The 52,053-nt window shown below is 41.7% G+C and overlaps 2 protein-coding genes across 8 annotated transcripts; one reads left to right on the top strand and one right to left on the bottom strand.

Moving 5' to 3' along the window:
* The first annotated feature begins 6,633 nt into the window (after positions 1-6,633).
* kcnj1a.1 (potassium inwardly rectifying channel subfamily J member 1a, tandem duplicate 1) lies at positions 6,634-10,719 on the top strand. Its single transcript, XM_023271193.3, has 2 exons — positions 6,634-6,783; positions 8,687-10,719. Exon 2 carries the CDS (start codon positions 8,706-8,708, stop codon positions 9,825-9,827), a length of 1,122 nt encoding a protein of 373 aa, XP_023126961.1. The 5' UTR covers positions 6,634-6,783; positions 8,687-8,705; the 3' UTR covers positions 9,828-10,719.
* Positions 10,720-12,628: 1,909 nt separating this feature from the next.
* Positions 12,629-44,413, bottom strand: fli1 (Fli-1 proto-oncogene, ETS transcription factor). Of its 7 annotated transcripts, none has more exons than XM_023271179.3 (10): positions 44,237-44,413; positions 42,363-42,474; positions 32,737-32,948; positions 32,229-32,380; positions 31,015-31,218; positions 24,519-24,587; positions 17,214-17,273; positions 16,733-16,792; positions 16,049-16,096; positions 12,629-15,927 (listed from the first exon to the last, which is right to left on the bottom strand). In XM_023271179.3, the coding sequence occupies exons 2-10, from the start codon at positions 42,426-42,428 to the stop codon at positions 15,398-15,400; spliced, it is 1,401 nt and encodes a 466-aa protein (XP_023126947.1). In that variant the 5' UTR covers positions 42,429-42,474; positions 44,237-44,413; the 3' UTR covers positions 12,629-15,397. The 7 variants fall into 7 exon arrangements, with proteins under 7 accessions (XP_023126947.1, XP_023126949.1, XP_023126946.1 ...); XM_023271181.3 differs by having other exon boundaries at positions 42,390-42,474; positions 44,237-44,412; XM_023271178.3 differs by having other exon boundaries at positions 32,229-32,383; positions 44,237-44,411.
* Positions 44,414-52,053: the final 7,640 nt, after the last annotated feature.

Raw genomic sequence — 52,053 nt, 5'->3', positions numbered from 1 at the left:
TGTTGAAACAAAGCACAGCTATACAAGCACCATATGAGATCCAGGGGACAATAAACACTCTGTCAACATTCAAATCGATGCACTTTGTGTAATTATGTAAGACAAGTTTGACATGAATCAGCTATAAATCCAGGGCTGCTTCTCAATGCCTCATTGGACAGATGTTTACAGCATAACAGCCACGGGTGGGTTTCCAGAATTATATTTCACAATGGATGAAAAATCATTATGTGCACTAACTGTGTTACTGCCACTCACATCTTTAAGTGTGTGAGACGGGTGTGTTAACCAAGTAAAATTAATCTTTGCAGAGCGGAGCCCGTTGAGTCCATTTATGCTAAAGCTATAAATGGTGTCTTACTGTTGTATATTTTGATTTGGAGGAACAGACTGATTCTTGGCCACACGTCACTCCATAGCCCCAGCATAGTGACACGGTGTGGAGGAAAGAGGTATAGCAGGGACTGATCATCTGACAGCTGCTCTGTGGTCAGAAGAAATCAGCTGCTGTAACTAGAGAGCTAGAGGCATCCTTAAATCGTTGTTAATATGAAATAAGAATGTCTTGTGCTAAGTAATGCACATCAGATCTGAGACATGTTGGGGATCTTTGCAACTGAATCATCTTTAATGGCAAAACAGCTGCTGTTTATTGCGGTTGTCCAAAAGATTGTGACGCAGGTTGAAATTACATTTTACTGCTTCTGTTGATATTAGGGATCACAGAGAAAACCATCCGAATATATCAAAAGCTCATTTCAAACCCTGAATTTAATTTCCAGTTCTTTGTTTTTTTTAATCTCAGTCATTGCTTGCAGAAATGTTCAGTTTACTCCAAGTCTTGAAATGATAAATGGTAAATGGTCTGTATTTATATAGCGCTTTACTATACCTGTAACGATACCCAAAGCGCTTTACCTGTAACATTCCTCTCGATCGATGAGTCATTTAGGAGCTGAGTGACAACACTGATGTTACCTTGAGAAGCTACATATTTTTCATCATGACAACATGAAAGACAAATGTTTATTTTGTTCAGGAATGCTTATAATGAATGGAATGTGTATTTGAGTTCAAAGCAGAACCAATTACTGCTTGTGAGGCTCTTCAAATACCTACGGTGAGATAAGAATATTTCACAGATTAAACATTTTTTAAAGAAATCATTTTGGGAAACATTCCACCTCCACAATGATATGCAACCTTATAAACACATGCCTAATCAGAGAACAACAGAGTCAATATCCACTTGACTTTCTTAGCCCTTTGCCCACTGGCTGATTCTCCCTATCTATGTTATGTGTCAGTCTAAAGCCATCAACGTCAAAAAGGATTGGCATCCTCCTCATCTAATGGCTATGTGTTGAAAAATATAGTCCTCAGGGAGCCGCTGTCAGGTTGTGTTCCTACCCAGAGACAAAGTGTTATACCTTCTGAGCATCCCTGAAGGCAAAAGGACCTTCCAGCTCCAAGATGCTCATGTGATTTAATATGCAAGAGACACCTCCTCTTCCAACAGTGCTATACTTTAATATGCAGTGAAGCGTTGTTAGGGCATCATTATAACCACTGCACAGCAGAGATTAGTCTTTGTAACTAAAGGATCCTTTTTCATTTGGAGAACATCAATCTTTGGGTTACAAAAAAATAATGCAGTGGCCATAAAAGGACAAAAAAGAACTGTGAAATGTGAGATAATGGCTGTACGGTATCCACAACTAGAGAGAGGGTATAATCGCTGGAGTGGAACAATAGTTCAGACTTGTCTTGTAGGTTCTGTCACCTGGTGTCATTTTACATCAAACAGAATTGAATTTACTCTCATTCTTTGCATGCCGCTGACCGTGCCACAGCAGAGTGGTCAGGTGAGGAGGGAAAAAAGAGAGAGAGAAGTGATTTTAAGCCTTTAGAAGGGGCTTTCTAATAACTTTCCCCTTCATTGAGTTCATTATTCAGACTACAAGGCAGCTAAATCAGGCTGAAGTCCTTTGTGTGTTGGGAGTGTAACAGGAAGACAAGATTATAATGTGACCTGAGAATATTGAGTGGAGTACAAAAAGGCATGTGTGAACTTGATTTAACAGGGGGAAGGGAAGTTTACACACATTTATAGTTATTGACTATCATACAATGCCACACCTTATAGTAGATGAAACTATAAAATGTATAAATTGTTTTCCTCAGTGCAAAACTCAGCGTTTTTCCGTCACTTTACATGAGCCAAATGGAATCACACCCTGATGTTGAACAAACAAAAGACTCAAAAAAGGTGTCACTGTGCACTCGACTGCACTTGAAATTTGTATTGCATTTTGCCTACATACAGCAGTCATATCTCAAATATCTGCTTAAGCTAAAAGATCTTAGCATAGTAAAAGCAGACAAGAATTACTGTATAAGCAATCAAAGTATCTAAAACAAAGTTGTGTTCTGTGGAAAATCCCCACAAACGCTGGTGGAAAAGTCCAATGCTCTTTCTCCTCATTCAGGGTTGACAGCTGTAACTCTCGACTCCTATTGATATTCACATCACCCCCAAAGGCATCAATACTGGATGCTTAGATCAACACAACAGTTTCGTTTTTTTCCCTGCTTCTCTACATCCCTGAATATTTACAGATAAGATGGTCTCGCATACATTCTGACAATAAGTCAGCTAAGTGCACAGAGGTCTTCCAAGAAACACTTTCTGGCTTTTATTTGTATTATCACAAGAGGCAAATGCTTTACAAGCACATTGAACAGCTCGGGATTGCGACGCTTGGCATTTAGCACTTTGCCATTTTTACTCTCAGAATGATGGATATGGAATATGAATGCTCAGTGACATGATGACCCAGCAAAACGGCTGCCATCAGTGTACGGGCCCCTCGCCCCCTCTGTCTGCCCACACACACACACACACACACACACACACACACACACACACACACACACACACGCACACACACAGATGCAACCATCATCCAGGCCTATTCAATTCAACTCAAACTGATTACAGAATATCAAGCCACATTGTGAATGTTAAAGCATACTGAGGCATGTCTGAATCCCCAATCAAAGGTGGAAAACAGGCTTTGTTTCTGTTCACATCAGAATTAATTAAAGGTTTTAGCCCAGTGCTCACAGTTTCTTTCATGATTAATTCTGCCTGAAATGAATTTTCTTTCTGCTGCAACTCAGCTCTCTCCTTGTGAGATTTTAAAAAGATATATATAAAAAAAAAAAAAAAATGAAATAACGATATGAAAGGAGCAGTGGATTAAAACAAATAAATGACCTAATCAAATCAAATAAATAAATAAATAAAGATCCACTCAGACAATGCAGCGTGCGAGTTTTTATATGAAGGCACAAACTAGGTTTTGGGGCAAAAGAAACCACAAAAAGGTAAAAGCCAGGTTTTGAACCTCAAAGGGTCATGAGAACACGTTGAGTGTTTAACAGCTTCAAAGGAACACCTCGGTTAAATGTTAACTGGCTTAAAGAGAGATCTCTCATCATGATTTCACTGCCGAGGAAGGATTGTCAATTTAAATGATCAACTGGACCAGTAATAAAAAGTAGGTTTTCTGTTTGGGAGAATTGGGGCTTGCATTGCAAAAATGGCCTGCACTCCAGGTAACTTTTCATCAGGAATGACTTTTCAGCAAGATCAATATTGTGAGTAGACACTGGAAAACTATTCAGATTTTATGCACAGTGGCTCTTTTCCACCACTTCTACTGACCTGCTTGTCATCTGTACCAGGAGACTCTACAGATTGTAACACTATGAGAGGGTTATTTTTCTGAATCCTTAAAGTGTTTCTAACTTCAGCAGTTTCTAATGATAATAAATCACATGACTATGCATGTATGTGTGAATGTGTATGTGAAATAAGTCACTGAGCTTAAAGAGAATTATCACTGGTTTCTGCAGCCAGCCTCAGTTCTACAGTCTTAACGTCTCAGTGTCTCTCAGATTATTGTTAGTTTGACAACCTGCACCTTCACTGTTTTGGTTCGGTCTTACCACTCTCACAGTGTAATTTCTGGCAACAGTGCTAATTTAGCCAAAAAAGCTCCACAGAGAGTAGCTGGTGAGGAAAATTGAGTGTTTAGCTGCATTGAGGTTGGTGGAAACCAACAACAAGTCAAGCAGAAAATAGGAGATTTGTCAGTGGTGCGCTGCATTTTGTGAAGGTAAATCGGACACTTGTTGCTAAGTGAGTTTGCTTGATCAACCCAAAAAAGTGATAAAATGTCAGTGTCAGCTTGTTACTGTTTCTGAAAAGTAGCAGAAAACTATTTCATGCAAAGTTTAGTGATTGGTATGTGTATTGTCTGATCTACTGAACGTTGTGCCATCTGGGGCTAAAGAGGTGGTGACTGTGACCTTTATTACAAATGTTGTCTTTAATTGTGGCAAACAGTATATTTCGTTGACCATTAAAATCTCATTTTAGTCCTATTGGCTTGCTGGCTATAGGTCAAAACATGCAAACGTACACTTCAATGGCACAAAAATATGAGACGCGACACGTAGCAATGCACAGCTCATTTATCTGTTGTATCATTTTGTAAAGTACTTACCGTCTTATGTAACACTGACTGACTGGTGCCCTGATTGCCAAATACCACCACGTATACCAGCATTGTTAGTCTGAATGCTCTAATTGATGCAGAGAGAAAATGGCATTGTTACCTATTGCTTGATAGTTGTCAAAAACACTTGAGTGTTGATCCCTCAAACATGCGTTTCTAATCAATGTAGACCTCACATGGTCGTGTTGTGTTTTCGTACCAAACACCTGAGCATAAATTCAGGTAAACATCAATATCTGCTGACGTCCAACAATCTGGACCCATCACAGGATTGCAGAACTGAATAAACGGTCGCGAGCAATATAAATTATACTACTTTTAATACATATTTGAAACATTTTACTTGCACTTTATCAGTTGGCAATGCATGCTCATGCAAATACAACTATGTACTATGTCATTCCTTGTATATAATTAAATCCATTTAAATCAAAGTGTAGATATAAATAGTTAAATCATTTTTCCGTCTTGCTCATGTTTGATAAGTTTGTTTTTCTTCGATGAACTTCAGTATAATAATACATAATTTAAAACAACAAAATTTACAGAAGTGCTTTCATATTTGTAAAAAAACAGATGCAACAATATCCAACAAGATGCAGGCTGAATGAAATCAGCAATTTTTGAGCAAGACACACAGACTATGCAGAGCACACAAACTTTACAATAATTTGATATTCAAAGACAATGCATTCCATTGCACTTGTCACATCTAACTTGGTATTTTGAATAAGAATTAATTGTGCACATTATTATAGTCATTAAAGGCACTGTAACTTTAATGACTGTAATTTGATAAATAAAAGCATTTGTAGGGTCTTTATGGTAACTTCTGTTGATCATTTACTTCATGCTTTTATGTGTCTCACTTGATCTTTGCCGATGCTTTTTTCAGTGGCAGTAATGTTGCTAAACCAGCCCAACAGACAGAATAGCTATGCGGTCTGGTGGCAATTTACTGGCCTTTTGTCTGAAATAAAAAGAGTAAGACAAAGGAGTTGTTGATACAAACATATAAATCACCTCTGAATTTAAAAAAAAAAGCTTTAAATACAGAAGAGTCCTGTCACTTTACAAGATTGAGGATTTAGCAGAAAACAGGCAAGAGTAATCTTGCTGTATGTCAACAGTAATGCATTGTGGTTGCAACAGGAATACACATTTTGCATTGTGTAAGGTAATACTACCTCATTTTCCCTCACTTTTGCTGGGAACAATAGAGTTGAAAAAAGACTACCGTAACAATGCCCAACTTTTCTCCCCTCAGCATTCAGAACATTTTCAGCTCATGAACTGATTTGGTTCCTGACCAACCCCTGGGAGCTATCTGTTTGGATCTAGAGCATCTTCTTTTTTCATCAGTGCAGCTTCTGTTATCTCACTCCATCACCTATTTATGTTCAGCCAGTTCCTATATTTCATCAGAGCGCTGCCCTGTAGCTGTGGCAAAGACGGGGAAAAGTTTTGCTCTTTGCGGAATGATAAATTTGTGCTGGGTTGTGAACATTTTGCCCAGGATGTTTTAAACATATTTTAATAGAGATCAATTTTAATGGTGGATATATGTTCATTTTTTTTCTGTTAATCCTGACCCCACACAATCTTCCAGGGACAACAAGATAATTGTCACATGCTAAAATGTGGTGATGAAAAGTGATGCACCCCGGTCCATATGAATTTGCCCAAAACAGTGCCAATTAAAGTGTGCGTGTCTACACGTGTCTACAGTAAATAATACCACACAGACTGTGCGTCTTAGAGATGCAAAGAACCAGAACCATGCACAGATACAGTACATGCAGGCTCTGCAACTAAGTGCACCTGCACAAAAGCTGCACTTCAGAGTTGAAGCAATCAGTCCAGAGCAATTCCCAGACCCCAGTGTTACAGATAGAGGTCAGCTTGGTCCTTGGTGCCAGGCATCTGTGGGGTAAACATGACTTATTAGAGCTGGGTAAGGGTACGTGTGTGTTTGGGGGCGGACGGATATCTGATGTGTCTGTGGGCGTAAACATCACCTGGGTGATTCCAGCACACTGAAGAAGGACGGTATAAATGCACACAGGTGTTGGTCAACAGACTACAGGAGGACACACCTAGACTGCCTCAATCAGCTGTGAACAAGAGCGACAGTACGGGGAAGAGAAGACTCTCATTCATCGACCAGTGGATGTACAACAGACAGCTGCTGTCTCGGGTGAGTCTGAAGACAAATGTTTTATTTTAAGATCCTTACTCTCTACCTACAAATTAGTAGATAAAATAAGGCAACACAATGCTATTACTTCACTATTTACTACCTCATTTTTAGTTGTTTCTACTGCAGTGGAATATATTAGATAGAGTGAGTAAGGAAAATACAACCAAGATGCAAATTTTAAATTCTGAATTGGTCTGCAGTAATAAAATGGCAAACTCTAAAATGGTGCAGGGTAAATCTGAATCCACTATGCGGAAGAAAACATTTTAAATACATTAGAGCCAGAGTATTATGGATGTAACATTTTAATCAAAGCAAAACATGTCTCATTTCAACAAGTACCCAGAGTATTCAAACGGTTTGTGCAAAGGAATAAAATGCAAGAACAGTGCACTCAATGGTCATTACTTTGATTGCCTGATTTACTACATTAAAACCGTGATTTTATTTCTGATATGTTGAAGATCAAATGCTAAAACTCTGTCGAGGCAATGAAGAACTTTTAATGTAAATTTAAAGCTGGATAAATGCCCCTCCAGACTCTCTTTGTACTTGTCATTTCAATCCGTAAAGCTAGTTCTTTTCTAATGCAGCAATTTTGAGCAACTTATCATACATGCAATTAAAGTGTCTAAATAACTGGAATTACTTCAGCACATACCTTGTTACAGCAGAAAAACACGCTGACCTAATGATTAGGTGTGGAATGACTACATCCACTTCCAAAAGGATTAAACCTTGCCAAGAAGCAGCACAGTGTGATTATCAGATTTCTTTTGGCTAAATGACTGAATGTGCGTTTTGAGGGCTGCAAACAAAAACGTAAACTCTCTGCACTGATTGTTTTGTACAACTTCACACTCAGTAACAAGCGCGTTGTGATCCAAATGGCTATTTGCATGACTTGGCAGGAACAGAGGCCATACTTACTTGAAAACCTCCAAACAGCCAATACTGCCAGTTACCATCCATCAAGCAGCAGACTTATGAGAACCCAAAACCTGACTAAAGTCAGAGATTGTTATGTCTGCAAGCTGCTGTTGCCCTCCTGGCCCGAGTTCGCTCAAATTATTTTAATGCCACGTTTAGTTTTGCTGCGTTGAAACCCAGCAAACAAAGATCATCTTTGTGTTGAGACACTTGCACGAGACCAAAATTCCCAAATTATTTGGTATATTTGGAGCACTTATGTGTGACGCTTCACTGGAAACTTTTGTTTCTCATTAACTTCAAGTTTTTTACTGCAATACTGCATTTACCCAGGATTATAGCTTTTTCAGTGATGATTAAAACTGCAGTGGGGCAGAGAAGCTTGGAACATGTGAGACTGTTCACACACAGGCCACAGTGAGACTCAGCTATGTAGCGAAAAGGAGAGGAGTCAAGTACTTGAAGCAGGAACAACATTTACAGAAGTAGGACAGGTTCTCACTGGAAACATGACTTTTTATATTCTAAATTGCCACAAAAAGTTGAATAATTAACAGCTTTCACCTGCAGAGAAATGCTTTGCCATGGTTAAATATTACATATGTACTACATTATACTTAGCACACTATCTTCTTGAATATCCTGCTTAGGTTAATTTTTCATTTTTTAAATAAAATGTTTTCTAATTAGACATTTCTATAAGAGATTCTTTGTTATTATTTAGGAAACTTAGAGTGCACTGGGGCCACAGATGTAATGTCTTTCAGCTTTGAGCAGATTACTATTGTTTTATAAGTAGTGAAATGTTTTCATTCGTTTTGTTTAACTTTGTTATTATTTATGTTATTTTAAGAAAATAATTTATCATTACCTTTTTGTTCTGTCATCTGCCTAATTACTGGTTGTCTGTTGGGTAATTACATGCTGTGAATATACGTAACTTATAATTTGCTGTCTTCTTGTCTTATAGGTTGTTGACTTGCAGAAAAATGTTTGGATCCTTGAACAAACGTATCCAGGACTGCATGGCAGAAAGAAAAAGTCGCAGGACCAGACTAGTGACCAAAGATGGCCGCTGCAACATTGAATATGGCAACATCAAGTACAGCAAACACTTTGCCTTCCTGGCCGACTTCTGGACCACATTTGTGGAGATCCGGTGGCGGTTTGTTCTCTTCTTTTTCATCGCCTCTTTCACCCTCAGTTGGTTCATCTTTGGCCTGCTGTGGTACTGGATTGCCCGCAGTAATGGAGATCTGACGTGGCAGAATCCCCCTCCAGATCACACTGCATGTATCGACAACGTAGTAGGACTCACCACAGCATTCCTCTACTCCCTGGAAACCCAGACCACTATTGGATATGGTGGGCGAGCACTCACCCCTCTCTGCCCAGGTGCTGTTGCCCTTCTCATCATCCAGTCCCTCGTCGGTGCAATTATCAACTGCTTCATGTGTGGAGTCATCCTATCCAAAATCTCCCTACCCAAGAAAAGGGCAAAAACCATCACATTTAGTGACATGGCTGTTATCAGCCCCAAAAATGGCTCTTTGTGCCTGTCGATCAGAGTGGCCAACCTGCGTAAGACCTTGATGATTGGAAGCCAGATCTATGGCAAGCTGTTGAGAACAACAAACACACCAGATGGGGAGACAATCATCATGGATCAGGTGAACATTGACTTCATGGTGGATGCTGGGAAGGACAACCTCTTCTTCGTGTGTCCTCTCACTCTGTACCACGTCATTGAAAAGAACAGTCCGTTCTTTGAAATGGCAGTGGATACACTCCATAAGCAAGAGTTTGAGCTGGTCGTCTTTCTAGAAGGCACAGCAGAATCCACAAGCTCCTCCTGCCAAGTGCGGACATCGTTTATTCCTCAGGAGATTATGTGGGGCTACAACTTCTTGCCAATCATCTCCAGAAGCAAGGAGGGCAAGTACAGAGTAGATTTCTCCAATTTCTCTAAAGTGGTGCCAGTGGCCACTGCACACTGTTCCTACTGTTTCCACAACATCAAGGGTCACCACCACCACTCTAGAGATGGAAATGACAACCAGGGATTTGAGGTGATTGACATCAATGATCCTCAGAATGTCACCAAGATGTGAGATGGTGGAGACATTGACTTGCAGAAACTGAGACGGGTGGAGATTTTTGTACCTCTCACTGATGAACACCTCAAGGACAAACAGTTGCCGAAGGCAGGTTGGGTAACATGATGTAATGCAGGGCATTGTGTAGCATTTAAATATGGAGTAAAGAAACCTACTTTTTTTGTTATTCTTTTGTGTTTCACACAGATAAGAAATAAGTCTGTGAGGTCAGGACAGTCATTGTGAACTATTTGTATGTAAAACCACACCTGCCATTGTCTGCTGACCAAAAACCTGTTTTCAAACGGCAGGCCAGGTCATGCAAAATGATGAAGCTTAAATGCAAGAAGAGAAAGTTTTCTCAATGACTCTCGGTAGGAGTACATATATATGCTCTTGCTTTTAATGAAGATAAGTAGTACTAATTTATCTCTGGGCTTTTATCACGTTTATACCGTATGTAAAGGCAGAAAAACCAAAGCCAATGTATTATCCTCTGTACAAATCTTGCAATTACTTGAAGAACCAGTGTTGGGAACAAAGCTAGTGTCATGAGTGAGAAAAAGATTAAGTGGTTGTTCAATAATTCTTGCCACTGTATGCTGTTGTGCACAAGTAAAAACTTGGACTCGAACCATTAAGATATGCTTAACAATTCAAATACTGACGCATTAGCAAAGGGCTGGGCTCTAGAGCCTGTCATTTAAAACAGTGGTTGATGTAGTTGTGGTTTTCTTCTTGAGTGAAGACATTGTGAGAGAACAAAGCTGTCAGGAAACACTTAAAATATGGCTGCATGCAGCACTGACTATAGAATGATATTCAGTTATGTTTGTAAAGTTGTTTTTGTATCTGATCTCAGGGGGAAATTACACTGTAATAAAGGCTATTTTTGCATTCAAAAAAAGATGTCCGTGTCACATTATTATGCTCCGTCTCACTGAACTGAAATGTCACAGAAGGACTGTGATCAAAAAGGTCAAAGCAACATAATGACAGGTGCCAACCCCCATTATGGCTTTTCATCTGTAAACAAAGTGAAGTTGTGACAGCAAACAGGGATCCAAACACAACAGAGTGGAAGTGTTTGGGAGATGAAAGCTGAAAGCTTACTGCCCATTATTTAGCCCGTAGAATCTGAACATGAAACCAGAATTCTCCATTTGCAGAAATAACAGCACATACTGTATGCTAGCATGACGCTTTAACAGGTTTCCTTAAGGCGGACCTCCCACCATGACCTCTCTAATGAACTGCATATGATGAAGTGTTACGTATGAGTCTGCAGGGATGCTGCTGTAGCAAGTGATAGAATAATAAACAAGGCTAGGGAGTAAAGGATTATTAATATTACTGACAAATGTGCAAAATTACTGAAATAACTGTCCCTTGATAGTTGTTCACTGTGTCTGTGATACATATTTTTGTCTACATGCAGGCTAATAGGTCTGTAGCTGTCATTTACCATCGACACCATGCATACATACTGACTGTTAAATTGCTAACACCTTTCATTTCAGGCTGCATCCAGGAGGAGAATTAAAGAACACCAAGGACAAATACAGTGCAGACCTATGAACTGATGCATGATATCAAGGTACAGTGATTTTACACATTTTGATTTAGGTGTGTTTTTCTTCTGATTGAGGCACATATACATCTAATCTGCATGTGCAGGTTTAAGTGGCAGTCAGTTGGGATATAACATTTGCATTGCACCATAAGGATGTGAAGGTCAGAGTAGTAGACGGGCGTATACACAGCACTGAGTTTATGATCTGTTAAACCTGTGCCATCTGCGCTGACATTTATATCATGTACAAATGACAAAGTGACTCCTCAGATGCATTCAAACGATAGAAATAGCCAAACCATCATACAAAACCATCCAAAATCTGAGTAGAGTGCACGTTCCCAACCTTGTTAACATTAAAATGTGATAGAGGTAAAAGTGAGTCATTATTTAAAAATCAGGACTGACGGAACCTGCATATCTGCCTCATTACTGTGTCGGTGTCTACAAACAAGAGAAAGCACAATTCCTTTGCTCACAGCTTGTGGCCTCGCTTGTTGATTTAAAACCCGACAGAACTGAAAAGGGCGTAAACACAGTTTACCGTTGTTTCTGCTGTGACAGAATATAACTTGTGATCTTCAAGGCTTCAAGAAAAGAAAGCCTGACTAGCTTTCCTACCATCTAACATAAACTCATTTGCTAATTTACAGGTACAGACACAATTGTACCCTATCTTATATAGGGTAGACAAAAAGTTAGAAACATCTACAAGTATTAAACAAGTATTGAGCCGTACAATTCAACAGCACCATAAATTAAAGCCTTGAAAATGACCATAATGTTGAGTCCAGGTTTTGCTGAAAACAGAGCATTATAACCTTCATGAAGCTTGGATTTATTGCAGGCCTGTTCTATTACCCTGTATTACTAGCTGAGGGTATATTCTCTTAATGGGACACTAAATTTCGGCAGTGTCTGAATTTATCGTAGTCATAGTCATTTATCATCTTCTCAGCTGATGCAGATGCAGAAAAAAAGCAGACAACTAGTTGTCTTTCTACAGGTGCAAATATTTCCATATGTAATAAACAAATGTAACCCCTTACTGCTGCCAGTAATGAACAGCAAATAGTCTGATGATTAACAGCCATAAAAATGAGTACTGAGTTGTCATCAACTCGAGGCAAATTAATTTTTGACCTTGACACCACAAAGACAAGTGTTGTGCAAATGTGCACATCTCTACCTAGACTGTCCTACTGTGCTGTTCTGGTGTCAAAAGCAGGCAATGAAGGATCACTTGAGAGGTAAAAACATTTATTTTGTCACATTTTTCTATACAAAAGCCCTTTTTCAAAAGGTATTACTTCATACATTGCAGGAATGACAATAATAATAATACACTGGTTAATTGTAAAATTATACACACACATATATTTATATATATATTTATATATATATATTTGATATCCAAAATACATTGCATATATGAAGTAGCACTGATCCCTTTTCTTCAATAACGCTTGTGAAACATGACAGTAAAGGGTACATTAGAATAATTTCTTTATGCTACAAATTAAATGTTCCCTTTTAATTTGTTCTTTGAAAGCTATAAATCTTCAAGAGAAGCTGGTTGTGGATATTAATACTGTTGGTAGTATTTGGCAGAAAATACCTGAAAATCGTTCATGTACAGAAAAAGCTACCAATCCCAGGGCTATTTGGCATGAAAAGTGATGAATGATCCAACATCATCACATGTTGCATATACAGGAAAGGCATCCCTGGCTATTGGATTATGATTCAAGCAGGCATTCGTGATTTTGGGGATACAAGAAAATATCTTTTACACTTAAAAGGCACTTAGGATGTTAAAAACCGAATTCCAGAAATAATAACAATAACAAGAAAACAAAAATGTTAAAATGTATTGCCCAAATGTACAGATATAAAAACGCTTAAAATGCTTAACAAACTACTTAGCAGAAATGGACTCAAAAGGTTTGCATTTTTGACCGAGGTCAACTCGTATTAATTCTCTTGACTTTTTATACTGTGTCACATATGAAAATAACTCTGCATAATTTATACAGTAAGTTGCTTTAATGCCTAGTTGACTGATGCTTATAAAATAATAAAAAATAGGTCTGACAAACGCACAGCGTTTGCGAATCTGAGGATTTCTTTGTTTCATCTCGTCATACTTTACTGGTTTTGTTCTCTGATAAACTACTTTGTCCCAAGTAATTTATTTTCAAGTGTTCATTTTCAGTTACACTAAAGGCATACGTTTGATATAAACAGCTTTGAACACCTGAAGATGGATATGTTTTGACACACTGATGATGATGAAATCCTGACGTGAGATTCATGTGCATTTTGCTGGGCTTTAAGATCAGTGAGAAACTAACATTCAAACACACATGCTACTCTCAAACTAGGATCCAGCCCTGGTAAAAATGCAACTTGACTGTCAAACATGACTTGCTGCTAAGCCACTTCTTTGTGCTGACCTACGTGGTCCTGACTGGCCTACAAAGAGGAAAGAGATGGCACCATGGTAGCTGTTATTGTCGGAGTGCACTTCAAAATCAAAAATTGTCAGATTTTTGGAGTGATCATTTATTCTATGCACTTTTAAGATGTAGTGCTGTCTTGTCTGTAATTTATAGACAAGATGTAGTTTAAATCAGCAGTTAAAGCATGGCACTAACTCTGTGAGGGTTAGAGCTTTGAATCTCATTACAGCACATATTAAAGCTGGATGGACACTCAAAGCACTGTAAGCTATTTTGGAAAGAAAAAAAAAATCCACTAAATGACAGTAGATAATCTACACGTCTGCAATCCCATCTGCAAAAAGGTACTTTCAACTTTTAGGTTCATGATCCAAAGTGTGAAGGAGTTCATTTCTCCATTGAAAGTTTTTTTTTGGTTTGTTTTTTGTTACTAAATGCACACATCTGACAAATTTTGATTTTGCTGAAGGGTATCCCTTTTACGTGGTTTACAAACCAGGAGACATTCACATTAATACTGACATGGTCGAGCAACAACACATCTGGAAATGGCATGGCTGAAAGGCAACAACATGGCAAACATTTAATAGCCTAGTGTGTGGCCCACTGAAAACATCTGACCTGGGTTGAATTATTGTTGCAAATTACTGCAATTATATCCTTACTCAGCTTCCTCAACACAATTGAGCCAACTGTACAACATTGTCCCTCTTGAACTCCACACACGGCACACAGAAAACAATGTAAGCAACTGAGTTCACCCAGGTCAGCAAAACATACAGCGCTTCCTTCTACGGCATTTAACTCTTCTCTAGCCTTCCAGTTTGGAGGATAAATTAAACGGCATATTGAATGGCATATTCCAGTTGCCAAATTTCATTCAGTGCTGAGAAAAGTCCATCTCATTGAGAGCTGCTTCTTGTCCAGCGAATTCCAGAAGACTCTCCACACACACATAAAAAAGATGCAGATGAATAGACAAGCAGAAACGAGACAGTGGAAACAGAAGGCTAGATGTGGTGGGGATAAGAAACCCCAACAAGGCAGTTGGCGTGTGGAAAAGGCAGATGTTTTAAAGCACAATGCACATAATGTACTGCAAAGGATGTAGATTGAGACCCATAAGTAACAGGCCCATGTCTGGTTTTGTAGCGGGGCAAGGAGGCAGACAGACTTGTCTCCTGTTTTCAGGCTTGGGGAGGTTCAAAAAGGGACACCTACTGGCTTGTGGGTGCAGCTTTGAGGAGATTGGGAAAGAAAGGCACAGGAAACTCAGACGCACGTTCATAAAACATAAACAAATAGTTGCTAGTCTTGTAAAAGGTAAGTAGTATTCCATTTTGGACCGTAACATCCAGTTGTTTATAGGATTTTACAAAAAAAAAAACTCCTTCAATTTAATCATCCTTCATTCAGGAGCAAAATTTCTTCAGAGGACAAATCGCCTCGATCATTTAAGTCTTTACTGGTTTGGCATCATTGGGAGTGCAGGTCAGCATTTGTGGAAAGGGGAGGTTTTCAAGGATGGTGGATGGTAAGAAAGGCTTGTTTTAATAATAACTGCCCAAGTGGGATGGCACATGAGTGTTAGGATGGCGAGGAACATTTGGGTTGGGGTAGATGCCCGCAGTGGGCGAGCTCCAGTACTGAGCAGTGGGTCCAAAGAAATTGGAGGAGGTGACTGGCATGGATGGAGGGTGCGGAGATACAAAGTTGACCTTCTGCTGGTGGGCATGGTAGGAAGGCACATAGGCTAGGTCCGAGGGGTACTTATACATAGAGGACTCGGTGGGGTGTGGCTGCAGCGCCTGAGCAATGCCATGGAAGTCGAACTTGTAGGCGTAGCGCTTGCCGTGCACCTTGGTCATGATATTTTTGTCATAGTAGTAGCGCAGCGCGCGGCTCAGCTTGTCATAGTTCATGTTAGGCTTGCTCTTACGCTCGCCCCAGCGCCGCGCCACCTCATCCGGATCTGTCATCTTAAATTCGCCATTGGTGCCCTCCCATGTGATGCAGCCAGCGTTGGCGCTGTCAGACAAGAGCTCCAGGAGGAACTGCCACAGCTGGATCTGACCTGAACCTGATGGTGAACACAAATAATGGCAAAGATACATTATTCTGTGTTTACTGGTGCTTTATGAGAAACTTCGACAACCACTGCATGATTCGTTGTAAAGACTTGACTATGCTGAGAATGTTACCTGGGTTGGCAAGGCGACTACTGGTGGGACCCAGAATTTGATATGGATCTGTGCAAAAACAAGGAGAGCTGTGTTAGTCTCCATGTTGCGGATTGCTGTAGCAATATAGAACTTTATGTGGCCCATGAAAGTTAGTATGGCATACAGTAAACCTGTCACTGAGCAGCAGGTCATTGTCCAATTTAAACCTAACAATATGACACAGATATAATCACATTTCCATTTAGGTTAATTAAGCTAAACATTCAAAACAGACAATATCATGCAGTAAAGTTTATTTAGAAGTAGGTCCGGATCCCTGTGCTCTTTACACCCTCAAAGGATTGAAGTGACCAGGAAAAAAACAATTACATATTTTCATAGATATGTGGTTGGGAGGCAATAAACTAAAAACAAACTCAAGCACTCTGCTTGGTGGTAAGCATTATCAGAATGTTTTAAAACAATCGTCCCTGAAATCAATCAGGCAACCAAACATAAAGAGCACAAATTTCAGGATCAGGCAGAAGAATACAATTCTCTTATGTATACAGAGCAATTATGCTGTTGACTATCAACACACAAAGGAAAAAGGCTCTGTCAAGACAACTGGTACAAAAGGAAGCTGATATGCATGCTAATGAATATCTTTCGATTCTGTGCTTGTATCAAATGCACCAAGAAAGAGACCAAGTAATGCGTTACCTGGCTGGGGTCTGGGCTGCTCAGTGGACTTGGTCACATTCTGAGTAACCACTGGTGAGCCTGCAGAGAGAGAGATGCAATCAGTGGAGTACAAGATGGAGGGAGAGAGGGACTTAAAAAAAAGGTTCAGAGAAAATATCAGTGAGATGACTACAGATAACCAAGCTACACATCTTGAGGGCATGTCAGCAGAGGTCCAAAGTAAATAAGGCAGTAGCTGGTGGCTGGACTGACTTCTTTTGCCTGTGTAATCTTTGGGAGTCTGTCCCACACGTCTAGACACTGTGGATGTTGGAACTGTCCCTAGTTGCGATGCAGACTCAGGTTAAATAGTATTTGCAAATTATTTGGTGGTTTTAACTTCTACAGGGTGCCAAATGAAAAGATTCAGCTGAAATGTAAAATCATACTCCCTCGAAGTAGCTTACATCTGCTCACCCTGGCCAGCTACTACAGAAAATGAGTCATTTTGTGTCCTCACCTTTGCCACTGTGCATGTTGTTGGACCATCCTGTCCGCCGTACAGCATCATATGAAGGGTCTAACAAAGAGAGAGGAAATACCAAGTTAATTAACAGTTTACAGTCGCTTTTTTACAACAAGGGTAAAAACAAATGAGGATAGTTGATGCCCTTCAGTTCTAGAGAATTAAAAATGCTGCATAATTACCTAAAGTATAATCACAGAATTGGCTTGTGTGTACAGTAAATGTCACATCTCATTGTGTGCTAGCCAATCGCAAGAACGCGACGGTTACAGAAGGCCAACAGGAAGACCAGTGCCAAATAGTATTAATAAATCCATCAAAACATGCTAAAAGATATTCTTCACAGGATATCTGGAGATGGTAATGTGGTTTTGTTTGGCACCATGAGGTGGTTGAAACGTAGATGGCACAATCTTTGACAGAGCTTACAGTTGGTTGAGCAGCTTGCGACACCCTGACCACAAATAAAGCGAGTGATGCAAATTTACGGACAATGGAGATACACACATTGGAAGACAATACATGCACATAATACCCACCCTCATCCCATCTCCCCTCACAAGCGGCTTTCATGAAACCTTGACAGAGAGCCAAACTGGCCCAGTTTGCATGAGTTCTACCTGCTGTGTGTCTGTGGTTCAAACCTGGCTGAGTGTGAAGCTGGACAGCTTCCACTAACAATCAATCCCTCTGACACAAGCAGATAAAACAGAGGCTGTATCGTTCCCTTGGCAATGTCTCAAAAACGCCCTGATATTCTCACTGCGCACCTGGCCTGTACCCTTGATGGTTTGTATTATTAAAAGCTAAAACAGTTCAAACAGTTGCAAGCACACAGGGAAATATGATGCACATTGTGACCATAGATTCTTCACACTGTGTTGTGCCCAACATGCTATTCACAGCGTTATCATCATCTGCAAATCTTTCTGTCAGCAGCATTTTGCCCAGAGGGCAGTAGATAGACAGTGTAATGGTGATGACAGAAGTTATTGATGGGATCAGCAGGCTGTTAGAAGGTCAAGAGGCAATTCCCTTTCCCATCAGTGCAGGCTGAACTTTTGAGAAGCAAGCTAATTGACAGTCAAAGTTAGAGGTTACAATTCCTTGTTTTGCGAATCAGGGTTTATATTCATAATTCCGATTCTAAGAAAAGGGACGTAGTTAAGCCCCTTGTTAAATCGCGGATGGAACTTATTCACTACGACTACAGTAAATGGTAAACAGGTATCCATTCGTACAAGTGAATTCATTTCCAGAAAGATACATAGCCTAAGATAGATAAACAACTCATACATTAATTAAGGGCAATTCCACATGCAGCACCTTTTTCACCTGGCAATTCATAACTTAAGCATGTCGTTTGCCTAATCTGAAGCATAATTATGAGAATGTTGACAACCGATAATGGCCATTTAATTGACCGATAACATTCACAGCCGGTGACCTAAGAGTCCTCTAGACTACATCTAACTTCTCTCAGACATGGGAGCTACTTTTAGTGCTATAATACTTTGTGAATCAGGACACAAACTAAAGTCCTGAAGTGACACGCTCCTTATTTTTGGGAGTTTCTCCTGACTCAGCCAGTTGGAAGCTACCTTTAACCATAGGATGTTTTGTGAAGACAGACCCCAGGCAACTTGGCAGTCAATGTGAAGTTTGGTTAATAAAGAGAAACAGGTCCTCATCTCAAAGACATGTTGTTTTTACACAGTATGTAATTTTGACTATTGGTCTTTAAAGATCATTAGAATGACAAATTTTGACACTTCATAGGTGAATGAACATGCTGATTCCAGACTATAAATTCACTCATGTTCTGTTTTATGTGAAAAATTATTTCCATCTGTTCATTTTATGTTACTGCATTAGAGTAATTGAGATCCTGTGGAGATATTCAGTTTTCTTTCATGTAATTCCATTTATTCATCTAAACTTTGTAGATCTTTCTGTTCATGCATGTGATGAGAGTAGTTTTATACAAGGCACACACTGTTACTTCTTCTAAGTGTGCCATTTTTAATTTTTAAAGTGTGTAAAAACACATTACGGTGGATGTCTTCATTTCAAAAGTACATTTAGTTTTTGGGTGCAACCTTGACCCATATGACCTGATATGGACACACCAGAGGAACATCCAGTGACATCAAATTCATCACCAGCTTTTACTGCATGTTCAGATGTTTCTAAACACCGTACAACACTGCCCTCCTGTGGATTGGAGCATGCTAACATCTTGGTTTCCTGAAAATAAACAAATATTAAAGTATTCTAAATCTAACTCCTTATTTCTCGCTATAACATTTATCATTTAACTCTAGAGTCTAATCTCACTGCAACCAGGAAAACAACATTTTTCTGGTGAACGGCCACACAAGTATTTTTTTTTTACTCATTTCATAATGCACCATTGAAAATGCAAAAATTAACTCACTTCAAATTCAATTATGCATCTTGTGCTACTTTCAAAGGATGTTTTGTTGTCTGATTTTCCTTTTGCTCACTAGCAGAATATCCTCACATGGGAACATTTCCTGTTGCTCAGGGACCTCTTGGTCTCCTCACTAATTTCTACCTTTTCAAATTTTAACCCTCCCTCCACGCTTCATCAATGGAGTCGTTCCTATCTGCAGAGAATAAACGTCTTTGTGACTCAATAAAATGTAGTAAGTGAATGAAAAAGAAGTGGAGAACAGTGCAAGTGACAGCACGTGTATGGAATACAATGAAGGATAGGAGCTTGCAATGAAAAAGGATTGAATTAGAATATGATCAAATGACTGAAAGAAAGGCGAGCATAATAGAAATAAAGACAAAAAGAGGGAGAGGAGGGACAAACAACAAGCGGGCTGCCGTGGCTCAGTGAGGCTGTCAGGTTCAATCTGGTGTGGGCCGGCAGGATAGCCAAGGAGCAGTGACTGGGGGAGAGTCCTGGGAGACTTGCGTTTCCTGCCTGGTTCGCCTGCAGACAACCTCTCTTTGTTTTACTGGCCCTTTTTTCCCCTCTACTCACCGCCAGTCTCCCCCCCTTCTTTACCTCCACACCCCTCACCCCCATCCACTCTCAACCACCCCGAAAAAAACACAACGGGGCTACCTCCACCTACATGCATGGAGGGTTTAGATTAGATGATGGGGGAGAAGCGGAGACGAATGAAGGGGAGATGAGGGAGAAGGTGAAGGAATCGAATAAAGAAAGACTGAAAAGCAGACAGATGAAGATATGCAGACAGTGAGTAAGTGCATGAAAAAGCATGAAAGAGTAAAGAGAGAAAAATAATGCAAAAAAAGCACTGAGTCAGACAAAACACAACTTTGGAATTCGAAAGGAAAATAATGGCAGCAAACCCAGCTACTGTCTGGTATGGGCGGGAGGCGGGGAGATGTTTAGTGATAATAAGATACCCTGAGTGGTTGGCAGCATTTAACCTCCAAAATCGATTTTACCTTCATCCACTCGCAAGCAAGAATGAAGCCCTACGAAGGCCAAAAATCTCACTTTGCACGCAGCAGTTCAACCTTTTCTCAGGATAATCGGGCTCGGTGGAAGGTAGGGGGAAGTAGAAGTGAAAGTGCAGAAGAAGGAAGAAGCAGCACAGATGTACAATGTACAAAAGCCCGAGTGGTTGGGGGTACGCGGTGCAAGCCAACCACGCAAACACAAAACCGAATGTGCACACACAGGGCCGCCTCATCCCCAACCTCTCCTCCTCCTCCTCACCAACCCCACCACCCCACCACCCCACCCTCCCGCCTTCATTTTTCCAGGCCTCGCTCTGACTGCGACTTGAGCCAGTTTCCACTCTGGTCTGGGGTGTGGTGCACGCTCCTGGGAGACTTCAACTGCAGGACCAGTTAGTCAAAACAAGGCCCGAGTGCTAGACAGAGAGGGAGAGAGAGACGGTAGAGAGACGTAGAGGGTGAGGAAGAAAAGACAGAGTGGGAGAGAGAGAGAGAAAAGAAAGATCCACTGAGCACAGAGAGGGTGAGACAGACAGAGAAAGAGAGGAGAAGGAGAGACTCGAGCCGTGGACTGTTTTTAACCCAGAGTCTGAGCCAAAGAGAGAGACCCAGACAGGGTAAACTTTTTTTTAATACCCATAATACAGGTGCTTTAAAAGCCATCTGTGTGAGGAAGGAGCCATAAGAGGAGGAGAATGATGGCAGAGTACAGGAGTTAGACACAGCGGGGAGACAGTAGGTATACCAGAACAGAAAGAAAATTTATAACAACTACTAAAAAGCTATGATAGCTGACCATTTGAAGTGTGAATTTCATGTTTTCATTTATTTTTGCAACTAAAAATTAAATGGTAAGACAGGTTGTTCACATAATAGCATATCTAAAGCTGTTTTGGCCATGACTTGGCAGGAAATAAATACATTCACAGAGATGAATCATCATCTTTACTCATTCACTGAGAAACGGCGGAGAATGTCGAGTGTTTTTGCTGCAAATTATAGCAATCCAAAATTTCATAGCAGCAGCACAAGAAGGAAAAGGTGCAGAAAAGAAGCAAGAAATGTACCCTGAACGCATACACTATATATAATATACATGTACTTCCCTACATACTGTTGAGGAAATCTGCCTATAAGCCTTAAACTCATGAATAACACAATATACACTCAAAAGAAATGTAAATGCATACTGTAATACATGCTGCATGAAGACATGCAGGAACCCACCCACACACCCACCCACACACACACACACACACACACACACACACACACACACACACACACACACACACACACACACACACACACACACACACACACACACACACACACATATGCCTATCCACAGGCAAATAGTAGACACAGACTTTAGATACACACAGAGAGCCACACACACATCCACACACACACACACACACACACACACCCTTTCATAGCGGCTGCATTCCATGTTTTATATGCTCTCTTTTATTCATAACATTGCATTTTACACCACAGAGTCTGGAGCAGATTAAGGGTTGTCTCCTGCTGTATGCTCGTGCTTACTCTACCCCAAAGAGCCTGTATGGTATTTGACTGTTCTCAAAAGGCAATATGAACTTGAACATCTGGCAGTGCTGATCTGAGCATGTGCTGATAAAGGCTTCTCCAGAAGCAAGACACCTTTTATTGTCGAGTCACAAAGTCCCAGCTCTGATTTTGATGTTTTTCTTTCATCTTGTTGCACCTTTTCATTGAATTGTGCTTGAAAGTGACATTTTGTAACATTTAAAATATTTGAAATGTTAGGTTTTTTTGTTGTTGTATTACCTCTCTCTGGAAAAGTTAGCATATTGACGAGAGAAGCCTTTCATTTAGCTATAGAGGCAAAACTGACGCTGTGATCTTGGGACACAACTATAGAGAGGCAGAGTCAGTGTTACAGAACCCATAATAGAGATCACTTCTTGTGAAAGGGAAATGCTGTTGGAGGGAGTGACCCTCTATTCCTGCCAGTCCAAATACCTGGCGCTGAGAACCAGGAAGGCCGGGGTCGGGGGTGACTGAGCAGAATCTTATCTGGCCTGCCCATTGGTCTATTAGCATGGAGCTGGGCGAGAACAAGTACATGGCCTGGTAACTCTCACCATTGGAGCAGATAGAGAGAAGCCGAGGGCATTCTCTGACACTTATCAGAGCTAGTATTTCCTTTGCCACTGCCTTGATAGGGCCCCTCATCCTGTGAGCAAGGCTATCACTGTTATTGCAGTCCTTTCTCCCGTCTCTGGTGGTGACACCGTATAGCCGATGTAAAGGATGTGTATCTTTCTTTTACAGATACACAGCCTTCGCCTATTCAAGTCGTGTCAGCACAAAACAATGTTTGCGGAGTGAAAAGGCATCGAAGGGAATTGAACAGTCATCTTGAGCTGCCGTGGGCATTTTTCTTAGACACTAAGCAGACTTTTTTGCAAGGGTTGTCAAAAGTGAAACATTAAAAGCTATGACAACAGGTCACATTTGATTTCTTCTCTTCTAAATTATGGAGATTTATTGTTAATGTAAGTTAGTTTCAACTTAATGTAAGTGTGTAAGTTTCAATGATTCGTTTGGATCTTGTAAGTATTGCTCAGCCGAGATGTTTGTTAAAACAATTACAAAACAGTTCACATGATAATAAGTCACGGAAAAAGCTCATCTTAATAGTTTTTTAATTCATTATTTGCCGATAAACAGACCTACGGCAAGTACCACAGCAAGATGAGCTGATATCTATAGTTTGTATTGGTTCCAGGCTATGTACATTTTAAGATGCTTGAAAATGAAGAATTAATCAAACTAAATGACTTATACATAACTAAAAGCTGAGTTCAGATGATTTGTATCCAAAACAAGACAAACAGCCTCAAACAACAATCAGATTTGTTTTCTTGTTTTAAAAGAAATAGTGCAACTGGCACATGACATTGAACATTATAAAGGATATTTCACTGTGCCACATGTTTGACTGTTTGACTGGCACACATAGTGACAGTATGGTGGCACTAGTAACATAGTGGCTAACAGCTCAACTACAAGAGGTGGAATTATTCAGTCCAAAATGACAACCAGTGGCACTGCCAGTCTCTACGGCACATATTTTACGGTTAGTCCCCTTTCAACTGTCTGGCATCCTCTGTGCCATGAATTCACTCAGACTCACACACATACACTCCTTTCCACTCCTGTCTGGTGTGACACGGCCAATCAGCCTCTTCTGCCCTGTTTACCGTACACATTGTTGCTTCAGCACCTGTCTGCGGTGCCTGTCTTTCCAGTAAACAGCCTCATTCACATATCGTCTTTCTCTTAATCACTGCATTTGCAGTCTGTTCATGCCCCCGCTGCTATGGAAAGAACTCATCAACACTCTGCTTTTGTCCTGCTATTAATATGCCTCTGGTCTGTTACCGCATGCACCTTTGAGCCACTATGTGTTGTAACAGCGTTCAGGTAAGCAGCTCTGAATAGCGCAGGCTGCTGTTGCAGCTTGGCTCATACTGTTTTAACAACACAAAAGGTGCACCTGCCTGAGCTTTGTCACTGGCAATCAGTGACTGCATATGCTTTGGTTTTGTGAGTGGGCTGTATTCTCAAGTGAGTGCAGGCTTTGTGTGTATGCATGGCAGATATAGTGATCACAGGTTTTTACAAGGACTACCCATATCTCTTTCATTCTATGTTTTTGTCTTCCATGTTTTCCTTTATCCTTAGAGGCAACAATGTCACTTACTCTCTTGGTATACAGATGCCAAACAGATATTAGAATAAAAGTCAGAGAATTTGAAAAAAAAAAAAAAAAAGTGCTCCTACCCTCTTTGGCAGCCAGGCGTGGGGATGGATCCGTGTGAGATGGTGTATTGTAGGATAATGATGAACTACCTGCAAAAGAGAGCACAGAAAGAGTTAATGAATAAAGTCAAATGAGTGACTTTTAGTGTATGTAGTCTTGCAGAATATTTACAGATGTCAATTTGTGTGTTAATCATGATAAAATTGCTGTGAAGGTATCTGCAGTTCAGAGCAACTCAAGTGAAAACTCAGAGGTCTGCGTGAAAAACAGATCAAAGGGTTTAACAATAGCCAGCAGGTGGCAGTAGAAAGTTCAGCTCAATTATACTGTCAAACAGCACCATATAGACCTTTCCATATCTTGACTTAAGCTCCTGTTTTGTCTTTAAAAAAAATCATCTCAAGTGGAAAATAGTTTATGACAAATAAATCTAGTTCCAAATACAGCAAATTCAGCACATAAGCAGTTCTTTAAATGTAGGAAAACCCTTGCAGCTTGTCAGCACTTTAAGTGCAACTGCTACTCCTGAATAAGTCGAGACAGGGAGGTGAGAGTCCTCATATGGCTGCCTATTCATTTCACCTTATGGAGCAGAACTCTGCACTGCATTCCTCCACTTACACAGGCACCCTGGGCGGCACCAAAATGCTCTCTTAATTTTAGCTGCCCCCAGGCATAAATCAGCGAGTGGAAAAACAGACCCAAAAATGCACAGAGAAAACACAAGAGCAGTTACTACAAGGAGAGTGTGGAGAAGATTTAGCACTGGGATGGCTACGGGGAGTTACTGCGCAGGGAGGATACCTTTTCTGAATGGAGCAGTCTGAGAGACAACCTAAAATACAAGTGGAAAGAAGAAAAAAAATCCAGCAAGTTTGTGATTTTTTCTTGGGAGTCGATGCAGAATCATGACCTAACGTGCTGCGCTTCTGGTGATGGGGTTGGGGCCCATGGTGGCAGACTAGGGGTCTGTTTTTTTAGGGGGTGGCTTGGGGTGGGGGTGGGAGTGTGGGGTGCCGCACAAATGTATTCTAACCTCCCAACACCCCACCCCTCCTACTACTACCTACTCCATGGCACCCCCAAGGCTCTGGGTCTAGTTTAGAAAGCTGGGGGCCTCAGAACAGGGGAGCCATTGTATGAGGAAGGGTCCCTGCACAGCAATCAAACGCAGCTCCCCGTACAAAAATAATTCCACACGCGGAGTGTAAGCGCAGAGGGGCAAACGAGCCACCAAAGCACCATCTCTGGAATGAGGGAGAAAGCGTAAGAGAAAGATGAACAGACACGGAACCAAGTGAGGAGGAGGAGGAAGGGGCTGTTAACCCTTTTCCTACTGTGTGCCACATATGTGGGCTGACCCAGACAGGCAAACAGGCAGCATTGCTGAGAAAACCTCAAACCATCCCACAGAGAAATTCAGGGCTGCTGTACAGGGAGAGAGTGAGAGTGAGTGAGAGCGTAGGGGTGAGTAAGTGAGAGGAGAGAGAGAGACACCACAGCTGACAGTTTGGTGGAGTGAGTCGTGGCTATGCTGCCTATTTATTTGGACGGCCTCTTCCTCTCTCAGAAAACAAACACGTCCCGGTAATCTGACAGCACAGTGGGCTGACTGGCCAGTGTTCAGCCTTTAAGACCCTCATTCTCTCCCTCCCAACCCACATCTGCTCAGAGTCTGATAGATTACATAACTTCCACAAACAATTTTCTTTTCTCCCCTTCCTATGATTGATGGCTCTTTCAAAAGCCCTGTCCTCCAGTTTGACCTGCCTATAATATTGTTGGATATTTTTGGGGTCTTGTGCAGCATTGTCACAGACCTCCAGCGGGCCCCTTGCTGTTTATTCTATGAAGCTATACGATACCAATGCCTCAACCATGTGGTCTGAGCTTTGTCAACAAACTGAGGATCCCAGTCACCCAGTTATGGGCATCTTGCCACCTAAAGGAGGGTAAATGCACTCCAGGCATCCTTCTAGCTCCCTATGATAAAGCTGCACTGAGGACTCTCACCGTCTCTCTGTATAAGAGCTTTAAAGTGCAAGTGACAAATTCTCTAAAATGCTCTGAAATGACAAAGAGCTAAGACACAACTGATACAGATCCTCCATTAAACCTCTGGTAAGACAGTGAGAAATCCTACCTGCCAAACAAAGGCTAGTAAGTTGAATAGACTCACCGAATTTCTTATTTCTTACAGTTGCAATATTGCATATTTTTTCACCTGTAATGCATTACTGAGTGAACATAAAGATCCTGGTTCAGTTGAAAAAAAGAAAGTAAATGCTAAATTGCTGAACTGTGACTGGGCACAAACCTGCACATGAAATTTTAATGTACTTCACACGTCCTTCACCACGACCTCCACTCCAGTTTTCGCTTTTCCCCATAAAGTACACACTACTTCATTCCAAATTCTGTGTTGCAAAATTGTCCAATATGAGAGTAATTCCAAAGTACACTGGGCTGGGACCTGGGTATTCGAGAGCTGCCTCCACTGTGCACAGAAAGTGTTTGTTTAAGGCCTAAACTGACAGAGGTTGAGTGATGTTGTTAAAGCTCAACAAAAGCTCTCATATGGAGGCTGTGGCGGACGGATGGATTGAAAAAGTGTGTGAACTTGACACAGAGATTACATCCCATCTCCAGCCGACAGTCGGCATTGTTTTCGAAGAGCTTCGATAGACCACAACTGAGACCTTCCCTGACCTTGACCGTAAAGACTAGAAGTGTTGTGGATGACGTGCCGTCACAAAAGTGTTTATTGCATAACTGTGCACAAGTTAGCTGTAAAAAAAAAAGTGCCGGGAATAGTTATAATGAATCAAAGAACCCTGCTTCCTTTCTCACCTTCACACATCTGGCCAATCGCTGCATGAAGTGAGGTGTGAATTTCTAATTGTCCGTTTTCGGAAAGTTACAGATTTGGATGCAGCACCTCGAAATCCACTTGGAAACATGTTCTCGGAGTTGGTCTTGGAGACGCTCAATAACCCAACAAGGACTTCTGTTGGAATATCCTGGCACCCGAACAATACCCTAACCATAGTTCATTTCCCATGACCACAAGATTCCCGTAACTTTAACCACGTAGTTGCCATGCACAGGTACTGCAGGAAGAAAGGCCTGTGTTGAAAAGTGACCCCAGTTGTACAGAATCCTCTCATACCAGCTTTCCTAACTGGGACTTGGATTGTAAGCGCAATTATCATGTATTTCTAAGCATCCAGCTTCAATTACAGCTGAGCTCATCTCAGTGTTTACATGAATAGCAACTGCTTATTATCCATGTCCACTTATGCTAATGTGATATGTACATAAATTCCTGCAGAGCTAAGTGTCTGACTCCCAGCAGTCAAGTGAGCAGCCGCAGACTGCTCCGTAATGGTCGCTAGCAGCAGACAGCTAACAGTAAAGGGCTCCAAGCCAGGCTGTTGAGCCCCTCTGCACCAGTGATAATCTGCCAATAGAAAGAACTAATGCAAGGGGAGCTCAATAAAAATGTTGTGAGGGGGAGAAATAGGAGAGAGAGAGACAGAGTGAGTGAGGGAGAGAGAAAGAGAGAGAGAGAGAGAGAGAGTGCTCTCCAGACCTCCTTTTTCCCTACTCAGCCTGCGAGCCCAGATGTTTATGGTCTGTATAAACTATTGAGGTGCTTGAGAATGTCCCCCTTACTCTGGAGCGAGCAGCAGCAGTGCAGAAGCCCAGACTTATCTCTCTCCCTCTCTCCCTCTCTCCCTCTCTCTCTTTCTCTCTGTCTTAACTCCCTCACTGTAAATCCATCCAGACACACAAGCAATGGCGACAGCTGGGAAACAGAACCATTGCTACTCTCCAACGGCACTCAATCATGACCATCTCGGACCGTTTCCACGCACTTCTAAAAAATACTTCGCCCCCTACTTTTTTTTTTTCAATTTCACACTCCCTTTCTAGAACCGTTCCTCTTGCTCACACCCTCCCTCGCTCATCCGCAAATAACTACTGCAAAATATATCTGTCAACGATATATATCCTCTCATTCAGTTTCTGCTATTTTGCTTCTTCAGATCATTTCAGCGGATTTGTTCTCAGGTTCTGCCTCGTTCTGTTCCCTCCTCGCTGCCTTATTTCATTTCGGCCCTCTACATCTCTCTCTGTCTCTCTCTGTCTCTGTCTTATTGCATCTCTTTGTGTCAGAAGATACAGTCTCTCGTTGTCTGTGGTTTGTTGTTCTGCTCTCTTTCCAGCACATGTGGTATCAAACCGACCTACATGGGTGCGATAAAGCAAACAGTCCGTGGTCCCTCCCTGACAGACTAATTTGAACAAATTCTCAAATTGCACCCCAAATTGAAAGCACATTGGGGTGTGGGCGGCCATCACTTATAAAAATCTGGATAAGTGACCAACAATGAGGCCAAAATAATACATGGGCAACTACCCTTGTTACTGCAAGCAGCTGGCTAGCCAGACAGATGTTCAGGTTGAGCCCGTGGTCGCACTAGTGTGGGCGTCTGAACGCTATTTGTGCGCGTGACGTGGCAGGAATGTTTTGTTATGGTATGGCTGTAGGGTGGGGAAGTGTGTCCCTGCCCTGTGCCAAGTGTACATACAAGGCTTAATGACTCCGAGGAATGTTAATCAGAGGTTCAATAAACAAAACCAAACGCACACATGGTGCACACAGATGTGTATGAAATGATTGCAGTGCCCTCTTGGATCATTCATCTTTGGGGGAGGATGGGGGGTAATCTAGGAAAGAGTCGTGAGGTTGGAGGAAGACATCACGTGACCTGTAATCACTAATATTTCCAGGGCTTGGCTCAGCCTTTCCCCCCTTTCTCGCTCCGTTTCTGCATTCTGGAAGCTAGCCCCAGCCCTCATGAGTAAAGCCAGAGGTCTATTTTCTGGACGGGCTTACTCTCCGTCTATGATTGTGTTTGTTTGTGCTATGGGGGTAGAAGAGAGAATGGCTTTAGATTCCAAATCATCAACCCTGCAGGTTCTGCATAAAGTCTCAACCCTCCACCTCTTGCTCTTTCCTTCTTGTCCTTCGTTTCAGTCTTCCTTAGACGTTCATCTAGTAACACGGTTCTTCTTGCCCTGAGGCTCCCAGTGTCAATAACACATGCTGCCTGCATCTCCGAGAGCTTCCCCAAAAACAGGTCACTCAGCGCAGGCATGGAGCATTTTTTATTATTTTTTTTTTGATTGTTGGGAATGGATCCAAAGCAATTTCAACTGGCAAGTGGAAAGGATTCTCAAGACATCTCTTCTGTCTCCAAAACACACAAGGTCTAAATCAAAAAAAGGGCAGCGCTGGGCAGAGTCGCGATGCAGCACGCCTAAGCCGTGGCTAAGTCCCGCAGCCAGTGGCCATAATGAAAACTGCTCGACGGAGTGTGCCCAGTGGCGGTCAGACAGATCCACCCGCTGCAGCGCTGCACAATGAGGCTGTTATACTCATGACAAGCATCTCTCTCTGCCCAGACGCAGTGCACAGAGAAAACTGTTGACACCCACAAAATACAGTTCCCATTACATCACATCAAGGCCCATCGCAATTTTTTTGAGAGTAATGTTAAATTTAGTTGAGCCATCAGTCACTCCACCCAACGTGCTGTCATGATATTCTGTAGCCGCAGCACAAGGGACTCTCACTACTCTCAAGTACAGAATACCATCACAACACCAGATGTTACATCTTAGATATTAAAATGTCATTTGCATACCGCCTCAGAAAATTGGCTCTGTTTCCCCACGGAAACATATGAAGCCGGATTACGCCGAAGTATTCTTCAAAGGTAGGAGGCTCAAATTTAGTTGCCTCCATTGCGAATTGCAGATCAACTTTCTTTGCTGTGCCGAACATACAGGCCTAGCGTGATTCCTGAGGCAATGCACCTGGGCTTCATCTTTCTGTGGACCATGTGGAATAAAGCACTGCAAAGTGTAGTGGGGGATGTAGTTGATGGTTATCTCGAGAGGGGAAAGAAACCCTCTTGGTTTCCATAGCTCTGCTTAAGACGGGGTACCCATTATGGAGAAATGAGTTTCCAGTAAAAGCAATTTCATTGTTTATTGTCGGTAATATGAATATAGTGCGGTGACAAAAAAAAGTGTCATGTTGTTTTCCCAGGTCTGGCAAATAAGATCCTTTTCACTCTGGCTTCTCATCCAAAAGTTGAGAAAAATATATGAAAAGAGTCCTGTGCTTGACTGTATATTGGTTTTGATTTCCAATCTTTGGCAAAGAGAGAAGCTGGTGCAGACTCAGCTTAGGCACAAACAGCAGCATGTACAGCAGGAAGAACACAGTGCAGCGACATTACTGTCTTTTCACTGTGCTTCAAAAAATACTCACATCCTGTGTATGCTTGGACAGTTTTCTTACATTATCTGTTGTGTTTTATATCAATTGTTGGACACTTTTTGTTGCAGACCGATATTTGTTCCAGAGACCGTTCAGCTGATTACCATCTATTGTTCAACTTGATTTGCCCCTTCCTTTAATCTTGCACAAAGTGTACTTACTTTCCCTGAGGTAATTGAGATGAGAGAGAAGCACGTCTGCGTTGTACAGGGTGGTGAGCCGGAGGAAGTCATCCTTGCTCATCTTGCAGAGCTCTTTGCCGTCTGTGTTTTGAAACATCGCCGTGTCGATCTCTAACAGGCCGTACTCCTTGATGGCCCACTCTAGCCACTGGCGCACATGGTCCTGGGACCACAGCGATGGGTCTGCAGGAATACAGATGAAGAGAGTGGAAGTTTATGGACTGAAAAATGCATAGTTGTGGACGGAACTCAGGAAGGACAGCTGGGAAAGTCGTGTATCTCACTGAGGTAAAAGGATGAAGAGAAAGGAACAAATTGAAAACATGTCAAATAGTAGGAAGAGCGAATACTGTTTTTAACCACATGAACCTCATGTTAATGTTCAGATTAGTCATCTATCATACAGTAGTATTCATTTTCAAACTCCGTCCTGTGATTATTCAAACCTTGTGGCGCTGTGTACATTGTCCCATATGGCAACAATATGAGCTAAAACAAACATAGTATTTTCACAAAGTGCTTGACCCAAGTCTGATACACTGCACAGCCAGTTTTAAAACCCAACCTTAGCACTTGTGGTTAAGGAGTGGCATCCATGTAGAGCTCCTATTAGGTTAGTAAATGAGTGGCCTTTTGCATCAGTTTAGCACTAACACTTGAATAGCCTTTAAAATGGAAAAGTCACCACAGCCCCATTCAATTTCAATTAAATGAATTACATGTGCTCATTTTTTAGGAAAATACAGTCATTTTCTCTGGCTTTCTGGTGCTTTCAAAAGGCTTTGACCCTGAAACTGCACTTGTTCCTCCCTGAACAGTATCATTTCACATATTGCAAGATTGAATTTGTAAAACCAGTGAAGAAATAAATAGGTCTGGCAGGCAAACAATCAACTCTACCTGCATGCTTTCAGTCGTGCCCCTGTGGGTGACGTAAAACACTGGAACAATGCTTTACCCCATGAATCAGCTAAGTAAAAAATGGGACTCATAAAACATTTATAGCATTGGAGAAATTGCACCAAAACAGGGGAGTGACTCGGCCTCTAATCACAGTATAATAAGGCAGTGAGTATACTGTATCGATAGACTGCTTTATGGGTTCAGACATAACCAATATTATGCAAACAGTGTCAGACTTGATTTATTTTTCTTTAATTATACCTAACTTTACACGAGCTGTTAAAACTTACCCGCAGGTACGATGACTCTCCGCTCATTGGTGGTCATGTTGGGGGGAGGAGCGTTCTTCTCATCCATGTAGTTTCCATAGGTCATCTGAGATGTGTCATTACCCCCCACCAGCTTATTACATTTGCCCACACTGCAGTCCACGGGAGACTCCCTGCTACACAAACACACACACACACACACACACACACACACACACACACACACACACACACACACACACACACACACACACGCACAGACCGTAAGTTGTAAAAATATTATCAGCAGATAAATTGGGTGTTGTTGGTTTTCCTCTCTAGCCATTGACTTTGGCATGAGATATTTAGGCGCTACGCTCGGCTGGGCCAAGCATATCAAAGATTAAAAGCAAAAATGAAGGTTAGTTGCGGTAAAGAAACGACCTGTCGAATGACAAACGATAACAGCAACAACTCTTAATATATCCGATTTTAAAAACTCATCACATGGACCATTTAAGAGACACAGGAAGTGGTTGTCATGTCATACCTGGATCCGTTCATGTGCTCATATTCTCTCTTGACATTGACCCGCACCGGCTGGTTGATCCACTCCTGCTGTGGGGGTAAGGGGTTGATTTTGTGGGTCTGGCCGTAGTCCTGTGCGCCAGATGCAGTCATGTCTGTTTTGGGGAGAGGGGCAGCAGCAGCGTACGGAGGCTCAAATAGGGATTGGTCTTCACTCACCACTGATAGCGCCTCCTGCAGGTGCAAGGAACAAATATTTGGTATGTCTTTCTTGAGTCATGTCATGCAGCGCCATTTATAACAGCATACACTTTAAATGGCTTTTAAGATCTGTATCACTCTAATGTAAATGCAGTATATATAAACATAAAGCAAGTAGTATACTTTGGATAAATATTGAACAAAACTCTGTATGAACAAACCAAACAAACAAAAAATGCAGGCAAGCCATTTAAAGCTCACCAAATAGTAGCTTTAAAGGTGTTCTAAGCAATTTTTTAGGCGTTTTTTCTTGCTTTCTTCATGATAACCTACGCCAACCATCTTCAGGCTGTAGCTTCATATTTAACTAAATGGTATCGATCTTATCATCTAACTCTCACAAGCGTGAGTGAATACAATTCATTTGACACTACCCCAGAAACTTGTGATGTCAAATTTTCAATCTCTTGTGTATTTTTGTTTACAGCAATTATGTGCAGTTATGGGTCATATCGCAGTCTGGCATCCTCAGTAGTTTGTGTTTACAGTCCACGTAGCAACTGCAGCTTCCTGTTGATGTTAGGATGACTTCAATCGTGCCCACAGTAGAGTGAAACCGAGTAAGATAGGGTGCTACAGGCATCCCAAATTGCCAACATTATGATCCAATACTGACTCATTGGTTCACAAGTAAACCAAGAGAAATTATCAGCGTCTATCTGACAACTAACAATATTGTAATGTAAATTCTCCCAATTCCTGGGGTGGAATCATTTTCTCTCGTGATCAGTATCTTCGTATTTTCACTGGACCCCAAAATCCCCCGACAGGCCCTGGTGTGTCTGTCTTGCCTGAGCGTCGGGCTTCCCTCCACAGCTGAAGACTCAACAGAAGCAGGGGGGTCACGGCTACACTGACCCCTCTGCTGTGGCTCAGCTGGAGCAATGTAAGTTTATTAAAGAAAACAAACGCAGAAACTCGTGGCTGGCCAAGATATTGTGTGGTTTCAACATGCTTCTTGTGTAATGTGTTGGAAGTATAGCATGGATTTTATAGTCGATGGGTCACATTTTAACATGCGGATGTCACTGCTCCGTGTTTAAAAGTGAACAGAGTCAGACAATGTCACCAACACAGACCTGTGTCAGCCATAAACATATACCTGGCACAGAATGCGTATATACTGCTTAACAATGACTTGATGAGTCAGCCTTTGTCTTAATTACTGCATCCACCATTGTTATACACAATACAATGGATACACACAAAAAAAAGCAGTAAATCAAAATATTAAATGAAATCATTACCATCATATGGCTCTGGGGATTAGTATTGGGTCTGATGCACATCTGGATCTGATACGATCTGATGGCACAGCTTAGACCGAGACGTGTCTAATCCCTGAGGACTGAATTATTTCATTCCAACATGCCACATATCTGCTTCAGGGGGAAAATGCTACTTGATATTCATTGATCAATATTTCCAACATGCAGCCGTTGCATTCTTTAAAATGTTACTTTTATGAAAGTGAAATCCTCATGATCTCACATAACTTCAGTACGATTCCACTCTGAGACATGTCATGCGAGTGGAAAGTTTTCACTTATCCCTATTTGAATGATAAGGAGGTGCCATTTTCAACTGAAAATTGATCATAATAAGCATAAGATACACAAAAATGTGACAATGATGGCAGGGACACTGTCTCTTTAGCTCCATTTTGACATCAAATTGGATAATATAGCATGCCCAAATTTACTTTAGCTTCAGTACTAAATGTTTTTAATGTGAGTTGTAGCTGTTTTCTATGTTGTGAACAAAAACTAAATCCCTATGTTTAAACTTTGAAATAATATACGTAAAGGGGAAAAAAATAGGCTGTATGTTTGAAGTAAATCTCGAACAAAAAACAGCAGTGAGACTTACATTATTTTACTCATTCCTGGGAATGTGAGTAATACATTTTCACACTGAATGCCATCCTCTAAATGTGTGCTTTTTTAATTAGTAAAAGTAAGTAAAAGTAATATTTTAAAACACTTTACATAAAACTGACAGGCAAAGTCTTTCTCTGCAATGTATTACCTACATTTGTAGCAATCACTTAAGTGATAAAAATGTTAACATTTCTATTTGCACAGTTGTGTATCTTTATTATGATGCCAAACTACTAGTATGTAAAGATAAAATATGGATACAAAGATTTACAGCAAGTAGTTTTCACAAATTTAAGTTTAACTTATCTTTTATAGACACTCTGGATTAAAAGGTGCATGTTTTTTTTTTTTGTTTTACCAATACGGGGAACTGGATTCTCAAGACAAACTCCTTCTTCAGGGATTTTTCTACGTCATGACAGAATGTCAGTTCTGTGGAATATGACAAAAACGAAACAAACCATAGGGATTTCAACGTACTACTCTTCAGGTTAATGGTTGGATAAAAAAAAGCTGAACCTCTCCAGAGCATTTAACCATCTGCCAGAATTAGATTTTCCAGTGATTTCATCAGTGGATCCATCATAGTCTGAACACTGGCAGCAAGGCGCACTATCTGAGCAGAGCACAGCAGCTAGTCTGTGGATGATAAAGTGTAAAAGAGTGAGGGAATGTCTCATTACAGCCTGATAAGGGCTTTGTGAACTATTTCGACTGTTGCATGTTATATTTACAGTGACATATCTGCCTGCGCAATTGGAGCTATGATTGGCAAGTGGTATGTGCCTATCAAGATTGCAGTGGGGTTTTTTTTGTTTTGTTTTTTTTTTGTAAAAAATAGGCGCACACTAGTCCTGGAGAAGAAGCTGAGAGGGTGACAGGAGAGTGCCAATTTTCTCTGTTTTCTTTCCACTATCTGCAAGGAACACACACACACACTACCAGGCAGAGTTACAGGCGGTTACACGCAGTTTTCTGTCTGCCTCAGAATGTCAAAAGATAACTTTGAAGCAGATCTGATGTAAAATCGGAATCACACAAAAAACATAAGAATTCTTCTGAAAAATATGAAAAATGTAAAAAGAAATCAACTCTGACATTTTTCTCAAAAATGATCTGGATTGTGTTTTTGCAGTATATCTTTCTTCAGCGCCCCAGACAAAAGGGAAATGACAGCAAATAAATCTTGCTCGGTGGTGAAGCTGCAGGCCCCATTATAAGCATTGTGTGAGTGTGACACCTGCTGGGAGCCACCTCTGTTCTGTTTACATCAGCCAAGTCTTTCTCTCCAAATGCGTCACGACGCGTCTGGAGCAGGCTGGATATGTGCAGTAGTTCCACATCCAGACTACACGTGTATCTGTTTGGCGTTCACACACAGCCATCTAGCAGGAGCCACCCAGGGGGGGCATTCCTGTCTTTTGTTTAAGGAGGAAGAGGAAACCTGTCAGGAAAAGATTGTGTAGAGCAGGAAGCTCTCATGGCTAGAGAGTCCTTCCTTTCTTTTAGCGAGCATGAATGCAGCTAGCAGCCAGTCATTTATACCCAAGGATTCAATTATGATTGCATTAATTGTCACAACTCCTTGCTTTGTTGGGAAAAATCCAGGCCGAGAAATCCATGTCCTCCTGCAACATGGCATTCACTTCCAATGCACAACAAAACAATCACAGCCCTGTGAGCGATAAACGACGGGGTATAGACTATATGTAGCCTGACATTTTTGTCTGGCCAGCGTTTACACTCTTCCAAAACTCACACCACACCCAGCAGCCACAAACCAGCAACTTTAAATTTCCAGAAAAAGAAAACAAGTCGCATCACTTTTTAGCAACAATAAGAGCAAATACAGACGCTGCATTCTTCCGAGCTTACACTTGTTAACCGGAGGACACAGACTGAACGCATCGCAGGGAGAACTAATAAGGACTTGCCATTCAACATCTGGTGGCTGCAGCCATAATGCATCTGGAATTTGACTGTCGGGGGCCAGTAGCCACTGTTAATGTAGACCAGCGCTCTACCACCACCAGCATGCCATTTCAAAATAGTTGTGTAACTAAATAAGGGAGCGAGCCAAGGTATCATTGTGAAGCTTTGTGGTTTAAGTGTTGCAAACTGTGCAGTTACCGCATAAAGTTACCAAATGACAGCTTTCCTTACGCTTTGACAAAACCCTCCGTACTTCAGCGGAGCGACAGCAGTTACAACAATCAGGAGAAACACAGACAGAACGATGATTTCATTTGTAAATGCCAAACCATCACACTTTTTTGACCCGCGACAAGATCCTCGGACTGAGCCGGGCGATGTGCCACACCGCTGTTGCGCAGCTCGACACATCGCATCCAGCGGTACATCCAGCCATGGCTATTGCTCAATCCCCCGCTGCCCAGACTAAACCAAATCGTTGAACTCACGCAGCACTTATAGCTAAAGGAGAGAGCAGTCTACAGTGTTTTGTCTGAAACCGTTATTCACTCCTTTGTGCCTCTCCAGACGTGCGTAATAGTGCGCTTGGTCCCCAAAATCCAAAGCGTGACTGATTTTAGCCTTGAGTCCAGACCATAGCGTATCCTCACAACCGGGCAGCTTATTGTAAAAAAAGGAAGAGGGATACTTTGAAAGAAAGAAGAAAAGAAGGAAATCTGGTTACCGCTTTCAGACCGAGAGAAAAAAGCCGCTCATAGTCGCCAGATTGGAGGTCCCAGCTCACAGACCGACACAGAGGGGCATTTCAACCCACTGCTTAAAAAAAGGAGGCGCAACTCCGAAAAAGCAGTCTCCCACAAACTCATACACCCCGTTCTCCACCCTTACCTTAATAGTTCCGTCCATTTTGCGCAATTTTCAGCGGACCCCGACAATATCCCAAACATGACACGCTCCTGAATTAATTCCAGTCCCCGGTATGTGGCGGAGAGAAAGAGACACTTTTACCGGATTGAGTTTTTTCTTTCCTCTAAATTGGGAAGTGAAGTCACCACTGTTGAGAAGGTTGAGAAGGAAGCTGTGTGTCACCGAAAGCCCTGCCTTCAAAAAAGCAGGATACTGTCCCAGAGAGATAAGCAGGGAAAACAATTGAGTGTTCGCTCCGCTGTTATGTTTTTCTGCTCGGAAATATTTACAGGATGGCTGCCTGCGTTGTGCACTGCCATTGCTGTGTAGCCTGCTGTAGAATAGTGTTGTGTGGGGGGTTTTTTGCGGTTTTTTTTGTTTTTTGTTTTTGCTTTCGCAGTAATGTCACATATATCGTGGAAGGGTTTACTATTTATCCTCCTTATGAATTCTTTCTGCACACATTTAACTGAGGTTTTCTGGAATGAGCTTGGACTCTCCAAGCTTTGTGATCGCATGTTTTAGAGCGCTTTTTTTTTTTTTTTTTTTTTGGTTCACGCCTACACTTCAAGACTTGCATCTGGCCGTGCCTCCATCCGTCTGTAAATCAGGCTATTCGCAGTTTTTATTCTATATTGCTCAGTGAAAGTGATACATTAAATAAACTTTATCTTTTGAAGGCAGACAGATGTTTCTGTCAAGCTCGCTGCTGATGGAACTCTAAATCAGAACAGCAGAGAAACCTGAACATCTATGGCAGGAGTTGCTGTAACCTCGTCCTTTTTCCCCCCTCGTCTTTTTGTTACAGCTCTCTATGAAGCCTCTGTGAAGTTTTCCTGAGACACCATTAATAAAATCCAAGCATTCAGTTTCTAACCGCACCATAATCTGAAGGTCTGCGCTACACGTGTGCGTCTGCAGCTCAGCAACAGGACTGAATGGGTGAAATGCAGCGCGCACCAACAAAAGCGCGCAAGACATGGCACACAAACATTTGATTCTTATTCATTTTTGCATTTGATATTGCAATAGTCATAGGTTACTCTCTGTACTCCCTATACTCACTTGAGCCGAGAAAGAAATCCCCCTAATCCCCACCCCCACAAAGGTATTTTTTTCCCCCTTCTCTTCGTCTACCCTATGAAATTGCCCTCATCAATTTAGGCACAATTTTGGTGCAGATGCGAGACATGGAGCCAAGTCTGAACGTGACCAGACCAAAAACACTGCGAGAAAAGTCCATGATCACAGATTTATTGCTATTCAGCATTTCTAAAGGCAAAACGAAGCACATATATGGTCTATGTGGAAGCTTTAAACATCTATTTTAACCCATATTGTAGTATTTTAATTGATTCTAACATGTTAACAAGTTTGAGCAGCACATCATTAAAAAAAAAAGATTTTCCACTAGTATCAAGAAAATCATACTTGAAAAGGTAAAAAAAAAAAAACAACACCTTCCTCAGATCAAAATTAGATACATGTCAGTACACTTCCAGCTTTTTTAATGTTTAGCAAAATTCTAGGCTGTTGATAGTGATGAGGGATGTTTTTTGCAGTGTTGGGCTCCTGCCTTGGGGAGCGGATTGGCTCAGATTGGCCAAACAGAGACTGTGCCGCCGCAACGACTGACAGCAGGGCCGGCCTGTCTGCTCTCGACTTGGGGGTCTGCTGGAGCTGTGGGCCCCCACCCTTGGGACCACCACATCTGGATCCTGCTAAGGGTCAAGGCTTCTCCTGCCTGAGGCCAGTTCAGACTCGTGTAATTAAGGGAGACACCTTGTTTAACTCTTCAGTGACTGGCTTGGTTTTCCTTTTTTTTTTTTTTGTTTTGTTTTGTTTTTCTATGCATTCCAGCGTCTGGAGATTTAATACTATATTTATTGTAGGGAGGCTGGTGATGAAGAGGCAACACTAAAGAAAGGCCTTTGATGTGACCTTCAGTTGGGGATTTACTATGAAGGACTTTATTGATTTATGGATGCTGAATTATAATCAGTCACAGAAACACATATTTTAGAACATCCCATCCTGCCAATATGATGTGATGTGTCTCTTTGGATTAATGTCACCAGTTTCCATTAATAAAAAGACACATTTACTCTGCATTCCAGTCCAGAGGCCGACTTCAGGCTGTGTGTGTAATTTAAATACGCCTAAGTGCTATAAGCTGCAATTTTACAGGATGACTTTCAAATGACACAAACCCTTGAGTTTTAAAAACTCATATTTAAATCCAACAACTTTTCACCAAAAAACCTCCCCAAAAAACATGACTCACACAACATTCCTCCCCTTCTGCATTAAAATACCTGCCATGCCAGGCATAAAGCTTATCAGAGACACTTGGTGAGAGGGAGGGAGTGCAGGATCCACCGAGATCATAATGAATACAGTGGTAACAAACATTTTGGAAGGCCAATAAACAGATGCAAGTTGGTTTACACAGTGAACCACAGAACATCTGGCTTGACGCTGGAACTAGACAGCCAGACATTTCTTCTTACACCACGAGCCAGTAGCTCCTCTGTCTCTCCGCTGGGGCAACAAGCCAGAGGTGGGCGGACACTATGGTTTGGAGTTTATGTTCAGATGCCTTTCAATTGTTAGGCCCATCCTTTCTTCTTTTAGCTTATATGAAGTTCTGCTGAGATGTAATGGAGAATGGGATTTACAGGTTTACGTTAGTTCAAGTGAGCAGCCCATTAAGGTTTTTATTTGTCACAAGTGAAAGTAATCCGTCATGAGGGGGATATAAAGTGGAAATAAACTTAAAGAGATTTTTTTTCATTCCCTTACTGATTAACTTAGATAATAGTGGTTGTTTCTCAAAAAAAATGCAACACATTTTTCAAACCAAATTATCATTTTTATTGTTTTATTCTTTAAAATCAATTTTCACATATCAGTCTGTAAATTTAAGTTTTGCATTTTTTTTTTAATCACTGGGTCACTCTGTCTAATACTATGCATATGGAGATCTCATTGGGCCATTCCTGAAATGGGAAATTGCATATCTGGGAGTTGTGAGAAACTTTTGTTATTCCAACAAAGACACAGACCCAGTCCATGCGAGCCTGCAAAGGTTTTGCTGTTTATTAGACTGCAGACTTGTATTCTGATCATTCCTTCTCTCGGGCTAAGAGACAGCCCGAGTCAAAATACTGAGGGCAAAAAGTGGAGTCTGCAGCACATATAAGCACGAACTGTCTGGCCCCTCGCTCTAGGCCATAATTAATTTGAGATTTATTTTTATTGGAGAGTTCCAGTCTCGCCTGGCCTTAACCAAACAAAACCAAATGCTGGGCCGTGGATTCGCTTGAATGAGGAATATTTCTTTTAAATTTTGTATCGAGGCGTGCCACATTCTGACCAACATCTCCCTGAAAGTGAGCGAGCCAGTGACTGGAGGACTTGCACGCACAGAATACACGCTAACCCCGAATCCAGGCAGAATTAAAGAAAAAATGAAGTCAGAAAGATAGAAGCACATTAGACCTGCCTGGAATCGCAACAAACAGGTATAATCTAGAATGCATTTCCACAACAAATCAGGGCAGCTATGAGATGAAAGCACTGTAAATTCAGGAATCTTTTCTAATTTTTATTTATTATTTTTTTTTAGCCTTCTGACCCCTTTTTAATGGAGCAGAAAGACTCGTTTTAACTCGTATTTTCTCCTTAAACATTCCCTGCTATTCAACTCCCTCGCAACAAATCAGGAATTGTTCTGCGCCCTGAAACGCACAGCCTCTCAGCAGTGGCACAAAAACGCTGGGCCTGGATGAAAGGAGCCCTTATTCAAAGGGGGAATAAGTCTTCAAAACATTAACAAGTTGCCCTTGGAAAAATACCTTGATTATGAAGATATTACCGTAGCGCGCCTCTGCACAATGGCTCATTTTAATGAGGCACAATCCGAGCAGTCAGCCTCGGAGGATTATTATGAAGGATGGGAGCAAACGTCATGCAGCCACCCAGATTCACTGACACTTGTTGACGTTATGTATTCATGGATGTACTTTATATATATATATGTATTTTAAAAAGAAACATTTAATGGCTTCGGTGTCTCAGACATGTAGCAGTTGCTAGTATTCACGCTGCGCCATATGTGACGCGATGCAGGTTTTATGCGAAAACCAGATGTGCACTGTTTGCTTTATTTACATTCTCAGGACCGTGGCCGAGAGAGAAAGAGAGAAAGAGAGAGAGATACATGACGTCAAACATGATAATGAGCCATAACAGCAGCATTTTTTTTTTTTTTTTTTGGATGAAAGACAAAAATCGATCTTGGCACATCAGAAAAACCACAACAGAGCCACATTTCAACAGTGACTTTACAGAGTTAAACATGTGGCCATTTTCAACGAGGCGGGGAAAAGAAAGTGTCCATCAAAGGCAATAAGCCTGCAATAAAGCTACAGGTGTTACATATAGGTGTATTGCAATACTGCAAAAATTAAGCACAATTTTACGCACAGAAAATCAGCAGAAAACGCATTGAGTATGGGGCTGTTCTGCTTTTTCCACATGCAAATATTGCTCTGGTGATTGCTTTAGCAGTCAGGTTCAGAGGGGCATAACTTAAATATTTTGGGTTGAATATCACAGCCTAAAGAAAAAAAAATGAAAGGACCCCAATTTGTCCCTCCAACATTACCTGTTCCAAGAGACGGTGGTGTCTTACCTTGACGTAAGACGACGTGTCAGGGACAGTTTGAAACATGTCTACTTGACAGACAGGCCCAAGGGTGCTCAGTGTCCAATGGGCCCTGAGAAGAGGAAAGAAAATATGATTAATTATATCTTACTGTTATTAATATTATTACTATTTTAACCTCGGATTTTTCTTGTCATCAAGACGTCAGTTACACTTGACCTGACAGCTCCGTGCAAACATCCAAAGCACCGCAGGTTTTGTGAACTCCCACTCAGGGCACTCATGGGTTACCACTTCCACCAAAGAAAGGGGAAAGTCAAATTTGCTTAATGTCCCCCCCTGTACGTCAAACTCCACGCATAATGCCTAGATTCATTCATAAACTCTCTCGTTTCTTTCAGCAGCGGTCAGTGGTAGTAGATAGGGGTAGGGTTTAACGTACATTTAACAACACCAATAGATGGAAATTACACCACTGACCTCCTGCTAACATGGATGAATGATTCCACGTCGCCCAATAGGAGCTGGGCAGCGAGGAGCAGCAGCAACAGAAGAAGAAGAGGGCCCCATCCCAACCCCCATCACGTTTTCCCCTAAAGCTTACCACATATTGAAACACTTTTCGCTTTAATAAGTGCAGCTTACAAAGTCTAGGGTGAAAGGGCACTTAGAGGACGGTGTTTTCAGTCCTTCCCTCCCTCTGCAATTATTAGGAAGGCAGTGGCATGCAGCATCACAAATAGCTGTTATATAGACTGTGTGATGAAGCAAATGAACGCATATGGGACTCTGTATTGGCAATTCAGGACGCACCATTAAAGTTCAATATGTCTTACAAGGCCTTGGGGACACCTTTGTCCTGTTCAGTAGCAATGCACGCTCTGAGTTTGCAGGATTATAAACACTACACAATCTTAATTTTTAGTTGTTTTTTTCCAAGTGTCCATTTAAAAAAAGTAGTAGGTACAGATACTTTGTGATCTTAACCCATCACCTGACAGGGACATTTAAAAATAGAAATAAAAGAATAAAGAGTTATACCTCCTTACACACGATCAGGGCTTTAATAGCACCACAATTTCTCTCTTTTACTGCAGCGCAATTTTTTTCTTCTTTTCTTTACGCATTGAATTCCTGCCCCATGATAAATTAGCCAAGGAAGGGGGGGATTATATATGAACGTGGCACGGTTTAAATACTTGTAGGGGACCACTGTTTTTTTTTTTTTCGTCCTCTCGGTTCCTTCAGGCAAAACGCAGGGCTCGCCTCATAAAGTTCCCCAAATGCATCCAATTTCTGCGCGGTAAAAAGCGCATAGGATACCGCATCTGCTGCCAATTAGGCAGAGGAGGACTGGTGAATAACGGCGTGAACCTTCCTCCGAGACAGCCCCGTGGGCCGGGACCCCTCTAGTGTTACATTTTAAGCATCTTACCTCGCTGTTATCCATCATAAACGAGAGGCAACTGATTTTCAGCGAATACGCATTTACGTTTTTTTTCCTGCTTCCCCAAAGTGAGACCGCAAAGAAGTGAGCCTATAAAAGCTCGGTAGAGTATTTTTTCGATTGCAAAATTCACTTTTAACTCAGAATAAATAAGTTAAACATTTGAATAACAAGTCTGACGCAGTGAGACAGAAACAAATTGCGCAAAAACTGAGACGGAAGCTCCAAGTTGAAGTCATTCACGAAACGTCCACGCTTTTTTGATCGATCGTGGTGCAATCTTTGGCTTTTTACAACATGACCGAGCATCAATGGAAGCAATAAAACAAGTGGAAATGATTTATTATCCTCATGCATGCACACCTCACGCTGCAGAGTTTGCAGCGCTTCGACAAACGCAGATTGTGTTATTGTTTTTCTCACTCACCTGTCCTTATTGTGCCGCTCGTCTGATCTTTTTTTTCCCGATTTTTGACTAATCACTCCTCCTCCAATTTTAAATAATTAGTCCCGTCCAGGCCAAGCCGTTTTCCAAAGATGATGACAGTGAGTTATTTTGAAAGGGGCGAAAAGAAGCGCAGGGTGTATGAATGGAAATGTAAGTGAGATGGGAAAGCCGCGACCAATGAGCAGCGAGAGAAAACCTCCCCTTGCCTGCAGTGTGAGGCCACTGAACCATGAAATAAGGGAAAAGCAGGGAGAGAGAGAGAGAGAAAGAGCGTCGTAAATGTGATTTATAAACTCTTTTGGTTGAAGAAAAGTGTCGATAAAAATGCAGAAGACATTTTCGTGCAGGTTTATTATTTATTGGAATTAATACACAGCCCTGGAAATGTCCGGACGGCTGTTGCGCAAGTGCGTAAACGTCGACGGACACCAATGCGCAAACATTTTCCTTCAAAGAAACAGTGGCTGTGTGTTTCCTCACCTGTAAACTTTCCAAAACTGACAAGTTCACAGGTGCATCGAAACTACACACCCGAAGCATTTACTGTGAATTCACCAAATTCATACAATTTCATTCACAAGAATCCGAACATATGTGAAATACTCCAGAAAAAGACATCTTCTTCTACATAATAAACCATCATTCCACTCTGTCAGTCTGGAGATGCATATGCATTCACAATGAGGTCATTTTAAAATCATATCAGTCGTCTAGGAGTTTTCTCTCTGTGCAGATGTTCATTCATGTTTCTGTCTGTCCTCATGGTGACAGTTCCCGCAGGAATACAACAGCAGCAACACGAGTTCCTCTGCAGCCCGTTCCTGCTCCGTTGACCCCGCTCACTTCACTAACTTCATTTCCTTCACATTGCTGCCCTCATCTTCGAAACCAAGAGTTCCCCCCACAAAGGATGTAGGGCAATTCACGGTGAGGAGAGTCGCCCAACCGTGGCGTTTTATAGCCTCATCAAGGTCGCTATTTCACGCAGCGCTACCTGAGTGAAGCAGAGAAGTGGCCTGTAACTTGTTGCATTGGAGAGTCTACAAGCAACACCAAGGATGACAGCGAAATGTGGGATCTGAATGCTGAATTTTGTGTATTTTATATCCGCAATGCAAGGACAGTCCATTAAAATGTCCTCTTTTTAAAACAATCACATTAATGATTGCTTTTTAATAGATTCCTGCCAAAAAAACGAGGGATTGAATGGCATATTTCATTTCTTGCCAGGCGCAATTCAGAAAAAAAGTTCCGTTATTTTGAGAAAAAAAATCAACACAACACACTATTATGTAAAACAATCCCTTGCAGAAACATCACAGTCCTAAGACGCAATCTCGACGTCACTGATTTTTCTCGCAGTGTTGTGGTCATCTGGTAAAAAGGTCGTCTTTCATCACATGCTGGACCTTCTGTTTGTTGCACGGTTTCCTAATGCAGTGATTAAGAACAACAACACTGATAATAGTGTTCCCAGCATGAAACAATGGACGGAAATCCCAACATCCGTTTCACTGAAAAATGGCATTCATGCGCATGCTGTGTTGCCTTCCTCAGGATACAGCAGAAGAAGTTTTCTAACACATTTGAGCAGCAACTATTAAATTCTCAAAGAAGGAGAAAGAAAATATGGAAAAAAGTATAGTGTGACATTCAAGCTCCTGTTAATACCAATATCATTAAAGGCAGAAGCATCCCATTCCCTTATTAGAGCACCAAAGGGAACTTCTAGAGTTAAACTTAAGATCCCAAATCGTGAGCTTTGCTTCATTAGAATGCACTTTTACATGTGTGATCAGCATCACATGTTTAATCCAGATCCAATTTCAGTCTATCAAACTTATATTAAAGGAAACCTCACTCATAGAAAAGAGTCAGACTCCTCTCTTAATAGGCCACCACCCACCTTAACCTGATTAATTAATATTTCCAGGACACTAAGAGCATTTGTTTAACCTGAACCTGATAGCAGCAGGCATATTGACAATCCAAACAGTATCATTCCAGTTATTACAGGTTGTTGAACTGACCTGTTGTGACTGTTAAAACCTTCTGACACTGATTGCTTTGTCCTATTTGGCAACACTCTCTTGTGTGTGTGTGTGTGTGTGTGTGTGTGTGTGTGTGTGTGTGTGTGTGTGTGTGTGTGTGTGTGTGTGTGTGTGTGTGTGTGTGTTTAACGATTCAGATCATCTGTCTGGCCGTTTCATCAAATCTTCCACCATCCAACTCTTGCTGTTTTTGTCTTGGCAATGATATTAAATGTGGAATGTGGCCTTGAGATGATTATGCCTCTTGCTGATGGCTCACACAGGCGTCCTGACAGTTCTGTGGGTCTGGATGATTTTTTTTAAAGACATTATTTAGCATGCATGCTTTAATATTGTTGCGAGCAGAATGTCCTTGTGTGCTTTAACAAACAGATGAAATCCCACTCTGCGGCAACGCCAAACAATCTGCCATCAGCAGCTTGCCATACGCAGTCGACTGCCAGTCTCTCCTTGCTGTGAACATTTCAGAGCGCCTTCTCTTGGGACTCCACCAAAAACACTTGTACTCGAGATGATGTGGGCAACCTACAGACATCTGTGATTACATCGCCCAGAGTAAATGAAGCTCCTTACTCTGAACTGTAATGAGTTATTTATTTAGTTGAAGGGGCTACCGAGAGATGATCTGGAGATGGAGATTGGTCTCATTCCAAGTCTCTCTTTTTTTTGGCTCCTCTGGGAGAGAGAAAATGGCAGTGTGGCACCAGTGAAGGCAGGGCAGAATATCAAATCTTTTCACGCAAGCTCACAGGCAGTTATAAGCCAGACATGGAATAGCTTATAAGCACGGGGCTAATGTTCAACAGAGAGGAAGTCATCTCACCTTACTAGTTGTATCATTTTTTATGTACTGAATTACATTTTGAATGATTTAAAGGGCTGTCTGTGGCTCTTAACCCTTGCACCCTCTCTGAATGCTTATTATAATGTTAAAGCTTCTTTTTTAATGCGTGGAAATTGCTTTAAAGTGTTTACAAATCAAGATGCTAAACCCACAGTAGAGAATGGAACAACAGAATTCAACTCATCAAAAGTTGTACTCTGTAGGTCCCTTAGAAATAGCTCAGTGCAGAGAGCAGCCCACTTGTGTGTGCAGTGATAATTAGCAAGGGGAAGTATTAAATTAAAGCAAGGCAGTCCTTTTATGAGGCAAGCATTTATGAAGGTAATAGCATCCCTATAAATTAACGACCTCCCAATGCCTCCTGATGTGTTGCCACTCATCAGGTCCAGAGCGAAGCACTGATACGTCCACTACATGACCTCATCTGCTCAGTCACGGCATTTTTACCCCCGGGGATAATGCTCAGATGAGAGCTTGGGAGGACATGTGGTGTCGAGACAAAATACATGCTGCCATTACATACAATACGTTCTGGTATGCTTTTAATCAAAAGGAAGAAGTGTGTTTGGGTCAGCGTCTGAGTCTGCGTGTGTGATTTATGTATCTACTGTGTCTGTCCACATAATTACTTTTCACAACACCACAAATTACTGTGAGCTTCTGGCGGTATGCACCCGGGTCTTCCAGACCACCTATCTTATGTCAATTCAGCCGTAAATGTGGACACACCCTGCCTCTAGTCCAGACCGGTCATGGGAAACCAAGGTGCTCACTTTACTTTTTCAATCAGCCTCGCTTGCCAAAGGGGGAGTCATCCCAACACGAACAACATGAGGCTGAAATAAAGCCCCCCGAAAACGGCTGCTCCTGTGGAAAAAAGCATGGCGAGCAAGAACAGGAGGAAAGCAGTGCCATTTAGAAAGCCTAAATCATCCCCTGAACTATAAATCCACTGACCGCTCATCATTCAGCAGCATTTTAAAAAGCCCTTAAAGAAAAACACTGAGTGAAATGAATATGCTGTCACCTCTCATTTGGGTCTGGCCCTCTGGCTCAATAAGAAAAGTGTTGTTCCCTGGAAGGCTGCTAGCCCGAGCTGAGCTCTCAGGTTTAGGGTTTACCCCTGTCCCGCATTCTCAAGGCTTTTACTTTGAGGCCCGAGTCTCTCTTTCCTCCCCCACGTCCCCCCAGACATGTCTGACAGGCTGAACTCGATGTGGGCTGCTCACCAGACTACAAAAATCATTCATCTGTGCCTTCAGACGGTCAAATCTGGATCTAATAAAGGGAGCCTGCCTATTGATCCTATTCATAGGGAAAGGTACTGCCAACTCTCACCACTTGAGGGCTCTCTGGCTCAAGCTAGTGGTGCTTACTGAGGACTTTTGGTACACTCCTGTTGATAATGGGGGACATTATGTCCAAGAAAGGATGCACGTTTTAAATAAATTTGCTCAGGTGACTCATTATTAAGTGGTGTGTTTCTTTTCCTAAAGATGTTTGTATTACATGCGCCTGTGTTTTCTCCAGAGATAAAATATTGTACAGCAACGTCTAAGATACTGACACTTGCAAGATAAGATGTTCATTTCCTATTCTGAACAGGCCTCACAAGGTTACCGAGGCCAAACATAACAATGGCACACTCCCATTTTCACCTGTGGCACAAACAAGCATGTGGAACAAGAAACAATGCACATGCTGTGCGTTGACACCGTGCCAACCAGCTGAGGGCAGGAGACTGTTTGGTTTTACATACAAGGCTGAAGCAAAAAAGAAGGCCTGGGCCGCAAAACAACACGAGAAATATCCCGGCACAGGCGGGCAAAGCTAGGGAAGCATCGACGGATGAAAAAGGAGAAAGAGCGAGAATGAGTCAGAGTCACTTTTAGGGTTGTGTTTATGTGTGGGTGAGGGCACTACCCCAAACGCCTCGGCAAACCACAGCATTCCACGCCGGGTCTTAAAGAGACAGAGCGACGCTGTCATCGTGGGTATCTGGGGAGTAAAGTGTTAACATATGGCGAGGTCTATTTGAGACAGCTGGTGAGACGCACAGAAGCCAGTAGGTGGCCATGCCAGTCCTCTGATGGCATCCTGAAAGCAGGGTGTACCCGTTTAAACTATGTGTCCCGTAGCCTTTAAGGAAACGCACATTTAGAGATTTTTGTTTTAATTTGGCAATGCGATAAAATTGATAAAATGTACAAAAATGGACCAAGAAATTACATCTTTTTTTTTGTTGCTGGTTTTATTAAAAGCCAAACCGACATGCACTTCTGTTCTGTGTCATGCTACTGCTGAAAATGACAGTTTAGCATGTGCATTTCAGAGATCTAATGATAGAGGGCACAGTTGAGCTGTGAAACAAGTGACAACAGCAGGGTGTCATGTCAGGCTCATGTTGGAAACTTCTCTGTGTGAAATACAAAGCTTTGAGTTTAGCAATGCTGAAAACTCACTTCCAGTTAGCTTAGGATTTCCACATTATCACCTATACTGTATTAGCTTGTGGTTTTGAAATAATTGTTTCCAAAAGTTTCCTATGAAGTCAGCTGACGTAGATTCCGGTATCGGGTTTATGTTCTTCGTTAAAATTCTTTACAACTAAAGTTAGCACCTACAACTACCCGGTGTTCGAAATGGCATACTAAAAGCGTCTTCCATCCACAGACAGACAGCAGAGTGGTTGTGTAGCCTCAGAGATGACAGGCCCAGATTGCATGTGGAAAAAAAAAAAAAAGCTCACTGCTAGGAAGAGCACAAACGAAGACGAGAAAGAGAGAATGAGAAAACGAGAGAACTGAGTAGGTGTGAGGAGGGATGTGAGAGCATGATGGTGGTGGTGTTGTGTTGACAATTCGTTGGTTAGAGACGAGGGGGGGCGGGGGGGTTAGGGAGAAAGAGAAAGTGTGGTTGTAAGGGGGTGTTATGAAGAGAGGGTTTCTGTGAAGGAAAGAGAGGATGCAGAGAAGGAAATGAATGGAAGCAAGAGGGCAAAAAGAGAAACAGCCTGTTTCCTCGCAGAAAATCCAGAGCACAATATGGAACTTCACATCCTTAAACCATCATCAGAGCTTCTAAAAATAACCCCCTTTTCTGCACAGTAAGAGTTGAGAGTGGGAGTAGGGGTTAGTGAGGTGTGGGCGAGGAAGGAGTAGGGGCGGCTGGCAGTTAGAAATGGGACTCGGAGCATGAAACTATTAGCGTGAAGCTGCAAAGAAACAAAGAAACTCCGGCTTGCCCAGACAGCTGTGAAGAGAGATGGATCAGAGGCTGCGTTTACATGTAGGAGACATAGATGGAGAGAGATTGAGATTGTAGGAGTAAAAGGGTGAAAGTGGGAAACGGAGGGAACCCTAGTCAGGACCCCATAAACTCAGTCATCAGCACTGTCTTCCCATATGTTAAAGCCTCTTTTGCCATAGTTGAAGTCCATTTCACTGAATTCAGAGCATTTATATGGCACCTATAGTAACTATTTGCATTGCAGTTTTAGATTTCTCCAACAAAACATATGACTAGCTTATAAAAAATTATGTTATTTCAACTATACCACTGCAAATAAAGCAGTTGAAATTCTACTTAAAATGCTGCTTGTTTGTCAGTGCACCAGTATATTGTGTGTTTAATGCGGATATGCAACTTGATGTGATTGAGATCCACCAGACACCGCAGAAACTGGCAAGTTAAACAATCCCTAGAATCTGCGTTTTGTTGTGTTGGTTGGAGGAGTGATGGATGGGAAACATATGTCTAGTTCTGTGCTGCTGCTTATTGTCTTTATAAGAACCTGATATGTGTATGTGTTGGTCAGTTGTACAGTTAGATCGCCGCAGTTTGTCTCAGACAAAGCAATTTTGGGGTGTATCTTTCATAAACCCACACTGTGTCAAAATGAAAATAAACATAATAACATGAAAATAGGACTCTGGATAGGTACCAATGATACGTATATATATATATTTATATACTGGTTAGTCATGCAGTTGACTCTCCACAGTCACCTCAAAGCCACTTGAAAAGATCAGCCAGTTATTTTAGTGCAGCTGCTCATTAGTTTCTATATGCCAAGAGTACATTGTGACACAGTGTGGTGATGCTTCATAGCGACAGTTCAAAAAGTCACAATATTAGCACGTTAATACAGATGAAATGACATGAATTTAGAAAGATTTCTACTAAGCTAAACAGTGACCTGTAATTTTTGAGCAACCGTGACCACAGTATATGCAAGAATACTTGTATACACTTCAATTAGCTGTTTAGAAAGTCATTATGGGCGCCTCAGGTTGGCCCATAATAATAAGTCCCAACTGAAGTATACATTCATTCTCTTTTCTTAAAGTTTATTTAGGCTCATTGCCAGCCACCTGTCACCCAAGTGGGTAAAAACTCAAAGCAAAAATGAGTTGTATAGACTATTTCTTGATCCAGATCTGGTTGGCTCTGTCTACAAAACAGGGAAGGACACCAGACTAGAGACACAACACAGACTCCAGTGAAAACCAGCCACTGACAAGCGGCTCCTTCTTCCCTCTCATCACTCCGATAAGCCCTGCTCTGCAGCCTGAACCACACCTCATCTCAGGCTGAATGAACTGAACGAAGCCGACAGGTCTACCAGCGGCACTGATGTTGTTATCAGCGTGAACACAACAGGGATGTAGTGGAGCTAATGACTCCCCTGTCTCGTACAAAGCGAGCAGAGAAAAAACTCTCAGACTCGGGCCCTTAATTACCTCCCATGTAGGATGGAGGCAGCTCAGGAAAAGCCTAGTGATGCCAGGTTTTGTGTGTGAAAAGGTGCATTGACACTGTGAAAGGTGATAAAGGGGGGGTCATCTGTGAGTCTTCAGAGAAGCCACATTAAGGGAGCTGCAAATCTATAGCATTAATCT

Source organism: Amphiprion ocellaris, chromosome 7 (genome assembly GCF_022539595.1).
Source record: "Amphiprion ocellaris isolate individual 3 ecotype Okinawa chromosome 7, ASM2253959v1, whole genome shotgun sequence".
Taxonomy (NCBI): Eukaryota; Metazoa; Chordata; class Actinopteri; family Pomacentridae; genus Amphiprion; species Amphiprion ocellaris.
Note: the sequence above shows the minus strand (reverse complement) of the source record. Positions and strands in the feature narration are given on the sequence as shown.

Bases quoted from the DNA above. Each gene is read 5' to 3' on its own strand.
- kcnj1a.1 (XM_023271193.3), top strand. From the start codon at position 8,706: ATGTTTGGATCCTTGAACAAACGTATCCAGGACTGCATGGCAGAAAGA.
- fli1 (XM_023271178.3), bottom strand. From the start codon at position 42,428: ATGTTTCAAACTGTCCCTGACACGTCGTCTTACGTCAAGGTAAGACAC. The intron at 32,384-32,736 runs GTATGACATGAC...GTGTTTGTGTAG, and splicing joins GAGCACATGAACGGATCCAG to CAGGGAGTCTCCCGTGGACT. The intron at 16,793-17,213 runs GTGAGGACACAA...CTCTCTCTGCAG, and splicing joins CAACATGCACAGTGGCAAAG to GCTCACCAGTGGTTACTCAG.